Here is a 62471-nt window from a genome sequence, read left to right as displayed (position 1 = left end):
GTTTAGTGGGTGATTGATGTGAGGGGCGGGGTTTAGTGGGTGACAGATGTGAGGGGCAGGGTTTAGTAGATGATTGATGTGAGGGGCGGGGTTTAGTGGGTGATTGATGTGAGGAGTGGGGTTAGCAGGTGATTGATGAGGGGTGCAGGGTTTCACTGGGTGATTGATGTGAGGGGCAGGCTTTAGCTGGTGATTGAGGAGAGCCATGATGTGGAGATGCCGGTGTTGGACTGGGGTGAGCACAGTAAGAAGTCTTACAACACCAGGTTAAAGTCCAACAGGTTTGTTTCAAACACAAGCTTTCGGAGCACTGCTCCTTCCTCAGGTGAATGGAGGTATATTCCAGAAACATTTATATAGACAAAGTCAGAGATGCCAGACAATGCTTGGAAATCGAGCATTTGCGGGTAATCCATTTCAATAGTTCACTGCTTTTAATTTTTCCTGTTTAAGGATGTCTACCCTGCCAGAACCCCCCTCGGAATGTTATATGTTTCAATAGGATCACCGTCTCGGCCTTCTGAGCTCAGATAAACAACCTAAAAACGCAGAACGATGTTCTTCAGCCTGTCTCCTCTGTGCTGGTTCTTCCGAATGAGCGGAAGATGGGTGACGCATGCGTATCGTCAGTTGTCGATAAAGGGGGTTTCAGTCGGGCGACGCTACACGTCGTCGGTTGAGGAGGAGAGGAGCAGGTTTTAGCGGGTGATTGATGTGAGGGACGGGGTTTAGCGGGTGATTGATCCTGGGGGTGGGGTTAGCGGGTGATTGATCTGGGGGGTGGGGTTAGTGGGTGATTAACGTGAGGAGCTTGATTTAGCGGGTGATTGATGTGAGGGGCGGGGTTTAGCGGGTGATTGATGGGGGGTGGGGTTAGTGGGTGATTGATGTGAGAGGCGGGGTTTAGCGGGTGATTGATGTGGGGGGCTGGGGTTAGCGGGTGATTGATCCGGGGGGCGGGGTTAGCGGGTGATTGATGTGAGGGTCGGCGGTTAGCGGGTGATTGATGTGAGGGGCGGGGTTTAGCGGGTGATTGATGTGAGGGGCGGGGTTTAGCGGGTGATTGATGTGGGGGGCTGGGGTTAGCGGGTGATTGATCCGGGGGGCGGGGTTAGCGGGTGATTGATGTGAGGGGCTGGGGTTAACGGGTGATTGATAGGGGGGGGTGGGGTTAGCGGGTGATTGATCCGGGGGGCGGGGTTAGCGGGTGATTGATCCGGGGGGCGGGGTTTAGCGGGTGATTGATGTGAGGGGTGGGGGTTAGCGGGTGATTGGTCCGGGGGGCGGGGTTAGCGGGTGATTGATGTGAGGGGCGGGGTTTAGGGGTGATTGATCCGGGGGGCGGGGTTAGCGGGTGATTGATGTGAGGGGTGGGGTTAGCGGGTGATTGATCCGGGGGGCGGGGTTAGCGGGTGATTGATGTGAGGGTCGGTGGTTCGCGGGTGATTGATCCGGGGGGCGGGTTTAGCGGGTGATTGATCCGGGGGGCAGGGTTTAGCGGGTGATTGATCCGGGGGGGCGGGGTTTAGCGGGTGATTGATCCGGGGGGCGGGGTTAGCGGGTGATTGATCCGGGGGGCGGGGTTTAGCGGGTGATTGATCCGGGGGGCAGGGTTTAGCGGGTGATTGATCCGGGGGGCGGGGTTAGCGGGTGATTGATCCGGGGTGCGGGTTTAGCGGGTGATTGATCCGGGGGGCGGGGTTAGCGGGTGATTGATCCGGGGGGCGGGGTTAGCGGGTGATTGATCCGGGGGGCGGGGTTAGCGGGTGATTGATCCGGGGTGCGGGTTTAACGGGTGATTGATCCGGGGGGCGGGGTTAGCGGGTGATTGATCGGGGGGCGGGGTTAGCGGGTGATTGATGGGAGGGGCGGGGTTTAGGGGGTGATTGATCCGGGGGGCGGGGTTAGCGGGTGATTGATCCGGGGGGCGGGGTTTAGGGGGTGATTGATCCGGGGGGCGGGGTTAGCGGATGATTGATCCGGGGGGCGGGGTTAGCGGATGATTGATGTGAGGATCCGGTTCGGGTTGCTGTTCGGAGCTGCCCTGAAGTTGCGGCTTTTTAGGCGAAGGCGGTTATTTCGGTTCACGGCAATGGCGGAGCAGATTGTTGAAATTGATGGTGGGATAATGGAGGGGGTGAGTGCGGCTGGTGATTGCAGTTGGGTCTGTTTCCGCCGAGCTCCCGGCTTTTGGGGCCTTGTGAGGAGCAGGACAGAGTAATTGATGTTTGAATGGTGGTTCTAGCCGAGAGGCATTACTGCAGAGTGAAATTCTGAAACGTTTCTTCATTGTGGGTATGGCATTAACAATTGATCGTAATGAACCCTCACACATATCGTATTATAAAATAAAATCCGTCTGGTGGAAATTGCGGGAAAAGTAATGTACCCAGTGTTGGCCATGATGTGCATCCATTTCAATCTGGTCAGGGATGTGCTGCAGGCTTTGACTCTTGCAGGGCAAGTTGTCCAGGCAATTGTCCTTGGGTTAAGGAAAAGCCCTGTCAATCTGTCCCAACAGACCCCAGGCAAACTCTGGCCTCTGTGCAATTTTATATATATTTAATTTTCTCGACTGCACAATTTGAATTTCGGAGGCCTGAAGGGTTTTGGTGTTGCACGATTGGCGGATAAGTCCTAAATCAGGATAGATAGTTGATATGCCATCAATAAACACACGACCAGTGATGAATGTAACTGAGGCTTTAATACACTAAACTGTAAGCTGCCTGGCCTATGATCCTGAACTGGATCTGAGGTGGAGACCAGCCACCTTTATACCGGGCCCAAGGGGGGTGGAGCCATTGGGTAGTGGTTTACCCATTCACTATAATAGTGGCCATCTGTCACAATACACGTAATATATAGTACAGTGGTTTTACCACAATAGTAGTTGCAACTTGAGATATATGAATATTTATAACGCTTTTGTGGCCCATAGCATGCACTTAATTAAGCCAAAATGCTTAGGCCTTCCTATCATACTGGAGCTTTAATAAAACCATGAAGTGACGACTATGGATAATGTGTTATTTATCTTACAAATGTTCACCCACTAGATGAGATGTGGTTTGGGAAGAAAATAAATTGTGATTTTAAAACATACACTGATTTGTTATGTAGTTATTTTGACCAAGATATTATTGATGCCATCAGTGAGAGGTATTGCTGGGAGAGCAATTTAAGGGGATACTGCCAAGATGCCTCCTGATGCAGTCATTAACCCAGTACGCGTTAAAAGACCTGTGCAGGCCTAGCAACTGTACATTATCAACCTGTGGAAATTCAGGTAGTAAGTACATTTCCACCCAATGACCTACTGGGTGGAAGTTAATGGTCTCCAATACATCACATATTGAGGTATCAACCACAATTCAGTTGGTAACATCTTTGCCTCTTAGAGGTTGTGGATTCAAGCATCCTCGCTTTACCCTACATTTCTTCATGAATCCACCTTAGGCCCCATCATCATCTTTGTATACATGTTACCCCTTAGACATGTCATCCACAGACATGTACACGATGGCACCTAGTTCTACCTATTCACCTCTAAGCCTCTGCTGCCTATGTGTTTTCAGGTTGCTTGTCTGACATCCAATCTTGGATGAACTGCAGTTACCACCAGTTCACCACTGAGTTGAGCAAAGCAACTGTCTTTGGCAAATACCGTGCCACCACCATGAATAGTTTTCATACCTCTACAGTCACTGCCTCGAGCTGCATGAGACTATCAGCAACCTCAACATCCCATTCAAAACCAAGACAACCACCCAATTCCAAAATCTACATTACAGAACCCACCTACTTCCACCTCCATGAACATCATCTGCTTCTGCACCAATCCCTACCTTGGTTCATCTGCAGCTGAAACCCTCAGCATCATTTTGTCATTTTCACTCTTTTATTCTGATGCTGTTCTTTCCAATCTCCCATTCCTCTCACTCCATATAAAACAACATTTGATATCCCACACCAAGTACAGCTCGCCACAATGTCCACACTGACCCCTGTTGATTCCTGATCCCAAAATACCTCCAAATTTAAAATTCTTATCCTCATATTTAAATCTTTTCCTGGCTTTCACTTTCCTTACCGCTGTAATCTCCTCCATCCTCTCTTTATTTGACTCCCCACAACATTGGTGGATATGTCTTTGGGTGCCTGAGCTTCACGGTCTAAACTCCATGCTTTTAAGACTCACCTCAACCCATCTAATATCACAAGCTTTGGCTGGCTGATTACACCTCTCTGAAGTGCTTTAAGCAGCATTATAAATGCTGTATGATAAATGTTGCTGTGTTTGTGTACAAATGTTAAGATTCTGAAAGTGCATTTTTCTTTTCCCAGGGAGGGCAGATTTTGCGTGTGTGCACAGCATTAAGTTGCCTACTCGGAGCCAAGATAAAAATCTACAATATAAGAGCGGGGAGAAGCACACCTGGACTTCGGTAATTGTACTATAAGTCTGTTATCAACTTAACTGATGCTTTCCTTCCCACCAACCCCCAATTTGTATGACCTAATCGTACATTTTGCTTTATACCAGTCCCTGATTCATGTAACTTAATACTGCATTCTGTAGTACCCTTTTCTCTTGCAGCTAATGGGGAACTCCAGTAACTATGAATATCTGGGCTTAGGCTGCATTGTGAGTAGATAGCGGGCCAGTAGGGGAACAGTAGAATGTGCAGTTAATTGAAATTGCTGTCTGAGAATCTTTTTATACTTTTTCTTTTCAAATTTTTATATGGTTCCCTTTCATATTATGACTACTTGCAGTAAAGTATTCCACATTCTAATAAATTGTGTTGTGCTGAGGAGAGTGCAGGAGTCATTATTTTTCCATTTAATTCTTTGCATCATCTTAAATTCAGCACAGATATGGGATGTACAGATATTTCCTTAAATGAAAAACTGAAAGACTGAAGCCCCACTCTGAAGCCCCAAACCTAGGGGCTGGTTTAGCTCACTGGGCTAAATCACTGGCTTTTAAAGCAGACCACGCAAGCCAGCAGCACGGTTTGATTCCTGTACCAGCCTCCCCGGACAGGCGCCGGAATGTGGCGACTAGGGGCTTTTAATAGTAACTTCATTGAAGCCTACTCGTGACAATAAGCGATTTTCATTTCATTTCATTTCACTCCAAATTCTATTGCCGAGCTACCGACTCAAACCTTCTCACTGGTAACAGTTTGAGATTAAACAAGTCTGTTTACAATCTTGGTGTCATCTTTAGCCATGAGATGAGCTCTGACCTCATTATCATGCCATAATTTTTGTTTTGTAAAACGTTTTATTGAGGTGTTTCTCCATATACATCAAACACAACCATAAAAAAGCAAGCATACAAGAATACTAATAATCAAAACAAATAAATATCTAACATCCCACCGGCTCCACCCCCCATTCCTGGCGGGCAACTCAAATTCCTACACCAACCCCTCCAAGCTCGAGAAGCTGCCCCTAATGAATGGATCCCAACCTCTCAATCCCCCCCCCCCGCCTCCCTCCGTTGCCACCCCCAAAACCCCCAGAGCAAACTGATGATTCCCGCAGATCGGGGCCCAAATTGAGGCCCCCTCCAGCCTCAGGTGCTGCCACCACTGTCCCCACACCCTCCAGGCTGCCACCACTACCAGGCTTGTGGAGTACCTGGCCGGTGAAAACGGTGGAGGTGCTGTCAATTATGCCCCCAAACTCGAGTCCTTACAAGAGGCTGCCTCCATCTGCTCCCATACCAACCCCTCCCCCACTTCCTGACCATGTTTATATTCGCCGCCCAATAATAATTCAGCAAGTTTGGAAGAGCCCATTGCTGCCTCAAGGTGCTGAGGTCCCAGGTTCGATCCCGGCTCTGGGTCACTGTCCATGTGGAGTTTGCACATTCTCCCCGTGTTTGCGTGGGTTTCGCCCTCACAACCCAAAGATGTGCAGAGTAGGTGGATTGGCCACGCTAAATTGCCCCTTAATTGGAAAAAATGAATTGGGTACTCTAAATTTTTTAAAGAGTATATATATTTTTTAAGTTTGGAAGAGCCCCCCCTCCGGTCCCGCCAGTGATAGCGGGGGCACATGCCACCTCCTAAATTCCCGCTTCATTGTCCCACCAATCGAGCCAGATTCAGGTTGTGCAGCTGCTCCCACCCCCGCGCCACCTGAATGCCCAAATACCGAAAGCCTGCCCCCACTACTCTAAACGGCGACTCCCCCAACCTCCTCTCCTGACTCCTCGCTTGGATGGGGAAAACCTCACTCTTCCCCATATTCAATCTATGCCCTGAGAACCGATCAAATTCTTCCAATATGCCCATAATCCCCCAATAACCTCCAAAGGTTTGATATATAGAGCAGTAAATTGTCCGTGTACAACGAGACCCTATGCTCCAACCCCTCCCACCCCCTGCCAATCCCTTGACGCTCTCAGTGCCATTGCCAATGGCTCTATCGCCAAGGAAAAGAACAATGGGGAGAGTGGACATCCTTGCCTCATTCGCCAGTGCAACCTGAAATAATCCAAGCTCACCCGGTTCTTTCGCACACTTGTTGTCGCCGCATAGTACAACAGCCAGACTCGATCCGCAAACCCCTGCCCAAACCCAAACTGCCCCAATGCCTCCCACAAATAGTCCCACTCCACCTGGTCGAAGGCCTTCTCTGCATCCATGGCGACCACCACCTCCACACTTTGTCCCTCAGGGGACGTCATTATAATGCTTTACAACCGCCCGATGTTAGCCGACAGGTGCCTCCCCTTAACAAACCCCGTCTTGTGCTCCCCTATCACCCTCAGCAAACAATCCTGAATCCGTGAGGTCAAGATCTTGGCCAGCAACATAGCTTCCACATTTAATAATGAAATTGGCCTGTCGGACCCACACTGCCCCGGATCCTTATCTCTCTTTAAAATTAAGGAGATCGAGGCCTGCGATAGCATTGGGGGGTGCAGCCCCTGCTCCCTTGCCTCATTGAACGCCCTTACCAGCAGGGGCACCAAGTTCCCCGAAAACATTTTATAAAATTCCACCGGGAACTCATCCGGGCCCGGAGCCTTCCCCGCCTGCATCGCCCCTTACCCTCCACCACTCCACCAGCCCCTGTCAGCAGTCTTCCCCCCCCCCCCCCCACTCCCTACACAGAACAACAATCCCAGCCCCCATCAACACACTAACCACCTGTTCAGCCCCCACTGCGCTTCCATGAACTAGCCCACCCAGCTAGCCTCGCAGGCCCCGCCCATAGCTCGCAGCACGCTAGCACAGTGATTAGTACAGTTGCTTCACAGCTCCAGGGTCCCAGGTTCGATTCCTGGCTTGGGTTACTGTCTGCACATTCTCCCTATGTCTGTGGGTTTCCTCCGGGTGCTCCAGTTTCCTCCCACTGTTCCAAGATGTGCAGGTGAGGTGGATTGGCCATGATAAAATTGCCCTTAGAGTCCAAAAAGGTTGGGTGGAGTTACAGGGTTACAGGGATAGGTTGGAGGCGTGGGCTTAAGTGGGATGCTCTTTCCAAGGGCTGGTGCAGACTCGATGGGCCGAATGGCCCCTTCTGCACTGTAAATTCTATGACACTATGATCCTACCCCCCACTGCTTCTACTCTAACCCGTTCAAACACTACCTTGGTGCAAACAACAATATCAACAAATAAAGACAGAGAAACCCTCTACAACTGCCCCCACAGAAGAAAAATACCTCCCAGAGGAAAATACAGAGCCCAATGCACTCATCCATGACCTTCCCATATCCCCTTAAAACAGCCCCAAGTGCAGCCAACAAACGAAGAATGCAGGTTCCCCCCAAACCCCCCATCCCCCAGATATGTTACCGCCATGACGAGAAAAAGATCCACAACCCCCCAGGGGAAAAACAAAACAAAAGAGGGAAGGAATCCCTCCTGGGGGAGGGGAAACCCGAACCACAACCTCCCCGGCCAAGGGGACAGGGAGAACCAACCTCCCCAAACACCACCTCCAAAGTCCAATGTAATCCTTCTCCTGCCAGTCCATTGTCACTCACAAGCTCCATTGCTCCCTCAGGTGTCTCAAAATGATACTCCTGACCATTGTAGGTCACCCAGAGGCGGGCCGGGTCCAGCATCATGAACTTCACCCCCTTTTTAAAGGCCTTCACCCTGTTAAAGCCCGCTCTCCTCTTGGCCAGCTCCACACCCAGGTCCTCGTATACTTGAAGTACTGCCCTCCCAGGTACATCGCCTCGCCTGCCTGGCCCACCTCAAGATCCCAGTGCAATCGCACCACCATCGCACTCGGCGGCCCGTTACCCTACGGGTTCCTCATCAGCGCCCTGTGCGCCCGGTCCACCTCCAGGGGCCATTCAAAGACCCCCTCTTCCAGCAACTTCCCCAACATCTTGGCTACCTACGAGCCAGCGTCCGCTCCCTCAATAACCTCTCGCAACCCCACAATCCTCAGGTTCTGTCTCTGAGAGTAGTTCTCCAGATCTTCCACCTTCTCCTGAAGCCGCTTCTGGGTAACTTGCATCACCCCCATCTCAGCCGCCAACGAAGTAAGCTGTTCCCCCACCGTCTGCTCCACCTTCTGGATGTCCTGGCTTTGAGTCTCCAGCCTCAGCTCTACACGGTTGATCCCTGCTTTAAGCGGGTCCACCAACTTCGGCAGGCCCTTCAGAGACTCCTTTCTCTCCTGGGTGAACTTCTCGTTCAAGAAGTCCACCAGCTGTTCCCTCGACCATTGAGATGGTAGGGCTGATCTCTTGCCCTCCGCCATCTTCCCCTGTTCACAGGCCAAGTTTCTCGCTCCGACAACTCCTTTCGCCTAAAACGACTTCTGGTCCATGAATCCATCCACCGGTGGAATAAGCTCTTCCTGCACCGTTTTCCATCAACCTGTTAATCGGGGAAAAGGCCCAAAAACACCGCCATAAGTGGGAGCAGTCAAATGTGCAATCACTCACACCTGGTCGTCACTGGAAGTCGTTATTGTGCTGTCACTAAGACTGCCTATTTCCACCTCTGTAACGCCTGCCTTCACCTCTGTTTCAGCAAATCTGCTGTTGCAACCTTCATTCATGTCATTGCAACTTCTAGACTTGACTATCCCAGTGCAGTCCTGGCTGTTCCCCCATATGTCACTCTCCACAAACTTGAGGTCACCAAAACACAGCAGTCCATCTCTTAACTTGCACTTAAGTCCCATTCATCTATCACTCCTATGCTCCTTGACCTACATTGGCTTCAGTCAAGCAACATCTTAATTTGAAAATTTGTATTCTTGTGTTGAAATCCCTCCATAGCCTTGCCTCTCTCTACCTCTGTGAGGTTCTTCAGCCCATAACCGTCTGAAATATCTATGTTCCTCTTGTTCCAGCCTTTTCCGCATCCCTATTTCAATTACTCCACCATTGGTGACATGCCTTCAGTTGCAGAGGCCATTTGTTTGGAATACCCTACTTACATCTCACCTCTCTACCTGCTTTCTTCTTTAACACACTCCTTAAAGCCTACTTGTTGGCTAGAATTTGGTCATCTGTACTAGCATTGCCTTGAATGGCTCAGTGTCATTTTGTTTGATAATGCTCCTGTGAAGCACCTACAAATGCTTTATTATGTGAAAGGCACAGTACAAATATGTTGATCCTGATTTAAGTCCTCCTTGTTACCACACGTCTGCTGGTGCACAGAATGACTTAAATGTCACAGCGTGTTATTTCAAAACCAATAATGGTTTACAAAACTGCTGTTTATTTCTGTCTTAACCTTCTTTATTCCAGTCCAAAACCTTTTATTCAAGCCTTCTTCCTATAAGCTCTTGTTCCTAGTATTCAGTGAATCTTTGCTGTACCTTTCCATACCTATAATATTCTTTGTATAAGGGATGCCTAGAAATGTACACCAGTTTTGAACTGTGTAATAAATGCCAATACAAATTAACTGCATTTATAATTGCCTCTAAAGTATTTTTATATAGGGCGGCACGATGGCACAGTGGTTAGCATGACTGTTTCATGGTGCCGAGGAGCCGGGTACAAACCCACTCCTGGCCACTGTCTGTGTGGAGTTTGCACATTCTCCACGGGTCTGCGTGGGTCTCACCCCCACAACCCAAAGATGTACAGGGTAGGTGGATTGGCCACACAAAATTGCCCCTTAATTGAAATTTTTTATGAAGTATTTTAAGTATTTTGTATATATTCCAAATCCCATTTAAAAAAAAAAAAGTATTTTTATTGAAATTTTAACACTGAATATCAAATTTAACACATAGATAAATAAAACAAAAAAAACCCAAAACAAGAACAATAACCCCATCAACAACATCTATATCACAGGTCGCATCGAGTACCATTGTCATGTTTCCTTCTTTACAATGGTGTACATAGTTACAAAGAGAACATTTTATTTACATTTATCGTGAAGTTTGCTGGTTACGAACAGGTCCTCGAAAAGGTTGGTGAACCTTCTCCACGTGCTGTGAAATTTCTCCTCTGACCCCCTTATCGAGAATTTTTTTTTTCTAACTTCAGGAATTCAACCAGATCTGAAAGCCATTCTGAGGCTCTGGGTGGTGCTGCTGATTTCCATCGCAGCAGAAATCTCCACCTGCCCCTCAGAGAGGCAATGGCCAGGACATCTGCACAGTTCCCTGTGAAGAGCAGCTGTAAATACTGAAGGTCGTTCCCTTTCAGGAGTTGGAACTTCTCCAAAAGTTCTCCCAGGGTCGCTAATCTGCCGTCCACGTACAGGTCCTTCACCCTCAAGGTACCTCTGTCCTCCTTCCATGTCCTAAGTGTCACATCTACCCTAGCCGGAGTGAACTTATGGCTATTGCAGACGGGGACCTCTATAGACATACCACCGAGTTTGAAGTATTGCCTGAACTGGGGCGAAGTTCTCCCCTACCCGGCGGGGCGGGGGGTCCCGGCCTAGTGGAGTGGCGCCAACCACTCTGGCGTCGGGCCTTGCCAAAGGTGCGGAGAATTCCGCACCTTTAGGGGCTAAGCCCGCGCCGGAGTGGCTCCCGCTCCGCCGACTGGCGCCAACGGCCTTTGGCGCCACGCCGATCGCCGTCGGGGCTGGCCGAAAGGCCTTCGCCGGTCGGCGTGAGTCAGCGCATGCGGCGGAGCGGCCGCTGATGTCACCACCGGCGCATGCGCGGTGGAGGGGGTCTCTTCCATGGTGGAGGCCGTGGCGGCGGTGGAAGAAAAAGAGTGCCCCCACGGCACTGGCCCACCCGCCGATCGGTGGGCCCCGATCGCGGGCCAGGCCACCGTGGGGGTCCGATCGCCCCGCGCCCCCCCCCAGGACCCCGGGGGCCCCAGTCGCGCCGCCAATCCCACCGGCACAGAGGTGGGAGAGGCCTGACAGCGGCGGGACTTCGGCCCATCGCGGGCTGGAGAATCGCCGATTGGCGGGGCACGATTCCCGCTCCCGCCGATTCCCGGGTGGCGGAGAATTCCGGCCACGGCGGGGGCGGGATTTACGCTGGCCCCGGGCGATTCCCCGACCCTGCGGGGGTCGGACAATTCCGCCCCAGGTTTCAGGTCTTTAATGTGGTTACTACCACCGGCTCCAAGAGTATGTGTGTTGGGGGGGGGGGGGGGGGGGGGGGGGGGCTGGGATTGAGGCGGTGGCCAATGCTTGGAGAGACGTGCAGGAGAACCCTTCCAATTGGACCCAGTCCGCCTCCTGCTTCTTCAGCCACCCTACTCGCCTGCTCTGGGTTTGCCACCCAGTGGTAGAATAGGAGATTTGGCAAGGCCAGGCCTCCCATATGTCACCCCTTCTGCAAGACGGCATTTTGTACCCTAGCGCTTCTTCCCCTTTGGGGATAACCGGGAAGATTTTGCTATTCTCCAGGTTGAGGTTGTAACTTGAGAAGATGCCAAACTCTCTAAGGAGTTCCGTTAACTTTCCCATGCTGGCCAGTGGGTCTGATATGTAAAGGAGCAGGTCATCTGTATAGAGTGAAACTCTGTGCTCCCAACTCCCTCTCTGAATGCCGGTCCGCTGCTCAGCCATAATAAAGGACAATTGCCAGTGCGAACAGGAGCGAGGATAATAGGCATTCCCTGCCTCATTCCTCTGCGCAGCCGAAAGTACTCAGAGCTGGTGGTGTTCGTCTGCTGCTCGTCGTGGGAGCACTGCACAGAAGTTACACCCATGTGGTGAACCCTGCTCCAAACCCAAACCACTCGAGCATCTCCATGAGGTACCTCCATTCTACCCGATTGAAGGCCTTCTCAGCGTCCAGGGTGATGATCACTTCTGTTGTCTTTGAGACATTATTACATTCTACAGGCCTCTAATGTTCGCTGTTAGTTGTCTGCCCTTGACAAGTCTGGTCTGATCTTCCATGATCACTTCTGGCAGGCAACTTTCCAGCTTCCTCGCCAGTGCTTTCACCAGGAGTTTAGCTTCAGTGTTTAAAAGAGAGATGGGTCTGTATGACTTGCACTCTGTTGGGTCGTCAGTGAAATTGAGGCCTGTGCCAGCATGAGCGGAAGGCTCCCCCTCGACAGTGAATCGCAGGTGTGGGGTCAGCAATGATTTTTTTTGTAAAAGTCTACCGGAACCCATCTGGTCCTGGAGCGTTCCCTGACTGCATGAAATTGATACATTCCATGATCTCATTGAGCTGGCCTCGTCTCCATGTTCGTAAAAGGACCCCCATGCTTGGCAGAGCTGGTGGATTGCTTTCCCTGTGGAGAGCTGATCAAATTCCATCTGCAGCTTTTTTCTCTCAGCCAGCAGTTCCATGGTTGGGGATCGTGGAATACCGTTGATCCACCTCCAGTATTGAATTGATCAGCCCTTGCTTGGTTATCCTTTCCTTCTTATTCCTAAGGGCCCTATAAGCTGATTTCCCCCCCCCACCCCGATCACCGCCTTCATTGCTTCCAAATGCCCAGGGTCCCGCTGACCATAACGCCACCCTAGGTCCGTCACTGTATTCGTCGCTGAGAATGCAGCTGTCCTGTTAACTAGTTTGCCCTGTCTACTTCTCTCCCCTCCAACCCTTGCACCCCCACATGTGGTCACCCCTGTCCCTCTTGAGTCCCTAAAGCCCGCGCTATGATCATTGCCTTCTACTACTTTTTCCCCAGTTCATTTTTACGCACAAACTTGTTGGCCTCCTCCGGGACATCGAAGTAGTACTCCTTGCCCTGATAGGTGACCCACATCTTGGTGGAGTAGAGCATGCCAAACCTCACCTTTTATAGAGCGCCGATTTGGTGTTGTTAAATTCTGCCCTGCGTTTGGTCAGGTCTGCTCCAATGTCCTGGTACAAGAGGATGGAATGTCCTTCCCACTTGCATGCTTTCACACTTTCTGCCCACCTCAGGATCAGTTCCTTATCCTGGTATCTGTGGAGCCTCACAATCGGGGCTAAGTTTCCCCAGCCTTGGGCTGTTGCCGGAGCGACCTGTGGGTGCAGTCTACCTCTAAGTGGTTGGCAAAGCCCTCCATGCCGACTAGCTTCCCAAGCATTGCTGCTACATACTCCATGGAGTTCCTTCCCTCCGTGCCCTCTGGTCGGCCCACGATCCGCAGGTTTTGTCAACGTGATTTTTTTTTCTGGTCGTCGACTTTTTCCCCTTTGCCCTTTCTGATTTGTCTTCTTGCCTTCTTGCTTAGTTTGACATGCCCCCTAACATGGTATCATCACAAATGTCAGTGACCAGCCTCATCACCGTGGCTTTGAGTGCCGGAATCAGATCACCCTGATCCGTGACAGCTTTCTCGAGGTCTCGCGTTGTTACCTATTGGGCCTCAAGCCTCCGCTCCATTTTGCCCGTAGCCTCCTTCATGCTGGCCATCACGGCCTGCACTGCGCCCCCATGGCTGCCATGAGGCCCTCCTTCATTGTCTCCCTGTGTTTCTGGAACTCGGAAGTGATGAAACTCATCATTCTTTCCATCAGTGTCTGGGTCTCCGCTGGAAATTCCGCGGGGACCGGCGTCACTGGTTCCGTGCTGCCACATGGGCTTCCCTGCTCCGATGCAAAGGTTTCTCTCTCTTCATTTTTTGCTGCTTTTCCGGCAGTGTTGCTGGTTCCTCGGCATGTTGGTTGGCATGCGATTGATGGGGGGTTGGTTTGGGGGATTCGCTGACCTTTTGGTGCCTGTTTGTTGTGGTTAAAGTGCCTTAATCAAAGTTCTTAGACAAGAGCCACCTTTTGTGTGACTGCTCAGTTCATGGCTGCCACCAGATGTCATCCAGAATCCCATTTGCTGCTTTTTTTCTCAGCCTCTTTTACCTCGACGTTTACCTTTACAGATCAAATATATTTGTATCCCATTGGTTCTTGGTTCTTCTGTTTTGTTGAGAATGTTTCTACTTTATTCTTTTCACTGTTCTTTTTACAATAATGTATTATCTGCGTTGAGTTTAACCTGTACCTAATTGCCCCATCTGATCTGTCTTCTTGCATTCTCACTTAGTTTGACATGCCCCTAACATGGTAACATCGCAAATGTCAGTGTAATTTCTCCTGTCCTTGTGGCCAAAATCTCAGCATACCTCTTGGAGGTACGTTCCTAACCATAATCTGTCAATCTGAAATAGCATTCATGTCCTAGAGCCAGCTTGCTATTAATACTATGTACATTATGCTAGTAAGAATCCATAGCGTGATTTTGAATTATGGCAGTGACTTTAGTAAATATTGTACAATACAGTATGCATAATGTAGATTCTCCTGTGCTGTTGGGAAAGAGGTCAAATGCCATGAGAATGTATGGAATCCCTTGTTTTTTATTGCAATTTCAGTGACATCCAGCGGTGACCATGAAATATTCACAGTATGTCTACTTGCGATGTGAAAATGCCCAGTAATACAATTATAGACTATGCCTTTCCAAACTTGGCTTGAGACTGGCGGGAGCATTTGAAGTCTGTCACTTTTCAATCCAGATAGAAACTCATTAAACAATAAATGTTGATTCTATTCTTTCTGCACTGCCCTTCACTAAGATTAGTTTCATCATTGGCCAATTCCTTTCTTGTTTCTCCTCACAATTTGTGCCACAGATTTGCAACATTGGATGATTAGACCTGAACCTGAGTGGTGTGTACTTAAATTCTCTTATTTTAAAAAGTGTCAAAGTAGGGACTAATGGTATCCATACCAAGGGTAAACCGACATATCTAGAAAATTGTCCTTGAATTTCAGGATTTTAAAAAATAGCCTTAAAAAAACATTTTAGTAATCAAGAGCCAAGGTAAATAATTTAGAAAGGTCACATCCAGTTGAGAAATTTTGTTCACCAGTGTCCTGATAGTTTCTGTAAATGTGCCTGTTTCATGTTGTTAACAGCTGATTGTTTATGAAACAAAATCTGTACAGAGACTGGATGATTCTCTGCTGTGGCTTAAATTAGTCTATTCTGATGAGGTAAATGTTTCATCTGCTTGCTGATTCAACTATCCTACGTGACTGGAGCTTGGATTATTTGAAAGCAGTTAACTATGGTTTGGTCCCACAACAAATACCTGTTCTTATTTTGGCTGTAATGTGCAGCATCACTTGTGGCGATGGATGGCTGTAGTTGGAAGTGTATTAAATTGAATTTAAGAAAGTGATATTTTTCTGTGACTGTGTCTGTGGCAAATAGTTGACACAGAATGGAGAAAAGCTTATTCTTTATCTAACATGGGAACCATGATCCAAGAGAGCTCGGTGTAGGTTCGGGTGCTAAAACCTACCTCATCTTGATGAGCCACAAATGTTCATGTGCAGAAACCTCAAACTTGCTATGCATAAATACTAAAAGAAATTGTTCCAATCTTCAGGCCACAGCATCTGTCAGGGCTCGAGATGATTTGTGATCTATGTGATGGTTACCTTGAAGAAGCAAAAGTTGGTTCTACAGAAATCTCCTTCTCTCCAGGTAAAATCAAAGGAGGAAACCATATTGCAGATACAAAAACAGCTGGGTAAGTATAAGTATTGATGCTTGGTTAACTTTCATCTTTCATTAAAGACACAAAATGCAGGCACCTAACTGTAGCAGGACTTGGGTAACCAATTCATTTTCCTTATGCTTATTAATATAAGCATTATTTAGTGCCTTTTATATGTGATTTAGAACTTCACACAAGACCCTCCGCATAATGCCAAACATTGATATGATCAAAAAATAAACTTTTAAAAGATACTCTAATTACATGAATTTGCTGAAATATATAATTTGAATAATATGAATAACGTAGCATAGTAACAGTGTTGCAGTTAAGGGACTGGCTTCCTGAGCTTCTGCTGCAGTTAAATGTAAATAGAGTAACAACCTACTTGAGCAACTGAAAGTAATTGAAAAGGCTGTGTCATAGCACCACAGAATCTGAGGATTTTAATAAGAGGAGCTATACAGATTTAATGGCTGATGGCAGTTTTCAAATATCTTCCCATGGCAATTCTTGATATGTGAATTGAGATGCAGCCTGCCCACTCTCAGTCTTACTTTGGAGGGCATCATAGCTGTGCTTGACTTTTAACCTCACCCATATTGGCTACACCTTCAGTTTCCAACAGGAGATATTGGGTGATCTTTATTATGGAATGTTATACTTTACAGATAATTGGCCTCGTGGTGCTGGGGGGGGGGGGGGGGGGGGGGGGGGGAGAATACTTTGTGCTTTGTAAACTGTGACATCCTTATGTCAGAGGGCACTTTTTTTCTCTTAATTCGGCCTCTGTTTCTGAGATTTGGCCCACTAATATCCATAGATAGCTTTAAACTCATCTCCTACCAATTATGCCATGACCTTGGGTTATAAGAATTCTCCAAGCTGCTTCAGAGATGCAGGGGAAAAATAGGCATCAAACCAAAAGGGATGTTGGGTTGCGTGATCAAAAGCTTAGTCAAAATGGTGGATTCCAAGGAAGATGTTTATAGGTGGAGAAGCGGAAAGATTTAGAGGGGATTCTGAAGCATTGAGCCAATTGGGTCCAGTTGACATGATGGAGTGGCTATGCACAAAAGGTCATAGTTAAAGGAACATAGATTAAAGGGCAGGTTAGAGGGCTGGAGGAGCCTATAGAGATGTGGGTGAGGCCATGACAATTTTAAAATAAACTTTGAGATATAGTGCCCACCCCTTACACTTTCCAAGCTTATCCATGCCTTTGTTAGAATACTAATTTCTGGAGGTAACATGCTCTTGGCTTGCCTCCCACTTTCTACCCTTCATAAACTTGAAATGATCTGAAACTTTGCTGCCTGTGTCGTAACTGACACACTAAGCATGCTAGCTATTTAAAGTAATTCAAAGAGTGGTTAAATATGTTAAGGATTTGACTACAGAGCTGAGTGCCTCAGTACTACAGTTTGTTTCCGAGTTTAATTGTTGACACTTTTAAGAAAGGCAGAGCACCATTGATCAGCAATCTATTCTTTTGGTGGTCAGTGTGGTGAACAGTGATAGGAACCACATTAAATGTTGATGTGGTCAGCTTGTTCCAGTGTAACAGCCAACATTTTGGGAGCTGTGGCTTTTAAACTTTGGTTGTGCAAAGCACCAGCAAATAAATGTCTCCTAAGATGTGGACAGTTTCTTAGTGGATGTTTTGATACTTTGCACTTTTACTACGATATACTTATAATAGGAAAATTGTTGGAGTGGCACGGTGATGCAGTGGTTGGCACTGCTGACTCACAGCGCCGAGGATCCGGGTTTGACCCCAGCCCTGGGTCACTCTCAGTGTGGAGTTTGCACATTCTGCCTGCGTCTCCGTGGGTCTCAACCCCACAACCCAAAGATGTGCAAGGTAGGTGGATTGGCCTGCTAAATTGCCTCTTAATTGGATTTGTTTGTAAATGGGAAAGTTGTGTTAACACCAACACATCTGAGATGAACAGTGGGGATTGTATTGAGGGATTAAGAGTCTATGTAATTCAGTAAAGACATTAAAAATGGATGAGTATGACCTGGAGTGATAGGATACAGGCAGCAGAGTTTCATGGAGGATGGAAGAAAGCCTGAACTGCATTGATATAGCATCAAAGGCATAATAAGGTTTTCAGCAGCAGATGGGCTGAAGTAGAGAGGTAGAATAATACCTCCTCCATAGCACTCCGTTGCTGCATGCAAGGCCAAGGAGGGGCAATTAGTCCATCTGGAAATAAATGGGATTAGAATAGACTGTCAACTGCAATGCATATTGATGAGAGGAGAGCACGTAAGCACCCAGTCATGGAGATACCAGGTGAGCTTTTTACAAAAGAACTACTATTTACTTGCGAGAAGCAGTTCATGATTTTTGATATATGTAATGCAAAATGTTATAAAAAGTCTTGATACTTATGTAAAGCATGGAATGTACTGACTTTTTGACTTTTTAAGTTCCAAGTCTTAGTCATAGAGTTATAGCCATAAGAGTTTTAAGTGCAGCACGGTGGCCTAGTGGGTAGCACAGCTGCATCACGGCGCTGAACTCCCTGGTTCGATTCTGGCTCACTGTCCATGTGGAGTTTGCACATTCTCCACGTGTCTGCGTGGGTTCAACCCCCACAACCCAAAAATGTGCAGAGTAGGTGGATTGGCCATGCTAAATTGCCCCCTCATTGGAAAAAATAATTGGGTAATCTAAATTAATTTTTAAAAAAAGAAGAGTTTTAGAGCACAGAAAGAGGCTCTTCGGCCCATCATGTTGTGCTGGCCATCAAACACCTTTCTGTTCTAATCCCATTTTCCAACACTTGGCCCATTGCCTTGTATGCTCTGGCATTCAAGCGCTCATCTAAATGTTTCTTATATGTCGTGTGAGTTCCTGCCACTACCACCCTTTCAGGCATTGAGTTCCAGATTCCCACCACCCCTCTGGGTGAAAAGATTTTTCCTATAAACTTCCTGTATCTAAAACTTCCTTTATATAAATCTATGTCCCCTGGTTATTCACTCCTCGACTAAGGAGAAACGTTTTTTCCTATCTTTATCCCTCAGAATTTTGTACATCTCAATCAGGTGCCCCCTCAGCCTTCACTGCTTTAAGGAAAACAAACCCAGCCTTTCTATCCTCTCTTCATAACTGAAATGCTCCAGCCCAGGAAAAAAACTTCTGCAGCCTTTTTTGTGCAGTCACATCTTTCCTATAGTGTGGCGACCAGAACAGTACACCGTATTCTAGGTGTGGCCGAACAAGCGTTTTATACAGCTCCATCATAACCTCCCTGCTCTTGTATTCTATGCCTTGGCTAATAAAGGCAAGTATACCATATGCCTTAACTACCTTATCTACCTGTCCTGCTGTCTTCAGGGATCTTTGGATATGCACCCCAAGGTCCCTCTGGTCCGCTGTACTTCCGACTGTCGTTGCATTATCTTGCCTTGTCAGTCCTCCCAAAATGCATCACCTCACACTTTTCAGGGTTAAATTCCATTTACCACTGTTTGCCCATTTGACCAGCCTATCTATCATCATCCTGTAATCTCAGACTTTCCTCCTCGCTATTTACCACATCACCAATTTTCGTGTCATCTGCGAATATACTGATTATACCATCCACAATAACATCGAGATCATTAATGTACACTGCAAATGGCAAGAGACCCTGCACCCTGCGGTTCACCGCTGGACGCAGGCTTCGAGCCACAAAATCAACCTTCCACCCTTTGCCTCCTGCCACTAAGCCAATTTGGATCTAATTTGCCCAATTGCCCTGAATCCCATGAGTTCTTATCTTCTTGATCAGTCTCCAATGCGGGAACTTGTCAAACGGCTTACTGAAGTTAATGTGGACTACATCACATGCCCTCCTCTACACACCTGTCACCTCCACGAAGAATTCAATCAAATTTATTAGACATGCTCTCCCCCTTTGATAAAGCCATACTGACTATCCTTTTTTTAAAATTTAGAGTACCAATTCATTTATTCCAATTAAGGGGCAATTTAGTGTGGCCAATCCACCTACCCTGCATATCTTTGGGTTGTGGGGGCAAAATCCATGCAAACACGGGGAGAATGTGCAAACTCCACACGGACAGTGACCCAGAGCCAGGATTGAACCTGTGACCTCAGTGCCATGAGGCAGCAGTGCTAACTACTGCGCCACGGTGCTGCCCTCCATACTTACTATCCTTGATTAATCCTTGTCTCTCTAAGTGCAGGTTAATTCTGTCCCTCAGAGTTTTGTCCGATAATTTCCCTACCACTGATGTTAGCCTCACTGGCCTATAATTATCAGTTTTTTCCCTACATTCCTTCTTGAGTAATGGTGCCACATTAGCTGCGCTCCAGTCCTCTGGTGCCTCTCCCGTGGCCAGAGATTTTGAAAATTAGAGTCTGAGCTCCTGCAATCTCCACCCTTGCCTCACACAGCAGCCTAGGATACATCTTATCTGGGTCTAGTGATTTAAACCCTACTAAAACCGGCAACAGCTCCCTCTCACTGCTAACCCGTTCAATTATATCACAGTCCCCCTCCCTGCTTCTATACCTACATCGTTCTTCTCCATACTGAACATAGGTGCAAAATATTAATTTAATACCTCACCATGTCTTTTGGTCCACATAGAGGTTGCCATTTTGGTCCCTAATGAGCCTTACTCTTTCCCTGGTTACCCTCTTGCCCTTAATATACTTATAAAACTCTGTGGAATTTTCCTTTATTTTGTGTGCCAGTGTTTTTTCATGCTGTCTTAATTTATTTTTTAAGCCCCCCTGCACTTTTTTTAAATAAATGTTTTTTTATTGGGTTTTTGAACAAGGTATAATTGCCGTTATGTACACAGAATAAGAAACATATATATACACATATTTAGAAGAGAAGGGCACACCCCAACAAAAAATACAATAAAATATGAAATAGAATAACTGGTAGGGTATTGTGCACCAGCTCGACAGCGGCAGCTCTGTACACCTGGCAAACCCCCCTGCACTTTTAATACTCTTTAAGGTATCCACTGTTTTGAGCTCCTTGGATCTGACTTAAGAAATCATATCCTAATATTATATTACCATATATAATTAATGAAAATGTTCCATTTGAAAATGTCAAAATATAATTACACCATTGAAACAGCTGGGGGGGGGGGGGGGTTCATGCTAAATTGCAATGGAAACTAACCTGTTTAAAATGCAATTGGAAATATTTTGCTATTTAGAATATTGCGTTGAAGCTCTCATTGATTTGATGAAAGTTCCTTAATTTCTCAAAGTGGGTGTATGGGAGTGTTTTATATGCAGGAATATAAAACTTCATATTCCTGAAAAGGTTATTGTCAGGTGTACCTTTTCATCACACAAAAACTAACTTGTCCACCTATAGGGCTCCCAAGAAACTTGTGTCAATTGTCTAAATGTGCTGCTTGCTTATTTTTTCAGAATGATATTTGACAGTGATTGCACTTTGATATACTACCAACCTATAGATAGTCGGTTGTGTATTTTGTTTTCTAGGAGCGTCTGTCTATTGATGCAAGTCTCTATACCATGTGTACTCTTCGCTGCTTCTCCATCGGAACTAATTTTACGAGGAGGGACTAATGCTGAGATGGCCCCACAAATTGACTACACCTTAGAAGTAAGGGCTAATATGGTTTATGAGAAAAATACTGCAGCTGCAGATATGTAGAAGAATGCATTTACACATATCATCTCCCGCGACAATATTTTGACTTGATTATGAATAAATGTAGTTATGCTCCATTTTAATCCTTTTGCATGTGTGTATATCCATTGCGGAGATAGACATATCCTAGTGCTCTGCAATTTTCATGGAGTTGGGACAGTTTTTAAAGGACTCATGGTTCACGGCACCTCAGACCTGCCAAGAACCATAATCTGGATGAGGAAACCTTTTGAAAGGTAAATTTCAAAGGTTTTACCCATGTGTTCCCCCCCCCCCCCATGCCAGGATATGCCCTCCACCCACCCCCCCATGGTCCCTCATACCCTGCATTCCAAGCTATGGTACTTCCATGCCCATTTACCCACTATACACTCTGTATAGAACCAGTGAACCCTATGGTGTGTTTAAAAAAAGCTTTAGAAACAGTCATTCGTTCATTAAGATGGCTTTTAGTACAGCTGAATAAAAGTATCAATCAACCTTTATCAATAACAGAAACTGCAAGCAGTTGAAACCTCTTTATCTTGTATATATAAACATTGTACACTGGACATAATAGATCATAGAGCCAGAGTTATCAATCAAGCAATGTTTTCCTGGGGCTGGTTTAGCACAGTGGGATAAACAGCTGGCTTGTAATGCAGAATAAGACAGCAGCGCAGGTTCAATTCCCGTACCGGCCTCCTCAAACAGGTGCTGGAATGTGGCGACTAGGGGCTTTTCACAGTAACTTTATTGAAGCCTATTTGTGACAATAAGCGATTATTATTATTAACTTTCAATAATACATTGGATATCTGTGCTATTGGCAATGAATGCAGAATGATGGCTCCTCATCCTTGAAACAGGAATCGGGGGTTAAAATGAGTGGCTAATAAAGACTGAAAATGGCAGCACAGTAGTTAGCACTGTTGCTTCACAGCTCCAGGGTCCCAGGTTCGATTCCCGGCTTGGGTCGCTGTCTGAGCGGAGTCTGCACGGGTTTCCCCCGGTACTCCAGTTTCCTCCCCCAGTCCAAAGATATGCAGGATAGGTGGATTGGCCAGGCTAAATTGCCCTTCGTGTCCAAAAAAAGGTTAGGTTGGGTTATGGGGATTGGGTGGAGGTATGGGCTTAAGTCAGGTGCTCTTTCAAAGGACCGGTGCTGATTTGATGGGCTGAATGGCCTCCTCTGCACTGTAAATTCTATGAAAACGTTTGAATCTTGGCTGTCAGTTTCTGATGCTGAAAACACTTAAGGGCTGAATTCTTCTGCCCCGCCCAATGTAAGATCGCCATGGGCGGGAAGCGGACCATGCAAAGGTCCATTGACCTCAGGCGGGAATTTCCGGACGCCTGGCGGACGAGGCCGGAGAATCGTGCTCTAAGATCATGTGGCAATCTCCTTTGTTTAGTCAGGTTAATGGTAGCTGTAGTAAAATATATTTTGGGTCTTAATGTTGAACTAACCAAACTTGTGGGCAGCATGGTAGCACAGTGGTTAGCACTGTTGTTTCATAGCTCCAGGATCCCAGGTTTGATTCCCGGCTTGGGTCACTGTCTGTGTGGAGTCTGCACGTTCTCCCTGTGTATGCGTGGGTTTCCTCCGGGTGCTCCGGTTTCCTCCCACAAGTCTGGAAAGACATGGGGCGCGATTCTCCGCTGCCCACGACGGGTCGGAGAATAGCGGGAGGGCGTCCCCGACATTTTTCATGCCCTCCCGCTATTCTCTCCCCCCCCCCCCCCCCACGGTGGCCCCACGACATGAATCACTGCTCGCCGTTTTTTGCGGCAAACAACGATTCTCCCCAGGCCTATGGGCCGAGTTCCCAGGCCTTTACGGCCGTTTTTACGGCAGCAAACACACCTGCTTGCTGCCGTCGGAAAAACGGCCGCAACATGCCCGTTCTGGCCATCCAGGGCCCCGATTGGCACGGCAGTACCATGGCCGTGCCAAGGGGGGCATGGGCCCGCGATCGGTGCCCACCGATCGCGGGTTACGGACGCACTCTTTCTCCAACCGCCGCCCCGCAGGATCAGTCCGCGGGGCGGCCGAGGGAGATGACGGCCCCGCGCATGCGCGGGTTGGAGATGTCCAATCCGCGCATGTGCGGCTGACGTCATCGTGCGCGTCAGCCGGCGTGACGCTTGGCGTGCGGACTTAGCGACGGTCGCTAAGCCCGCGATGCCGTGCTTCACGGGGCCCCGCTCCTAGCCCCGCCCGGGGGGGGAGAATCGGGTCCCGGGAGGGGGCGCGGAGGCTGCCGTGAAACACGGCCAGTTTTACGGCAGCCTTTACGACTCGCTGCATTTGCGGAGAATCGCGTCCATGATGTTAGGTAATTTGGACACTCTGAATTCTCCCTCAGTGTACCCAAACAGGCGCTGGAATGTGGCGACTAGGGGCTTTTCATAGTAACTGCAGTATTAATGTAAGCCTACATGTGACAATAAAGTTTTATTATTATTTCTGCTTTTCAGGTATTTAAACCAGTTATTGAAAAGTTTGGATTTCAGTTCAGTTGTGATTTAAAAATGAGGTGAGTATAAAGTAATTGACTTTGCTAATGATCTGTGTGGGTGACTTGTTCTTGAGTGAGCAATTTGAAAGAAAATCTTCATTGAAAGGAAAGTGCTGCGTTCCTACCAACCAATGTTGATTTTTATGTTACCCAATTCCTGTCATGACTGAACGTAGAAATGATTCTTACATTTTGAAATTGTAATTATCTGTGAAATTCCTTGCTTGAAAAAAGCATTGTGCAAGTGATAGTTCCTTGTGAAAAATAGCTCAGTGATTTTCTTCTCCTTAACATAAAGGGTTGGTCTGGAATTTGGCAATTAGTTGATTCTTGCTTAGTATGGTGTGGGAGGTGGAGAAACCAGACTGGCGAAATGAAGGGTGGATCTCTGAAGCACATTATTGAAATGGAGCAGACGATTCTCAGTACCTGTCAATTTTTATATGAGAGTACAAAAATGCTCAATTATCCACATTCAATTTCTTTACCTAGATTGGGAAGAAATAACATTCTAAAACAGCACTTGTAAAGTGCCTCATTCCAGCTTCAGCACTTTGAGCAAGCATGACCTAATATTTTTCCAGTTATTAAGAAAATATATTTATACTATGAATCCCCAAATGATAAAAACTGAATCTTTTTGGGAGATATGGACCAGGTTTTCGCCTTTCCAACCTTCTAAATGAGCATGGAAGAAGTACCCCAGAAAAGTTGGCTCAAGTGTGTAGCTGTGTTCTCTGATTCTGTGATATGGTGGTGTTTTAGCTTCTGTTAGTTAGTACTTGTAAACCACGGTAGAAAGCCAGACAAATATATTAAATTATTATTTCTTTAAATTTAGAGTGCCCAATTATTTATTTTCCAATTAAGGGGCAATTTAACATGGCTAATCCACCTAACCTGCACATCTTTGAGTTGTGGGGGTGAAACCCACACAGACACAGGGAGCATGTGCAAACTCCACACGGACAGTGACCTGGGTCCTCAGCGCAATACGCAGCAGTGCCACCGTGCTGCCCTCCAAATATGTTAAATTAGACAACTTTCCTATTCAGGATTCTCTGCTTCCTTTCTGGCTAGACAGTTTATTGTGAGTGTATTCCCATCCAACTCTCTCTCCACACACACACCACACACACGCTAGTGATCAACCTTCCTTAATTACCAGGTGTTTCTCCCACTGAGCTATAATCCACCCGCCAGCCTAAAAATTGAGGCTGGGTGGGAAATGACTCTTAAGTGGCCATTAAGTTTCCACGTAAGGACCTCAATTTGGGAAAGGGTGGCCTTCCCATCCAAGGCTCTGTGTGGGTCCGGTTGGAGGAAATTCTGTGCATGCAATTAATGTGGCTCCTCCAGCTTCCACCTCTCAAACTGCTGGGGGGAGGGGGGGGGGGGCTAAAACTTCTGGCCATGGAGTAGCAAGTGAGACAATCTAATAATAATAATCCTTTATTGTCACAAGTAGGCTTACATTAACACTGCAATGAAGTTACTGTGAAAAGCCCCTAGTCGCCACATTCAAGCGCCTGTTCAGGTAATGAGCCAGTACGGGAATTGAACCCGCGCTGCTGGCCTTGTTCTGCATTACAAACTAGCTGTCTAGCCCACTGAGCTAAAGCAGCTCTATAATCTATAGGTCTCCCTGTAACAACAAGGATAATTTTAAGGGAGGAAGGACCTGAATTTATTCAACACCCTTCGTGAGCTCATGACACCCAAAAATGATTTACAGTCAATTAAGTATATTTTGAAGTGGTCTATTGTATTGCAGGAAAGATGGCAAACAATTTGTACACAGCAAAGTTCCACAAAAAGAAATATAATAATGGTCACATAATTTGATTTTGTTTTAAGGTGATGTTGGCGGTGAGATAAATATTAACCAAAATGCCAGGGCGAAGTTCTTTTTTATGCATTCTTGGAATATGTTACAGTAATCTGTGTAGCGATTGCACATTCTCCCTGTGTCTGCATGGTTCATAGAAAATGAGTTTGGGGAATTATTAATGGAAAATAAGAAGATGGCAGATGAATTGAACTGGTGTTTTGCACCAGTCGTCACTATAACAGATAGAAGTAACATCCCAGAAATAGCTGTAAATGAGAAAATGGAAGGAAGGGAGGAACTCAAGAAAATTAGTCACTAGGGAAGTGGTACTGAGCAAATTGTTGGAGGTGCAGGTTGGGTGAATTGGCCACGCTAAATTACTCCTTAATTGGAAAAAAAAATGAATTGTGTACTCTACATTTATATTATAATAAAATAATAATCGCTTATTGTTACAAGTAGGCTTCAATGAAGTTACTGTGAAAAGCCCCTAGTCGTCACATTCCGGAGCCTGTTCGGGGAGGCCGGTATGAGAATTGAACCTGCGCCTCTGGCATTGTTCTGCATTACAAGCCAACTGTTTAGCCCGCTGTGCTAAACCAGCCCCTGTATTAAAAGAATGAGTGACAAATAATGATTAAAATTAAAATTCTCTATGCGAACTTTTGAATCTTTGCTCCCAATTTTTAAGACTGAAGGGACTAGGTAATTGCTAATTACCCTTGAGAAAGTATGATGAGCCATCTTCTTGAACCGCTGCAGTCCATGTGTTGGTAAACCCACAATGTTGTCAGGTAGGGAGTTCTAGGATTTTGACCCAGTGACAATGAAGGAACAGGGATAGAGTTCCAAGTCAGATGTGTAGGGAATCTGGAGTTGATGCAGTTCCCATGCATCTGTTGCTCTTGTTCTTCTCAGTGGTAGACGTTGTAGGTCTGGAAGGTGCTGACCAAGGAGTTTTGGTGAATTTCTGCTGTGCATCTTGTAGAACGTACAAACATACGAATTAGGAGCAAGAGTAGGTCACCTAAACCTGCTCTGTTATTCAATACAATCGTGGCAGATTTGATTTCTCCACACTCCCACCTTCCCCTATAACATTTAACTCCCTTATTTATCAAAAATCGATCTATCCTCAGAGAAAATAATTCTCCTAATTTCTGTCTTAAATTGGCCCCCATTTTTGTAAAAACTGATCCCTGGTTCTAAATTCTCTCACAAGAGGAAACAGCCTTTCCACAGCCAATCACGGGAAGTTTAGAATACAAGAACAATGTATCAACTTCTTCTCAGGTTAAATTCATCTTGACCCAGGCTTTGTCAGCCTGTAGCTCGAACAATTTGCTCAGTAACACTTCCCTGGTGACTGTAATTTTCTCCAGTTCCTCCCTTCCATTTTCTCATTTACAGCTATTTCTGGAATGTTACTGTTATCCGCTATAATAATAATAATCTTTATTGTCACAAGTAGGCTTACATTAACACTGCAATGAAGTTACTGTGAAAATCCCCTGGTCGCTACATTCTGGCGCCTGTTGGGTACACTGAGGGAGAATTCAGAACGTCCAAATTACCTAACAGCACGTCTTTCGGGACTTGTGGGAGGAAACCGGAGCACCTGGAGGAAACCCACACAGACACGGGGAGAATGTGCAGACTCCACACAGACAGTGACCCAAGCTGGGAATCGAACCTGGGACCCTGGCACTGTGAAGCAACAGTGCTAACCACTGTGCTACCGTGCCACCCATAGTGAAGACTGGTGCAAAATACCTGTTCAATTGATCTACCATCTTATTTTCCATTAATAATACCCCAGACTCACCTTATATTAACCAATGCTCATTTTTCTTTTTAACATTTTTACTATCTCTTTTTATATTTCTAGCTAGCTTTCTCTCTTAATTTTCCTTCTTTATTAATATTTATTATTTTTGCAGTTTTATATATTCTGTCCAATAATAAGATTAATTTTCTGACCTGACAGCTTTGCGCATTTAGATGTTTTTCTTTCGAGTATGTTTGATACTATCCCTAACTTATTTCGTTAACCTCAGAAGGTTGGTCCTCTCCTTGGAATATTTCTTTCTCCTTGGAATGTATCTATTCTGTCTACTCTGAAATATTCCTTTAAATATCTGACACTGCCCCTCTATTGACAAATTCCTTAACCTAATTACATGGCACTTGTGTGTTGCAAATATTACTCGTCACTTATTAGCTCAAGCTTGAATGTCGTCCAGTTTTCCTGCATGCTCTGCAATCATCAAAAACCTCCCGAAAGATGTGCTGTTAGATGAATTGGACTTTTTGAAATCTCCCTCAGTGTTCCTGAACAGGTGCTGGAATGTGGTGAGTGGGGCTTTTCACAGTAACTTAATTGCAGTGTATCCTAAGACTCCTTCTGACAATAAAGATTATTATTATTACTTCTGACCTTATGTCGGGGGGAAGGTAATTAGTAAAGCAGTTGAAGATGATTGAATGCGTTTGGGCTCGGACATTATCCTGAAGAATTTCTGCAACAATGTCCTGGGGCGGAGATGATTGGTCTCCAACAACGACAACCATTATCCATTGTGACAACTATCTCCAGAACTAATGGAGAGTTTCCTGATTTACCCACTTCAAAATTCTGTACTTCTCCATGTACCTAGTTAATTTGTAAGATGTAAATTCATGAGTGGGTTTGCAATTCTTGGAGGTGAAAACTACTGTATTTAAGCCAATCAAGTCTGGTGTTTTGCAGAGGTTACTATCCAAAGGGTGGAGGGGAGGTGAGAGTAAAAATATCTCCAGTAAAACAACTTACTCCAATAAACATGACAGAACGAGGAACAATAACAAAGATTCATGGGAGAGCCTTTGTTGCTGGAGTTCTGCCATATAAGGTAAGAAATCTCATGTTCGATTTTCCAGATTTTTCTTTTTCTTATTTGCAAACCTTGTTTTTGGTTGTTCATTATATGTTCTTGAGATTCCATTTTACAAAATATGTTTTGGTTTTAATTAAGGCAGTATATCAAATGGTTACAGGAAGAACCAACAGTAATCTTTCTTTAAAAAAATGTTTTTCCAATTAAGGGGCAATTTAGCATGGCCAATCCACCTACCCTGCACATCTTTGAGTTGTGGGAGTGAGACTCATGCAGACATGGGGAGAATGCAAACTCCACACCGCCAGTGACCCGGGGCTGGGATCAAACCCGGGTCCTCGGCGCCGTGAGGCAGCAGTGCTAACCACTGTGCCACCCTGCCGCCCTGAACCAACAGTAATCCTATGCAGGTTATAAATCTGGTGTGTGCGAGTCCTGGGCCAAAGTAAGTTGTAGATGTCGGCTACAGAACATGACAGTTGTGACTGCTGCAAGGGGGATGCTAATACACTGACCATTTAGCAATGGTTCTGATCAATAAATCATTTTCCTGACGAACAAATAAAAATTTAATTTGTAGCTTTAAACTTTGATTGCGTATTACTTAAAAGCATTTTATTACTTGTTATAGGGATGCACATGGATGATGCTGAGACGGTGGTGGTAGCCTCTTGTTTTGAAGCAATCATTTGTACAATGGAGTGGCTTGCTAGGCCACTTTGGGAAGTATTGAGGGTCAACCATATTGTGTGTAGATTAAAGCCACTTGTGCTAGTTAGGGTGGGATGTTCCCTTTTTTTTGAGGAGTCCTTTTGTTTTGAGGTTGTTTTCTTATTCTAACCACAAATGATCAGATTTGTTAACTTCACTTTTACAATCCACCTTGGTGAGATTTGAACTCCTAACCTCTGGGCTGTTAGAATAATTATCAAGTGCTAAATTCATGATGTATAACAGCAATCAAACTGATTATTTTGAGATGATATGACATAACCTGATGGATCTCAAGTTGCTTTCCTCAATGTGTATAGTGCAAGTTCCTATTGAGTACTGCAAATTTGCACCACATGGTGATTAAAATGTTGCTTTTGAACATTAAAAAAATTCAGTTTGCTACAACAATCAATTTACCCTAAAATCAGTGAATCATGCTGAGATTAGGATGAACCAAAGATATTTCTCTTTTGTTTTTGTTAGCTTGCAAATGAGATGGCATCTGCAGCTGTTCGGTGCATCAGAAAAGAAATGCGTGATATTTACGTAAATATCCAGTCTGTGCAGGAGCCTAAAGACAAGGCATATGGAAATGGAAATGGAATTATGTAAGAAGCAAAATTCTATCATTGTACATGAATGAAATATTCTTTAATCCAGTTTAACTGAGATTTTCGAGCTGGCAGGTTTTTGTTTCAGTATTTTATTTATTTTTTAAAAATGTAGAGTACCCAATTCTTTTCATTTCCAATTAAGGGGCAATTTAGCATTGCCATTCCACCTAGCTTGCACATCGCAGACTAGGTGAGACCCTGCAGACATGGGGAGAATGTGCAAACTCCACACGGACAGTTACTCGGGGCTGGGATCGAGCCTGGATCTTTGGCGCCGTGAGGCAGCAGTGCTAACCACTGCGCCACCGTGTCACCCTAGCTTTTTGATATGTTTGAAATTTTGCATTTTTAACTGCCTCATTATACAGGAGTACCTGATGATTATTTGACTTTGTAGATATGGACCAGCTTCCTGGGCTTCTAGGTGACAGTAATAGGATAAAAGTGCCTACTTGATATCTGGTACCCTGACGATAATAATATTGAATGTTTTTTAAGTCTCAATATTAGTATTCAAGTACTATTTAAATATATCTTAGTGCAGGGGTAGAACTAGGAAACCAGGAACAGGAATTTGGGCTCCCTAAACTTTCCAGGTTACTTTAAGCTTTGTATCTAAAAATCACAGAGTACTGTGATGTCAGATGGTGCACATGTGGTACTTGCACTGTGTTTACAACTGTTACACTTTGTCGCACCAGAATCCTGGTATAACGGAGGGTGGTGTTTTGCTTTCAATCCATGCTCCATTTGAAAGAACACTTTAATATGTATACTATTCAATCATTAGTAGAAAGATGTGAAAATAATCTGCAGTGTTTGAAGTGAAGTGGTTGCATTTCTTTGAGAACAAGTGGGGGACACACCAGCCTTTCCTTTTGTTTAGTCCAAATTCAGAGTACTCCATTAAGTACTTTGCCAAATAAGTATTTAGTTTGAGAGTTCAACCTTCCAAATATGCATCTCAGTTACTTCAATAATAAATTCTTATACCAGCTAAACTTTTAAAAAAAATAATTTTTATTCAAATTTTTCAACAACAAATTTTCTCCCAACAATAAAATAAACAAGACATAGAAAAAGCAATAAATTAATAACAAAAAAGAAAGTAGCAAACATATAGTCACAAAAACAAACCCCCTTAACAAACCCATACCCCCTCCCCCGGGTTGCTGCTGATATTGACCACCCTCTAACACTCCGCCAGGAAATCATGAAAAGGCTGCCACCGCCGGAAGAACCCTTGTACCGACCCCCTCAGGGCAAACTTGACCCTCTCGAGTTTGATGAACCCGGCCACTGTAACAGAATCCTACGCCGGGCTACTAGAGACGCAAAGGCCAGGATACCGGCCTCTCTCGCCTCCTGCACTCCCGATGCTACCCCAAAGATAGCGAGCCCCCAGCCCGATTCCACCCTGGAACCGACCACCTTAGACAAGGTCCCCGCCACCCCCTTCCAGAACCCCTCCAACGCCGGACATGCCCAGAACATGTGGGTGTGATTCGCTGGGCCTCCCAAACACCTCCCACACTTGTCCTCGCCCCCAAAGAACCGGCTCAGCCTGGCCCCAGTCATGTGCGCCCTATGCAGCACCTTCAGCTGAATTAAACTGAGCCGTGCGCAAGAAGAGGACGAATTCACCCTCCCCAGGGCGTCCGCCCACGTCCCCTCGTCGATCCCCTCCCCTAGCTCCTCCTCCCACTTCGCTTTCAGCTCCTCCACCGAGGCCTCCTCCCCCTCCTGCATCACCTGATAAATTGCAGAGATCCTGCCCTCGCCGACACGTCCCCGAGAGCACCCTATCCTGCACCCCCCTAGGTGGCAGCAGCGGGAACTCCGCCACCTGCCGCTTAACAAACGCCCTAATCTGCATATACCTGAACGTATTCCCAGGAGGGAGACCCCACTTCCCCTCCAACTCCTCTAAGGTCGCAAACTTCCCGTCGAGGAAAAGGTCCCCCATCCGTCTGATGCCTGCCCTATGCCAACTCAAAAACCCACCATCCATTCTCCCTGGTGCAAACCGTATCGGGGTCCAAACTGAGGCCTTCACTTCCCCCCTATGCCGCCTCCACTGCCCCCAAAGTTTGAGGGAAGCCACCACTACTGGACTCGTAGAATACCTTGCCGGGGGGAGTGGGAGCAGGACCATCACCAATGCCTCCAAACTCGTGCCCACACAGGACGCCACCTCCAACCACTACCATGCGGCACCCACCCCCTCCATCACCCACCTACGAATCATTGCCACATCGCAGCCCAGTAGTACCCACACAGGTTGGGAAACGCCAAACCACCTACCTCCCTGCCTCGTTCCAGGAATACCCTCCTCACTCTCGGGGTCTTCTGCGCCCACACGAACCCCAGAATACTCTTATTAACCCTCCTAAAAAAAGCCTTCGGAATCAAGATGGGGAGACACTGGAAGAGAAACAAAAACCTCGGGAGCATTGTCATCTTAACCGACTGGACCCTGCCCGCCAAAGAGAGTGGCAGCGCATCCCACCTCCCAAACTCCTCATCCATCTGTTCCACCAGCCTCGAAATGCTTAGCCTATGCAGGGCCCCCCAGCTCCTAGCTATCTGGACGCCAAGATATCTAAAGCTCCTCACCACCCTCTTCAACGGGAGCTCCCCTATCTCCCTCTCCTGGTCCCCCAAGTGCAGCACAAACAGCTCACTCTTCCCCACGTTGAGCTTATAGCCCGAACGTCCCCAAACTCCCAAAGTATCCTCAACACCTCTGGCATCCTCCCCGCCGGATCTGCAATGTACAACAGTAGATCGTCTGCGTACAGCGACAACTGGTGCTCTCTTCCCCCCCCCCACAATCCCCCTCCAGTTCTTCGAATCCCTCAGCGCCATGGCCAGGGGTTCAATCGCTAACGCGAAGAGCAGGCGAGACAAGGGGCACCCCTGCCTCGTCCCCCGGGAACGCCGAAGGTCCTCCGACCTCCTCCCATTCGTCACCACGCTCGCTACCGGGGCACTATACAGCAGCCTAATGAACAGCTAATGAATCCCTCACCAAACCCAAATCTCCTCAACACTTCCCACAGGTAGCTCCACTCCACTCTATCGAAAGCTTTCTCCGCATCCATCAATGCTACTATTTCTGCCTCCCCATCCGCCGCCGACATCATCATAACATTAAGAAGTCGCTGCACATTGACATTCAGCTGCCTCCCCTTCACAAACCCCGTTTGATCCTCATGGATTTTTTTTTTTTTAAATTTAGATTACCCAATTATTTTTTCCAATTAAGGGGCAATTTAGCGTGTCCAATCCACCTACTCTGCACATTTTTGGGTTGTGGGGGCGAAATCCACGCAGACACGGGGAGAATGTGCAAACTCCACACGGACAGTGACCCAGAGCCGGTGTCGAACCTGGGACCTCAGCGCCGTGAGGCGGTTGTGCTAACCGCTAGGCCACCGTGCTGCCCTGATCCTCATGGATAACTAGCGGGACCACATCTTCCACCCTCCTGGACAGTATCTTAGCCAACAACTTTGCGTTCACGTTGAGGAGCGAGATCGGCCTGCAAGACCCACACTGGAGGGGGTCCTTATCCCGCTTCAGAATCAGTGAGATTATTGCTCTAGACATCGTCAGGGGCAAAGCCCCCCTCTCCCTCGCCTAATTCAGAGTCCTCATTAACAACGGGCCCAGCAGGTCAGAACTTCTTATAAAACTCCACCGGGAACCCATCAGGTCCTGGTGCTTTCCCTGTCTGCATGCTCCCCAGCGCCTCCATCAGCTCCTCCAACTTGATTGGGGCCCCCAGACCCTCCACCCGCTCCTCCTCCACTCTTGGGAACTCCAGCTTATCCAGAAAGCGGTCCATCCCGCCCACCTCCCTAGGGGGCACCGACTGGTACAGCTCCTCGTAGAAGGATCTGAGCACCCCATTAATGTCCCTAGCACTCCGCGCCAGGTTCCCTCCTGCATCTGTGACTCCCCCTATCTCTCTCGCTGCCTCCCGCTTACGGAGCTGGTGGGCCAGCATCCGACTTGCCTTCTCCCCGTACTCATACACTGCCTCCTGCGCCCTCCTCCACTGCGCCTCCGCCTTCCGGGTGGTCAGTATATCAATCTCCGCTTGGAGACTGCGACGCTTCCTCAAAAGCCCCTCTTCTGGGACATCCCCATACCTCCTGTCCACCCTTACCATTTCTTCCACCAACCTCTCCCTCTCAGCCCTTTCCCCCCTCTCCCTGTGCGCACGAATAGATATCAGCTCCCCTCTAACCACCGCCTTCAGCGCTTCCCAGACCACCCCAACTTGCACCTCTCCATTGTCATTAGCTTCTAAATACCCCTCTATGCACCTACGGACCCGCCCACTTACTTCCTCCTCTGACAGAAGCCCCACATCTAACCTCCACAGCGGGCGCTGATCCTTCCCCTCCCCCAGCTCCAGGTCCACCGAATGCGGAGCGTGGTCAGATATGACTATCGCCGAATACTCCGCCCCCACCACTCTCGGGATTAGGCCCTGCTGAGGACAAAAAAATCATTCCAGGAATAAGCCTTGTGGACATGGGAGACAAAGGCAAACTCCCTACCTCCCGGCCTCAAAATCCTCCAAGGGTCTACCCCTCCCATCTGATCCATGAACCCCCTCAGCACTAAGGCCGCCGCCGGCCTCTTGCCCGTCTTAGACCTCGAACGATCCAGAGCTGGGTCCAACACAGTATTAAAATCCCCTCCCAAGATCAAGCCCCCCGTCTCCAGGTCCGGAATCCGGCTCAACATTCGCCGCATGAAACCCGCATCGTCCCAGTTGGGGGCGTACACATTAACAAGAACCACCCGCTCCCCTTGAAGCCTACCACTCACCATTACATATCTACCTGCAGTGTCCGCTACCACACTCGACGCCACGAACGACAAGCTCTTGTCAACTAAAATCGCCATCCCTCGATTCTTTGCATCTAGCCCCGAGTGAAACACCTGCCCCACCCAGCCTCTTCTCAGACTCACCTGATCCACCACCATAAGGTGCGTCTCCTGGAGCATAGCCACGTCCGCTACCAGCCCCTTCAAATGTGGCAAATTCCGGTACCGCTTCACAGGTCCATTCAGCCCCCTCACGTTCCATGTGACCAGCCGAATCTGGGGGGATCTTCCCCCTCCCTCTGCGCCGGTCAGCCATAGCTCTCCCTCGGCTCACCACGTGCCTGCAGAACCCCCCCAGGCCCGTTCCCCACGGTGGTAGACCCCCCTCCCAACAACCCCCCCCCCCATCACCAGCAGTTCCCCTTCGGCCCCTTCAGCAGCAACCCGGTACCCCCGCCTATTCTCTCCCCTCCCCCCCCCCGCAGCTGTGTAATCCCTTCCATCGTACTTCCGTAAGTCAGCCGACTCCTGCTGACCCCGGCTGGTCCCACCACCCCAATGACCCCCCCCCCCCCCCCGGTGTAACACAACCACCACTCCTCCCACCCAGTGCCGGTCCCGCCCACTGCACCTCCAGCGTGGGAAGAAAGCCCGTGCTTCCATCTCAGACCCTGCCCCCCTGACCCAACACGCAGGAAAAAGAAGGGCGCGTGACCCAGCAGGCCCGCGAACAGCTCCCCAGCCCTCCACCAGTGAAAAACAAGATAGCACCCGAATAAATAAATAACAGCCCCACAAAGCAAAAAGGCAAAAAGGCATCAACAAATGAAAGGATACCCAGGAGGGCATGGCCTCCGGACTATGTACATCAGTCCCCAGCCCCCCAGTCCTCAGTTCGAGTCCAACTTCTCTGCCTGGATGAAGGCCCTGGCATCCACCGGGGAATCAAAGTAAAGCTGGCGATCTTTGTAAGTGACCCAGAGGCGAGCCGGCTGTAACAGGCCAAACTTCACCCCCTTCTTGTGAAGCACTGCCTTCGTCCGTTTAAAACCAGCCCTTCTCTTTGCCACCTCCGCGCTCCAATCCTGATAAATCCTGATCTCTGCATTCTCCCACTTGCTGCTCCTCTCCTTCGCCCATCTCAGCACACACTCACGGTCAACGAAGCGGTGAAAACGGACCAGCACCGCCTTAGGCGGCTTGTTCGGCTTGGGCTTCCTCAACAGCACTCGATGGGCACCCTCCATCTCCAAGGGCCCCTGGAACGACCCCGCGCCCATTAACGAGTTCAGCATCATGGCCACGTAGGCCCCCAAGTCCGAACCTTCCAGCCCCTCCGGGAGGCCCAGGATCCGCAAGTTCTTCCGATGGGAGCGGTTCTTCAACTCCTCCATCCTCGCTAGCCATTTCTCGTGCGACTCCACCTTCACTGCCAGGCCTAGGAGTTCGTCCTCGCTCTCCGAGGCCTTTTGCCGTAGCTCTCGGATCTTTGCACCCTGAGCCGTCTTGAGTCGCCATGAGCTTGTCCAGCGAGGCCTTAAGCGGTTCCAGGATCTCAGCCTTCAGCTCTCTGAAGCTGCTCCTGCGCCCACTGCTGCCATGCTGCCAGTTCCCCGCCCACCGCCATCTTGTTTCTCCTGCCTCGCACCTTTCTCTGCTCCAAAGCCGATTTTTTAACCGCTCCGCTCCTGGTCCAGTCCATCCACCGGCAGATAAGCGCATTGGATGTGTTCCCACACCGGGAAAAGTCCAGCCAGCACCGCTATGGGCCCTTAAAAGAGCCCAGAAGACCGAAAATAGCGGGAGCTACCGAACGTGCGGCTTAACTCCGCATCACCGCAACTGGAAGTCCACCAGCTAACTCTTTGATATCCTGCGTTTTTTGAAGCAGGTGGGCATTGTCAAGTTCAATTTAACCTGTGCTCCTGAAGTGGTTTCTATGTATAGTCACAAGTGCTTATATTCTACAGACTGACATTATAGTGGATTACATAAAAAATTGTATTCTAAAATGATTGACTGTGAGAATATTACCTATCATATTTCTAACAGCAGCAACATGTTTACTGACATGGAGCTCCATTGATGTGAATCTACTGCTGTAACTGATTCTAGTCATGCTGCCAGCATAAAAGAGAAGTGATGTTTCTACATGCAGGTAGAATGGAGCTCCAGGATCAGGTCCTGAGTCCTTTGTTCCCATTCCTTTGTATCCATGGCAAAATCAGTATTTACTTGAGCTGGTTGATTGTTCTCCTGTCTACTGAGCTGAGAGGCGTGGTACAGAGCATTGTTTGGTGGAGATCAAGTATATTAAAATGGAGCTAAGAAGCCTCAGTTTTCTGTCAAAGTCCTTTCATGATGACTTAAAAGAAAGCTTACTCTTCAAGGTTGCGAGGTCAATCTGACCACTGTTTATAGTGACTATAATTAATGTAACTTAATTAATGCAACAGCTTTTAAATCATTCTAATTTCTAGTACTAATTTATTTCTCCATTGCAGTGTTTTTGCTGAAACTTCTACAGGATGTATCATCGCAGGATCTGCCCTTGGTAAAAGAGGTAAGATTGTTTTCAGTGTTAAATGTTGAATTAGCAGGAATAAACAGCAAGTTGCTGCACCCAGTACCCTTAATCTACAAATTCATTTATATAGCACCTTCGGGATAGTAAGAAGTCCCAAGGTGCTTCATATGAGTTACCTCAGACAAGACTTGATACCAAGCTTCTCCGAGGCAATTTCATCCACGGGGTTGATACAGCAGTACTGTATAGAGGATAGTGAGGAAATAATAACAATATTGTAACAGAATTACGGATGTTGCCATTAAGAGTTAGTTGATACATGTTGGGATTCTGAAAGATCTGACAAAGCAGTGCTTTTGAAGAATTTTAAAACATTTGTTCATGGGATGTGGGTGTCACTAGCTGGGCCAGCATTTATTGCCCGGGGGTCATTTAACAGTCAACCACATTGCTGTGGATCTGGAGTTACATATAAGTCAGACCAGGTGAGGATGACAGATTTCCTTCTCTAAAGGACAGGTGTTTTTTTTACGACAATTGATAATGTTTTCATGGCGATCATTAGACTAGTCATTCCAGATTTTTATTTTGTTGAATTCAAATTTCACCATCTGCCATGGCATGATTCAAACCCGGGTCCCCAGAACATTACCCTGGGTCCCTGGATTACTAGTCCAGCGACAATACCACTACGCCAGTGCAATAAGAATTTGAAGATTTGAACAAAAAACAAAATCCAATGATTAAGTGAAAATGCTGACACGAGACTGTTTGTAAAATGCAGGAGTTGCTGCAGATAAAGTTGGAATCGAAGCTGCAGAGATGCTGATGAAGAATATTCGACATGGTGGTTGTGTGGACCAGTATTTGCAGGACCAGGTATAGACCATTTACAGATGTCCCTTGTCCCATCCTCATAACTCCACCTGTCCTGCACATTTTTAAAAACTATTTTATTTTTGACCAGGATTAATTTTCCTTGCGTTGATCTTGCTGAATTCCCCTGCTTACCGCTGCACATTGATAGTCCAATGCAAAGCACCTCCTCAAATAACGTTTCATTAGTGCTGCTGCAATAATTCAATGCAGAACTTTTAAAAAATAAATTTAGAGTACCAATTATTATTCTTTTTTTCCAATTAAAGGGGAAATTTAGCATGGCCAATCCACCTAACCTGCACATCTTTGGGTTGTGGGGGTGAAACCCACGCAGACACGGGGAGAATGTGCAAACTCCACACGGACAGTGACCCAGGGCCAGGAATCGAATCCGGTCCTCAGCACCGTAGTCCCAGTGCTATCCACTGCCCCCCAATTCAGAACTTAAGTGAGTGTCAAGTGGAAGTTCATACACTTAAATACAATCCTTCTCTCCTCTTTTTCACTACAACAAAGTAAAAGAGCATCTGTTTTTGTTAATGAATCATTGTCATTATTTTTATTGATATTGATGTGCAAACTAACTTTTATAAATGAGCACAATACAAACGTTGAAGTGCAGAGAAATAACATTTTGGCTGGGCATTTAAAACGTATTGTCACGAAATTAATTTGGGCTTAAATTTTAGAAAATAGCTAGCAAAGTGCATACATGATTGTGTTCATAACTAGTCTTCTCTTGTTCCTGGTTTTGAAAGTATTTTTTGGCTTTCTATAAAACCACTAGCTTTAGCTGGGTAGATCTCAGTGGATAACACTCCCCTCCATTATTTGAAGCATGATAGCCAGCATTTGGTAGTACAGCTGACAACACAATGCCTCTTTGTATTGCAGCTGTCTGCCAATGTTTCAAATGGGAGAGAGAGCAGAAATTTGACCATTTTAGCTCCTGTCACCAGGTGAAAAATATGATGCATGTGACCATCACCTACCACATGAAAATCTATTTTTAACAAATGTTTGAAGGCAAAAACATTGACATCTTGCATTGAGACCAAACAATTGTAAATAAAAGCTCTGGATAACAAAAGTGATTGTTTAGTTGGGTACCAAAGGCTGGAATTTTATGGTAATTGCTTTAGGCAGATATAAATCTCAAACTCCTCCCTTACATTTACTATCTGAAACTATAAAACAACATAATTTCCCCTGTATGTTGTACTGGTTTCATTGTACTGTTTTTTTTAATAAACATTTTATTGAGGTATTTATGATTTTATAACAATAACAGAAGAAAGTGTACATACAAATATAAACATAGTGCAAAGGCCGTCTTCCTCCCTTACAGGTCCCACCTTTCTTACACAATAATCTAAGCTAAACACCACCCCCTCTCTGCTGACGGTTAATTTTCTCTAAAGAAGTCGACAAACTGCTGCCACCTCTGGACGAACCCTGACATTGACCCTCTCAGGGTGAACTTGATTTTCTCCAGACTGAGAAAGCTAGCCATGTCAGTGAGCCAGGTCTTGTTTCATTGTACTGTTATCTATACTCCATACGTAAATAGGAAGGGAAAAGAGGAGCATATGGTTTTCGTGCGCATCTTTCCTCATTTGTAAATGTTGCCACTGTTAATTGCAATGTTCTTTATAATTGGTATATATTTTTTTAATTAACTGCATAGTTCTGTTCAGCAGTATTTAGTCTCTTGTTCCAGAAGGCACATTCTTTTTGTCTCGGCCCAAGTGAAAGAGATAGGGAATTGCTTCAATGATTGTTGATGTTTCAGCGTCACCTAGCCATGAAACCTTTCAACTGCATTTCTCTTTGGCTCAGATCATCATATTCATGGCCCTGGCTAAAGGTGTCTCCAGAGTAAGAAGTGGACCCTTGACCCTTCACACCCAGACTGCTATACACTTTGCAGAAATGCTAACTAAGGTCAGTATTCTCGTGATTCAGTAAAACATTAGCCAGTGTTTTCTTTTTAAAAGTATTTTTTATTGATTTTAATTTGTATTTATAACAAAAAAGAAAATATAAGAACACAAGGCATATTAACAGTAAAGTCCAAATGATCAATTACAACAACTATATCATTAACTATATACATGCAACCCCCTTGTATTAAAACATACTAGGAGTGTGATCGAGGCAACAAAGGTGTAGCCTATTAGTTGCCATGGCAGCATAATGGGTTTCTTCCACTGCCTCAGCACCTTTTAATCCCGCTGTACTTGTTTCCCCAGTACTTTGGGTGTTGCCTCCTCTACTCTCTCTCTCTCTCTCTCCCTCCCTCCAAACCTCTCTCTCTCTCTCTCTCTCTCTCTTTCCATCCCCCCACCGTAGTTAGTTGATGGCCACAAACATGTCCTCGAAGAGGCTGGTGAATTGCCTCCATGTATTGTGGAAGCCTTCTTCTGATGGCAGATTTTATTTTCTCCAATTTGACAAATTCCCCCAGGCTGGACAGTCAGTCTGCAACCTGGGAGTCTCCGGCAGGCAATCAGTGAGGCAAAGGCTAGGGTGTCTACCCCCTCCCGTTAAAAAAGTTCTGGCTGTGCAATAGCAGCAGCAACCCCGGGGGGGGGGGGGGGGGGGGAGGGAAAAGGTGGGGGGGAAGGGGGAGGGAAAAGGTGGGGGGGAAGGGGGAGGGAAAAGGTGGGGGGGGAAGGGGGAGGGAAAAGGTGGGGGGGGAGGGGGGAGGGAAAAGGTGGGGGGGGAAGGGGGAGGGAAAAGGTGGGGGGGAAGGGGGAGGGAAAAGGTGGGGGGGAAGGGGGAGGGAAAAGGTGGGGGGGAAGGGGGAGGGAAAAGGTGGGGGGGAAGGGGGAGGGAAAAGGTGGGGGGGAAGGGGGAGGGAAAAGGTGGGGGGGAAGGGGGAGGGAAAAGGTGGGGGGGAAGGGGGAGGGAAAAGGTGGGGGGGAAGGGGAGGGAAAAGGTGGGGGAGGGAAAAGGTGGGGGGGGGCGGACGATGACTATGTTTGTTTATTCAATTTAAATTTATTTTTAAGTTCTTCTGTTCATTGGGGTTGGGGGGGGTGGGGGATGGGATACATGCGTCAATACGGTCTGGGGGTGATACCGTTATTATGAGTTATTTTGTTGCATTTCATTGTTTGTCGTTATGTTTTATATTTTCTGTAAAAAATTCCAATAAAAATTATATTTAAAAGAAAAGAAAAAGTTCTGGCTGTTAATATTAGCCAATGTTACTACTTTAATTGAGTAACTTTTTTTTGGGATGGAACATTTGTCGTTTTGGGGCACATGTCACTGTCGACCATTTCCAGGTTGAACTATAATGGTAATAGTTCTTACACTAACCCAAAATCACCTCTCGGCCAAATGCACCACACTTAATTAAAGGTTGCTGTATTCTAACTCATGTATAATAACATATCCAATTCCAGCCCTTCAGAAGAACACCTTCTACAGCAGTGTGGCATTTCCATTTAAAAAAAAGTTTTGTTAGCGATTTTCCCAAAGCAATATAAAAGTCTTCCTTCCAATGAGTGCCTATCTTGCATGTGTGGAAATCAAACACCAGATGTATCTCTGTTGCAGAACAAAACAATTTATTGAGAGAGAGAAAGCCAGCCAATAGCTATTGTTTTTTAATTTATGATAAACTTTTACTTCAGACTCTGTTTGCTTATGTACATGTATAATGCTCATTGTAAATTTGCATAACACATCATGATGGTTCTTCTATTCTGATGTGAACCTGTAGGCATCACATTTTATTACCATCATAAAATGCTAGATGTTTGAACTGCACCGTAAACTGGAAAGCACGTCTAATGTGCAAAGCTGCTTAACCAAATAAAAAGTATACTTTGACCTAAGCAACTTTACTTTCACCTCAAGCAATACATGGTATAATACTTGATTTCTTTCCAAATGACAATTGCCTATGACAAAGACCGATCCACTGTCATCTGTACATGTATGGAGAAACCCTGGATGTAAATGATGCACTTTAGATATATTCATGCAAATCTTTAGTGCAGGTTAATGCAGTAGCTGTTGACTGACTTTCGTAGTCCAAAAGCAATGGAGTAATAACTTTTAAAAAAAATTTGGAGGGGCAATTTATCGTGGCCAATCCACCTAACCTGCACATCTTTTGGTTGTGGGGGTGAAACCCAAGCAGACATTGGTGGAATTGTAATGTAATGGAGTTGTAACTTGACATTTCATAGAATCGTAGAATTTACAGTGCAGAAAGAGGCCACTCAGCCCATCGAGTCCACCTCACCCAAGTCCACTCCTCCACCCTATCCCCATAACCCAGTAACCGGACCTAACCTTTTGCACACTAAGGGGCAATTTAGCATAGCCAATCTATCTTTGGACTGTGGGAGGAAACCTGAGCACCTGGAGGAAATCCACGCAGACACGGGGAGAAAGTGCAAACTCCACACAAACGGTCACCCGAGGCTGAAATTGAACCCGGGTCCTTGGAGCTGTGAAGCAGCAGTGCTAACCACTGTGCCACCGTGCATTAGCAAATTTTACTGCAATAGGTCTCTGGAATATCCTACTTCAGATCTTTTTATTAAAGTAACCAAAAATGATACCTTCAACTTTGTTTCAAAACATTCTGAAGCTACTTTCTGCACTGAATTCCATAGGACCTGATAACGACAGTATAATATAGAATCAAAGTTACTTGTCATCCTACATTGCAACGTGGTTTATTGAATAAAGGATGGATTTAACTGAGACTTGGTTACATGAGGGCCTCGGAGACGTCGGCAAGTGCTGTTCAGTACTGGTCTCCACAAACGGGGATAGGACAGAGCGGCGCTTGTGGAGGTCTCCCAGGGGGTCGGATGCCCAGAGGGTGGCACTGCTGGTGCCGCCTGGGTACCCTTGTACTGCTGGCCTGGCACCCTGGCAGTGCCACCTGGATGCCAATCTGGCACTGCCAGGATGCCTGGATGTCACTGCCAGCTGGCAAGGGCACTGCCGGGGTGCCAGATTGTCATTGCCGGGGTGCCACGCTGGCATTTTTTTGCACACTGCCGATTGGACTGGGGGTACCTTGTGCGGGTGTTGGGGGGGGCGGAGTCGAGGGGGGCCTGGGGACCCTCCCATTGTGAGCAGGGGTGTAGGGGGTCCCATTGGGGGCTTCGGAGATTGGTATGCTATTTTTAAATGGTGTATCGATCCTCGTTGCACTGAGGAGTTCCAGCAAGCAGAGCTCCTCAAAACAAAAAGTAAAAAAGGAGAAAAAAAAAGATTTGGTTAAATGTTGCTCAATTTTGTATGTTTTTGTTTTCTTTCAGGCGAAGTTTACAGTGAATAAACTAGAGGATCAAGAATCTGGATCAGAAAGCAATATCATAGAATGTGAAGGGGTTGGAATGATGAATCCCAATTTCTGAGACCTGAAATCTTAAATCTACTTATTACACACTGAGCTATAGAAATATAATGTGCATATTTCTTGGTACTTTAGTTTGGGGATTCTTAATCTTAAATAATAGGTATGTAAAAATAAAATAAAATTCAAAAAATCATGCATTAATACCTGAGTGCTTGTATATGTACAGTGACGTGGAAATGTAGAGGCATTAAATGGGCAATAGCCAAGCAGTAACTTTAGCAAATGTAGAAACCATAACAGGCGACAAAGGAATCTTGGGAAGGGTGTTGGACAAAATATTGACTCTAGAGTTTTAATTTATAGCTCCTAGAAATAAAGTAGCGTATTTTGGATCTGGTGGCACTGATGATTCAGCAACAAGAATGTCGTACAAAGAGGGGTTGCATGGTGGCACAGTGGTTAGCACTGCTGCATCATGACGCTGAGGACCCGGGTTCAATCATGGCCCCGGGTCACTGTGTGGAGTTTGCACTTTCTCCCTCTGTCTGCGTGGATTTCCTCCGGGTGCTCCGGTTTCCTCCCACAGTCCAAAGATATGCAGGTTCAATGGATTGGCCACGCTAAATTGCCCCTTAGTGTCCAAAAGGTTAGGTGGGGTTACGGGGACAGGGTGGAAGCGTGGGCTTACGTAGGGTGCTCTTTCTGAGGGCTGGTGCAGACTCGATGGGCCGAATGGCCTCCTTCTGCACTAACCTCTATGATCTTTGGACTATGGGAGGAAACCGGAGCACCCGGAGGAAACACACGCAGACATGAGGAGAACGTGCAAATTCCACACACATAGTCACCCAAGGCTGGAATTGAACCCGGGTCCTTGGTGCTGTGAAGCGGTAGTGTTACTGTGCCACCCAAATGTTGACTTTTGGAGTCAACATTTCAAGATTTCCACCGGGGGGGGATTGCTTCCTAACTTAATTCCTAATTGTTCAAGCCCTAATTTTATTACGTACTCGAGTAATTGATCCCTGAGCAGAGAAAATTACAACTCTGTATGTAGCCTGTCTAATCCCAATACTTTAAACATATTTATTAAATGGACGCCACAGTATTTCCCCTGTTCACATGTACCACTGCTGTAACTGACCCTGATAATTGCATGCGTATGTGCTTTTTATATACAGATGGATTGGTTTTGGGCAATGGTGAAAATACCTTTGCTAATTTGTTTTTATTCATTCATGGGATGTGGCATTGCTGGCAAGATGAGCACTTATTGCTCATTCCTGATGGCCCTGAAGGTGTTGGTGAGTGACCTTCTTGAACGCTGCAATCTGTTTTATGTTGGCTCACCCACAGTGCTGTTCGGCAGCAAGTTCTAGCATTTTGACCCCATGGTGATTAATAATAATAAAAATCTTTATTAGTGCCACAAATAGGCTTACACTAACACTGCAATGAAGTTACTGTGATTAAGGAACAGTGATAGATTTCCAAGCCAAGGTGGTGCATGATTTGGTGGGAAACTTGCAGGAGGTCATGTTCCTGTCTACCAGCTACGCTTGTCCTCCTCGGTGGTGGCGGCCATGGGTTTGGAAGGTGTTGCTGCAACATTGTCGGTAATGGAGGGGGTGAATGTTTAAGGTGCTGGATGGGGTCAAGTAGGCAGCTTTGTCTTGCATTATCTGAGGAGTTGTGAATGGAACTGGACACTGCAACCATGTCAGCATGAGAATCCTGGAAAATCCTCAATTTGTTTTATTGCTAATTAACAAGAACTAACTTCACTATTATAATAAATTAGAGTTTACTGGTTGTGGTACAATATTTTAAAGTCTGCTTGTTATAACAATTGAAGGGTGACTTGGTTGGGAACTAGGCTTGGGTTTTCATTAACCAAGCATTTTATTAACATCCCAAATGTTTAGAAAAGGACCAAATAGTCAAAAAGGTACATTAAATTAGAAATTCAAGCAAGGTGTGGAACAAAATACAATGTGAGACACAGATAAAGGACCAGAGAAAACAATAGTACCTTGAATCTGAGCTAAGATAGCTGGGTACCAAGGCCATCCATGTTTTACTTGTTTTGGCCAACCCCTAGCATTAAAATGTCAACACCCTGATGAAGGTCCTTAAGTAGAAAAACAGATGACGCAGGGATCATGAGACTGACTTGGCCTGGGCAGGCAGATGGGTACATGACATAGAACCATAGAATTCCAGTGCAGTGCAGAAGGAGGCCATTTGGACCATCGAATCTGCACCAACTCTAGGACCACTCACTTGTCCCATCCCCATAATTCCACCTGCATATCTTTGGACACTAAGGGACAATGTAGCATGGCCAATCCACCTAACCTGCACATCCTTGGACTGGGAAGGAAACCAGAGCACCCGGAAGAAACCCACACAGACGCGGGGGGAGTGTAAACTCCACACAGTCACCCAAGGCTGGAATTGAACCCGGGTCCCTGGCGCTGTGAGGTAGCAGCATTACAATCAGAGACCAGACCCTAACAGTGGACTCCAAGACTTTTAGTTTATTTGCAAGACCATAAGGAAAGAATGATTTGCTCCAACCGTGATTGCATGACGAAATAGGGCGTGGTTATTTTTAAAAGAAAACTAACCCAGGAAGAACGGCTTACAATTTACACCTTAAACACTACTAAATTTCCAATTATACAAGAAAAGAAACATACAGATCTCAATCTGTCTTACTGTGGGAGAATTGTGGACTCGGCATCAGGCAAATAAGAAGGCAACTCCTATTTCCAAAGTTTCTCCATCAGCTGCCTCTCTGATGCTTTCAAAGTGTTTCTCTGCCTTGGCTCCACCCAGCAATGACCTCACCTCCCCAAGCTGAAAAACAACTTATATCTTCAGGCTGCAAAGCACAGTAACTCCCCAGGCAAACCACTATGCATTAGCCCAGGCTGAAAAACACATTTGCTAATTTCACCTGCTGGCTGCTAAAACCACCCAGGCCTTGCAAAACACACACATTCTAACCCCGGGTCTTTATCCTTTATATTGCCCACTATATAATCCAATTTTCCCAACATCTTCCAATCGTCACAGCAGTGCCTAATCACTATGCCACCATGCCACTCCATTTTTTGTAATTGGACAGCTCAAATAAAAGAAAGGAAATGATTGGGTAAAATTGGTCTTCCTATGTTTTCTGGGCATTTAGGGCACAATAGTCTTTGGCCAAGAGCTTGGTATCATTCCTTCTGTAAGGATATCAGCAGAGAAACCGCACATGTACATGTCACGTTTCCTGATAGCCCCGGGTCACAGCCATTGGGGGCACTTGGGTGGAGATCACACTTCTACCCAAGGCATGATGGTAATGCTGTGCTTTGATACTACTACACAACATTTACATTTGTCAAGCCTTGCTTATACTGAATAAAATATTAGCACTGTAATTCAATTATTTTGATCAATTGGTTGTGGGATCACTCAGTTCTGTCAATAGCATGCTGTTTCAACTGTTTAGCATGTACGTAGTCATGTGCTGTCCAAAGTGGCACCTCATTTTTAGATGCACCTGGTCCTGCTCCTGGCTAGCCTCATTGACGTGTGTTGATCCTCTGGCTCAACTGCAGTGGTCCACTGCAGAATATGCTGGTCCACAAACTCACGGTTGTGATGGAATACATTCTGATGTTACTCATGGAAGTTGATGTTCTCCCAATATGAAGGGGTACTTGTGAAAAATACTGCATGCACAAAACTTTAGTACCCAACTAAACTGGTTTATTCAAGTTTTGGTTTATATACATGCATAAACAAATGCTATTATAGTCCTTCCCCATCTTAATGAAATGTTATACACCTTCAAATTTTATACATCTTTTATGTATTTCTTGGCCAGAATTTTACCTTGCGCGGACAGAATTGTGGGTAGGATTGTGCGAAAAGACATTGGGCACGTGTCCCAATATCATTGCGCCTTTGCACAATATTTCAGTCAGCGGCAGCATAAAATTGCATTAATACCTCTATCTCTGGTGTGGGCGAGTTTCACATCCACTCCCACCAACTTTGGGCGATCCCCTAATATAAAGTTCAGGCCCTTGTTTTTTATTTATTACAAATCCAACTTAACCATTGGTTTCCTATTCCGAACAGGATACTGCCCTTACCCAAACTTTCAAAACTTGAGTCTGTGGAAAAAGGTTTTCCCAAAAAGACTAATTTGGCCCTTGGTTTTCAATTGAGTTTTCCACTTTATCAGTCATGCCTGTCTGTGTCTGTTTCAGTTTGGAACTGGTTGCAAGCATCAACTATTAGTGCTCTATTCATATCCCGACTATAAAATTAATCAGATTCATGTGTTTCTTCCAACTCCCTTCTTTAGGGATCTCTTTATGGACCAAATATCCTGACCAAATATGTGTGAGGACCATGTGTTTTAACAATTCTTCCTGGTAATCACTGATGATTTTTCACCTTAATCTTCTGGTTCAATGTCAGATCTCTTTCCTCACTCTACCCCTATCATGACTCTCTGCTTTAATTGTTGCTCTTGTGCTTACATCTAAATGTAGATTCAACAATGAAAAACACATTCTTGGTTGTCTTCTAAGAAACATTCAGCTGCCGTTCTGCCGATAGTAGTGTGATGTGTGTTCCAAATGTTTTGTTCAATCTGTATTTCATCAACTTAAACACACTTCTCAATTTCTACTGTGTGCTCTGATGCTCCATTGCAAACAGGATGATATGATGGACTCAAGTTAATGTTTTATCTTGTTCGTTCACATGAAAATTCTTCCGAACAAAACAGGTCTGTTGTTTAACACCATTTCCTCTGGGAACCTATGAGTAGCAAACAAACTACAGAAAACATCTGAAGTTTTGTTAGTTGTTCAATTCATCAGAAACCCCTCAAGCCACTTTGAATGGCTATCTATTTATCACAATGAATAGCTATTGCCCTTCAGATTCTGCAAAAGCTATATGCTGCCTGTACCAAAATCCAGCTGACCATTTCCATGGTTGTTAAGGTATCAGTGGTGACTTTTCTACCAATTGACATTCTCGGCACTATTCTATGGTGCATCTGTAAAAGTTGGTAAGGGTTAATGTGGACATGCCAAATTTCCTTAGTTTCCTGAGGAAGTATAGGCGCTGTTGTGCTTTCTTGGTGATAGCGTTGACGTGAGTGGACCAGGACAGATTTTTGGAGATGTGCACCCCTAGGAATTTGAAACTGCTAACCATCTCCACCTCGCCCCATTTGAGGCTGCAGGGGTGTGCACAGTACTTTGCTTCCTGAAGTCAATGACCAGCTCTTTAGTTTTGCCGGCATTGAGGGAGAGATTGTTGCTGTTACACCACTCCACTAGGTTCTCTATCTCCCTCCTGTATTCTGACGCGTCGTTATTCGAGATCCAGCCCACTATGGTCGTATCGTCAGCAAACTTGTAGATGGAGTTGGAACCAAGTTTTGCCACGCAGTCGTGTGTGTGCAGGGAGTAGATTTGGGGGCTAAGTACGCAGCCTTGCGGGGCCCTGGTATTGAGGACTATTGTGGAGGAGGTGTTGGTGTTCATTCTTACTGATTGTGGTCAGTTGGTCAGAAAATCGTGGATCCAGTTGCAGAGTGGAGAGTCAAGTGCTAGGTTTGGAGCTTTGATATGAGCTTGGCTGGGATTATGGTGTTGAAGGCGGAGCTGTAGTCAATAAATAGGAGTCTGATGTAGGAGTCCTTGTTTTCAAGATGCTCTAGGGATGAGTGTAGGGCCAGGAAAATGGCATCTGATGTGGACTGGTTGCAGCGGTATGCGAAGTGGATCAAGGCATTCTGGGAGTATGAGGTGATGAGCTTCATGATCAGCCTCTCGAAGCACTTCATTACGACTGAAGTCAGGGCCACCGGACGGTAGACATTGAGGCACATTGCCTGGTTCTTCTTTGGTACCGATATGATGGTGGTCTTCTTGAAGCAGGTGGGGACCTCGTATTGGAGTAGGGACAGGTTAAAGATGTCTGTGAATACCTCTGCCAGCTGGTCCGCGCAGGCTCTGAGTGCACGACCAGGGATCCCGTCCGGGCCCGTCGCCTTCCGAGGTTTCACTTTCAGGAAGGTTGATCTGTCTTCGGAAGCTGCGATGGTGGGAATGGGTGAATTATGGGCTGCTGGGGCACTCAATAGCGGATTGTTCGTTACCTGTTCGAACAGAGCATAGAATGCATTGAGTTCATCGAGGAGGGGTGCGCTGCTGCCAGAGACATTGCTCGGCTTCGCTTTCGCATTTGTGATTATAGTCATATATTCTTGCCAATACAGGGTCCTGCAAATTCTTTGACCAATGTCATCTGTGACTGGGAACTCATCTACATGTAAAAAGAAAAATACATTTTCCCTGTTCAGCTCTGCTCTGAGGCGGATGATAACCTGCACATTGCATCAGCATTACAATGATCTTCCGATCATCTGAATTTAATATCATACCGATAACAAGACAAAAATAAATGCCCTTCCCAGCATTCATCCTGCAGTGGATTCTGGACACTTTGGATTCAAAATAGCCGTCAATGGCTTATGATTAGTTTGATCATGAAGCCATGACCATACAAGCATTTGTAAAATCTTTTAAAATATAAATTTAGAGTACCCAATTTTATTTTTTTTCAATTAAGGGGTAATTTAGTGTGGCCAATTTACCTACCCTGCCCATCTTTGGATTGTGGGGCTGAGACCCACGCAGACACGGGGTGAATGTGCAAACTCCACACGGAAAGTGACCCAGGGCTGGGATCAAACCCGGGTCCTCGCTGCCGTGAGACAGCAGTACTAACCGCTGTGCCTCCGTATAAAATCCCTCTCTCTAGTTGCTCCATCTGGACCTGTAAAGACTTAATTACCTGCAAAAACCTGCATTCAAAGTATCGTCTTGCATCATTGGCGTTGTCTATATATTATATATATGTTTCTGGAACCCACCTCTTCATTCACCTGAGGAAGGAGCTCTACTCCGAAAGCTAATGATTCGAAACAAACCTGTTGGACTTAACCTGGTGTTGTAAGACTTCTTACTGTGCTCACCCCAGTCCAACGCCGGCATCTCCACATCATGGCTACCATCAACACTGCAAACTGCGGGGGCAGCACGGTGGCTCAGTGGGTTAGTCCTGTAGCCTCACGGCGCCAAGGTCCCAGGTTCGATCCTGGCTCTGGGTTACTGTCCGTGTGGAGTTTGCACATTCTCCCCGTGTTTGCGTGGGTTTCGCCCCCACAACCCAAAGATGTGCAGGCTAGGTGGATTAACCTTGGCGCCGTGAGACTGCAGTGCTACCACTGTGCCACCGTGCTGCCCTCTGACAACATTATTAACAGACCTTCCATGTTTGGCAAAGTATGGAGTGGATTACATTCTAGTACTGAATTTACCATTTCCTTATAATTACCACATATTCTTATACTACCATATGACTCTGGTCCTACCACAATTGGAGTAGCCCAATTACTCTGATCTACCTTAAAGATGATGTTCTCAGTTTCAAGTCGTTTCAGTATCTTAGTATACTTTCGCCTTAGTGTATTGGGTCGTGTATTGATCGACTTTGTCATCATCCGATCCTGAGACCAAAAGGATGCCCTCCATCACCAAAGCAATGATCAGTGCAGCTGACTGCTGGACTGACCACCGGCTCATCCGCTTCTCTTATGCCTATCAAATTCAACCAAAAGCAGTGGAAGGTGAAGAAATAACTCAGAAAAAAGATAAACATTGAGTGACTTCAAGAGCAAAGCCTGCTAGTGAACTTCCAACAATGTGTTCTCCAAAATCTCCAAAGTGTCCATTCTAATGGAGTGAAGGAAAACTGGAAAGTGCTGAAGACAGCCTTCATCTCCAGCTGTGAAGAAACCATTGGTTATAAGACCAGGAAACAACAAGACTGGTTTAATGAGAATAACCACATCCAAGACCTCATCGACAAGGAGAAGAGGAAAGCTCTCAGTGTCTAGCAAAATGGCATAACCAGTAAGGCAAAGAGGAGAGCGTATTAATCAGCCAAGGCGGAGGTATAAAGAAGAACTAGGGAAAATCAAAAAACAATGGTGGACGAAGAAAACTAAGGGGCTGCAACTCCATTCCAACAAGCTGGGGCTTCTTCAGTGCCACCAAGGCAATATACATACCCAACACCCCAGGCCTCAAACAGGTGTGGAACAAGGACAGAACCCCCTTAAGTGGCAGTGAAAACAGCACCCTTCAATGGGCAGTACACTTCAAAGGACTTTTAAACTATGATACAATCATAGATGAGCATGTGTTTGTGGAAACCCTGAAATTCCCCATCAAAGATAACCTTGGCACACCAAGCATGGATGATGTCAAAGTCACTATTAAACACGTGAAGAATGGAAAAGCTGCAGAAGTGGATGGGATTCCAGTGGAGATTTTCATACTTGGAGGAAAGGAGATCACTCGTCATCTCCATCAGCTGTTGCTGAAAACCTGTGCCAGAGAATAAATTTCTGCCGACTTCATAGATGCTGTCATCGCCACCATCTTCAAGAAAGGAGACAAAACGGACTGTGGCATTTGCCGAGGAATCTCCCTGTGGTGAATTCATACTGTATTGTAATTCACACTATTGCATTGCATTGTATTATGTCCTTGTGGGCTCTGTATGTGAGCCGTTGCGCAGCTCTGCCCATAGGGGGAGATGAGGAGCTCCACCCTTGGCTCCGCCCATGGCCCCTCCCACTACTGAAGTATAAAGTACTGCAGCTGTGAGCCTGCTCTCAGTTCTTCTGGTCGCAGGCAGGCTCAGTTGTAAGACTATTAAAACCACAGTTTACTTCCAATCGTGTCTCTAGTGAATTGATGGTCACATCAATTTAATAGTCTTAGAAAACTTGAAGAAAACTACTATGGAATCAGCCCTCAAACCTGATCGACTAGAACTCGACCCGCAGGCTGCAGAGGCGAAGGAAATTTTCCTACACTGGCTTCGATGTTTCAAGGCCTACCTGGCTGAATCAAGCATATCCGAGACTACAGAGAAGCAGAAACTCAGCCTACTGCACACACGGGTGAGCCATCGTATCTCTACGCAACTCAATTGTACCACCTCATATACTGAGGCCCTGGCTATGCTCGACTGATTGTACGTGCGGCCGATTAACGAGGTTTACGCGCGGCTCATTTTCACGACCCGCCGCCAGCGCCCCGCAGAGTCGCTAGTGGACTTTCTGCGCAATTTAAAATCTCTTGCTCGGGACTGCAATTTTCAGGCTGTAACGGCCTCCCAGCATATGGAACTCGCTGTACGTGATGTATACGTTGCGGGGCTCAGGTCTAACTATGTGCACCAGCGATTACTTGAGAAAGGGGCCCAGAACTTGGAGGACACGGTAGAGTTAGCTACGACTATGGAGGTCGCGTTCCGCAACCTGAACTCATTCCCCGCCCAGCGACTGCCCCAGGCCTGCACCGTGTGGCCATCCACCCACTATGGAGCGCCAGCGTGCCATTTTTGTGGCCAGCCCCAACACCCACGGCAGCACTGCCCGGCCCGCAACGCGACCTGCAGTAGCAAAGGACACTATGCCCGAGTATGTCTGGCAAAATCGAAACTTTCTAACTCCCCCGCAGTCCAGAGCACTCGCCTCCCAAACTCGCAGGCCCGCAGACCCCGTAATGCTGCAGCATGTCTGCCGACTCCGCCTCCACCCAACATGTCCCGTACCAGCCTCCCCGGACAGGCGCCGGAATGTGGCGACTAGGGACTTTTCACAGTAACTTCATTGAAGCCTACACGTGACAATAAGCGATTTTCATTTCATTTTTCATTTAATTTCATTTAATTTTCATTTCATTTCATTTTCATGGGGCCGCCATCTTGGCAATCCTCCTCCACGCGGCCGGCCACGTGCGAGTCATGGGGCCGCCATCTTGGATGCTATCTTCCTTGCCGCCTGCCATGTGCGATCCACGGGAGCGGCCATCTTGGACGCCATCTTCTTCATCACCCGCCACGTGCGATCAACCGAACCACAACTCGACGACTATGACCTCAGTGAACAGTCATCACGGGGCCACTCCAGCACTGCTGATCGAGCCGCCGACTACCCGCAACTCAACGCAGTCACGTTGGACCAGTCGCGTCCAAAGCACCTCCAGAGCTCGATGATGTCCGTTAAAATCAACGGGTACAGGACACCGTGCCTCTTCGACTCCAGGAGCACCGAGAGCTTCGTACATCCTGACCTGGTAAGACGCTGTTCGCTCCCTATCATCCCTGCATGGCAAACTATCTCCCTCGCCTCGGGCTCGCACTCGGTCCACATACAAGGGAGCACCGTCGTTACCCTAACGATTCAGGGGGCCAGCTACTCTAATTTCCAGCTGTACGTACTCCCTGACCTCTGTGCCCCACTCTTACTCGGGCTCGATTTCCAATGTAATCTCAAGAGCCTCACACTCAGCTTCGGTGGACCCCTACCTCCACTCACTATCTGCAGTCTAGCGACACTAAAAATCGACCCCCCTCTACTCTTCGCTAATCTGACTGCTAACTGCAAACCCGTAGCCACTCGCAGCAGGCGGTATAGCCTGCAGGACAGGGTATTTATTAGAGACAAAGTCCAGGGGCTCCTACGTGAGGGAGTCATAGAGGCCAGTAACAGCTCCTGGAGAGCTCAGGTGGTGGTCGTCAAGACCGGGGAAAAGTTCCGGATGGTGGTTGATTATAGACAAACCATGAACCGGTTCACGCACCTCGATGTGTACCCCCCCCCCCCCCCCCCCCCAGAATTGCAGACATGGTCAATCAGATCGCCCAGTACCGCATATTCTCCATGGTGGATCTGAAGTCTGCTTACCACCAGCTCCCAATCCGCCCGGAGGACCGCCACTACACGCCGTTCGAGACAGATGGCCACCTCTTCCCTTTCCTCTGGGTCCTCTTTGGCGTCACGAATGGGGTCTCGGTGTTCCAATGAACAATGGACCGAATGGTGGACCAGTACGGGCTGCGGGCCACGTTTCTGTACTTGGACAATGTCACCATCTGCGGCCATGATCAGCAGGACCACGACGCCTACCTCCACCGATTTCTCCAAACCGCCCAAAAATTCAACCTCACCTACAATACGGAGAAATGCATTTTCCGCACTCCTCGGCTATGTCGTGGAAAACGGAGTCCTGGGTCCCGACTCGGACCGTATGTGTCCCCTCTTACAACTCCCTCTCCTTCATTGTCCCAGGGCCCTCAAGAGGTGCCTGGGATTCTTCTCTTATTACGCGCAGTGGGTCCCCCAGTATGCGGACAAAGCCCGCCCACTATTTAAGACCACCCTCTTCCCACTGTCAGCTGAGGCCCGCCAGGCCTTCAACTGCATCAAGGGGGACATCGCCAAAGCCGCCATACGGGCAGTGGCTGAATCCGTCCCCTTCCAGGTGGAGAGTGACGCCTCAGCGGTCGCTCTCGCCGCCACCCTGAATCAGGCAGGGAGACCAGTCGCCTTCAGCCGAACCCTCTCCGCTTCGGAACTTTTTTTTTTTTATAAATGTTTTTATTCAGTTTTCATATTTTATATTGAACAAATTACAAATTGTTAGGAGAGAGAAAAAAAAACTAACGCAAAAATTTACATACATATTTACAGGTAAGCATCTTCGTAGTAGTAACTGCGCCCCCCCCCCCCCTCAACATGTTTATTTAGTTTGGTTTTGGGCCTTAGCTAGCCATCGAACCCCCGTAACGAACCTGTAGCCCCCCCCCCCCTCCCGCTCTCCCCGCTACCTTCCCCCGACTATTCTTCCTCTTGTACATTGGCCACAAATAGGTCCCGGAACAGTTGCATGAATGGCTCCCACGTTCTGTGGAAGCCGTCGTCCGACCCTCGGATGGCAAATTTGATTTTCTCCATTTGGAGAGATTCCGAGAGGTCGGACAGCCAGTCCGCAGCTCTGGGCGGTGCTGCTGACCGCCAGCCAAACAGGATTCTACGGCGGGCGATCAGGGAGGCAAAGGCAAGGGCGTCCGTCCTCCTCCCCAGGAATAGATCTGGCTGTTCTGAAACCCCGAAGACCGCCACTATCGGGCATGGCTCCACCCTCACTCCCACCACTTTGGACATAACCTCGAAGAAGGCTGTCCAGTACTCCACGAGTCTGGGGCAAGACCAGAACATGTGGGCGTGGTTGGCCGGGCCTCTTTGGCACCGTTCACATCTGTCTTCCACCTCCGGGAAGAACCTACTCATACGGGTTCTTGTTAAGTGGGCTCTATGTACCACTTTTAGTTGCGTCAGGCTGAGCCTTGCGCACGTGGAGGTGGAGTTGACCCTATGCAGTGCTTCGCTCCAGAGTCCCCACCCGATCTCCATCCCCAGGTCGTCCTCCCATTTCCTCCTTGTTGCGTCCAGTACGGTGTCGTCCCTATCTACCAGTCGGTCATACATGTCACTACAGTTCCCTTTCTCTAGGATACTTGCGTCCAGTAGGTCTTCCAGTAGTGTCTGTCGTGGCGGTTGTGGGTACGTCCTTGTCTCCTTTCGTAGGAAGTTTTTGAGCTGCAGGTACCGTAGCTCGTTCCCCCCAGCTAGCTGATATTTCTCTGTCAGTTCGTCCAGTGTTGCGATCCTGTCGTCCGTGTATAGGTCCCTGACTGTCAGTGTCCCCCCGTCCTGCCTCCACCTTTTGAAGGTGGCGTCGGTCAGTGCTGGTTTGAACCTATGGTTGTTGCAGATGGGAGCCCTGTTCGACATTTTGGTCAGGCCAAGTTGCTGCCGCAGTTGGTTCCAGGATTGGAGGGTGGCTGTCACCACTGGGCTGCTGGAGTGTTTTTTGGGTGGGGATGGGAGTGCTGCCGTGGCGAGGGCCCGGAGGGAGGTTCCCATGCAGGAGGCCTCCTCCGCACGCACCCACTCAGCTTCTGGCTCCTGGATCCATCCCCTTACTCGCTCGGCTGTTGCTGCCCAGTGGTAGAATTGTAGATTCGGGAGGGCTAACCCTCCCCTGGTTTTTGTTTTTTGTAAGACCTTCTTTGGGATCCTAGCATTTTTACCCCCCCATACGAACGCCATGATGAGTTTGTCCAGCGCTTTGAAAAAGGCCTTGGGGATGTAGATCGGAATGGATCTAAACAGGAAGAGGAACCTGGGCAGTACGTTCATTTTGATCGTCTGAACTCTCCCCGCGAGGGAGAGCGGGAGTGTGTTCCATCTTTGCAGGTCCTTTTTAACTTCCTCCGTCAGGCTGGTGAGGTTCCATTTGTGGATCCCTTTCCAGTCATGGGCTATTTGGATCCCCAGGTAGCGGAATTTATGTCGGGCTTGTTTGAACGGCAGCCCCTTTAGTGCTGCCCCCCCCCCCCCCCCCCCCCCCCCCCTTGCGGGTGTACTGGGAAGATCTCACTTTTGCTCATGTTGAGTTTGTAGCCCGAGAAGGCTCCAAACTCTTTCAGGAGTGCGATGATTCCGTCCATGCTGCTTTGTGGGTCCGAGATATAGAGGAGCAGATCATCCGCATAGAGTGAGACTCTGTGCTCTCTACCTCCCCTTCGGATCCCCCTCCAATTTTTTGCTGCCCTGAGCGCGATTGCTAGCGGTTCAATTGCTAGTGCGAACAGCAGCGGGGACAGTGGGCATCCTTGTCTGGTGCCCCTGTGCAGCTGGAAGTATTGGGAGTTGGTATTGTTCCGCTTCGGAACTTTGACACTCCTCGGTCGAAAAGGAAGCTCAAGCCATTGTGGAAGCCGTATGGCACTGGAGGCACTACCTCGCAGGTAGGAGATTTACCCTCATCACCGACCAAAGAACTGGTTGCCTTCATGTTCGACAACTCGCAGAGGGGCAAAATTAAAAATGATAAAATTTTGCGGTGGAGGATCGAACTCTCCACCTATAATTACGATATCATATATCGACCGGGGAAGCTCAACGAGCCCCCAGATGCCCTGTCCTGCGGCACATGCGCCAGCGCGCAAGACGACCGCCTGAAGGCTATCCACAATGACCTCTGCCACCCGGGTTCACCCGGCTCGCCCACTACATCAAAGCCCAAAATCTGCCACCCCCTCGACCAATCGTAACGTGTACTTTCTTAACATCATCGACAAATTCTCCGAATTCCCCTTTGCCATCCCGTGCCCCGATATGACCTCCCACACAGTCATCAGAGCCCTGCACAGTGTCTTCACCCTATTCGGTTTCCCCAGCTATGTACACAGCGACAGGGGTTCGTCCTTCATGAGCGATGAGCTGCGTCAGTACCTGCTCGACAAAGGCATCGCCTCGAGCAGGACTACCAGCTACAACCCCGGGGGAATGGGCAGGTGGAGAGGAAGAACGCGACGGTCTGGAAGACCGTCCTACTGACCCTACGGTCCAGGAATCCCCCGACCTCTCACTGGCAGGAGGTCCTCCCCGACGCGCTCCATGCTATTCGGTCCCTCCTATGCACCGCCACCAACCAGACCCCTCAGGAACGATTATTTGTTTTCTCTAGGGGCACTACCATGGGGGCTTCGCTCCCATCCTGGTTGAGGACACTGGGCCCGGTTCTCCTCCGGAAGCACGTCCAGACACACAAAACAGACCCGCTAGTAGAGAGAGTAATACTGCTTCACTCGAACCCCCACTACACCTTTATTGAATACCCCGACGGCCGTCAGAACACCGTTTCCCTCTGGGACCTGGCGCCTGCAGGATCCACCACCATCACCGAGGTACCCCTCACACTACACCCCACCCAACCCCCCACGCCCAGCGCCCCTGCGCGTATAGGTTTCCTGCGCCCCCCTTTGCCCGTCGCACTGGTCAGGAATGAAGCTCGGACCGAAACATCCCCGGAGTCCATCCTCATACCCACACCGATCGTCGCCACCCGAAGAGGCTGCAACCCCGGTGCTCCGCCAATCCCAAAGGACAACACGGCCACTGGACCGGCTCAACTTGTAGACCCGTCACCCCCGCCGGACTTGATTTTTTTTACAGGGGGTGAATGTGGTGAATTCATACTGTATTGTAATTCACACTGTATTGCATTGCATTGTCTTATGTCCTTGTGGGCTCTGTATGTGAGCTGTTGCGCGGCTCTGCCCATAGGGGGAGATGAGGAGCTTGTAAAGGGCTCCACCCTTGACTCCGCCCATGGCTCCGCCCATGGCCCCTCCCACTACCGGAAGTATAAGTACTGCAGCCGTGAGCCTGCTCTCAGTTCTTCTGGTCGCAGGCAGGCTCAGTTGTAAGACTTAAACCACAGTTTACTTCCAATCGTGCCTCTAGTGAATTGAATATCACATCAATCCCTACTCTCAATCACGAGGTAGATCATTGCCTGAATCCTTGCTAACCGCTTTCTCCCAAGCTCTGAAGAAATCCTTTGGGAAAGCCTGTGTGGCTTCCGACCAAACTGTGGAACAGCAGACATAATTTTCACTGCTGAGCAACCTCAAGAGAAATGCAAGGAGCAACATTAACCACTCTACATGGCCTTCATCGATCTTTTTTCTCATATATTTTATTCCAAACATATTCCAAAGTACAAAAACATGAATCAGAAACATTATCAACATCACCACAGTTCACAGTTTGTGCAATTTTTCCCCTTTGCCCCCCCTCCCCAGTGACAACCAATTCCTCAAACATTGTCATGAACAGTCCCCAGTGTGTCTCAAAGCCCTCCGCTGAACCCCTCAACTCGAATTTAATCTTTTCCAGCGGAAGGAAGTAAGACAAATCCCCCAGCCCGGCCGCCACTCCTGGTGTCGTTGCTGATCACCAATCCAACAATATCCTTCGCCGGGCAATTAGAGAGGTGAAGGCCACAATATCGGTCCTCCATCAGTTCCAGCATTACTGATACCCAAAGATTGTTACCATTGGGTCCGTCCTGACCTTTACCCCCACAATCTTCAAGCGTCCCGAATATGGCCTCCCAGTGTCTCTCCAACTTCTCGCAGCTCCAGAACATGTGCGCGTGATTTGCTGGTCCTCGCCCACACATCTCATACTCTTCTGCCACTCCCTGGAAGAACCTACTTATCCTCGCCCGAGTCATATACACCCTGTGGACCACCTTAAATTGAATGAAACTCATCCTCACACAGGAGGAGGTAGAATTTACCCTATACATCGCCTCACTCCACATACTATCTCCCTCCCAGCTCCTCTTCCCATTTATTCTTAATCGTCACCACCCTTGCTCCCCCAGCCACCCATATATATCACCAATCCTGCCCTCATCCGTTAGCAGTAACTGCTCCAGCAGGGTATATTCCAGGAGCTTGGGAAGCCCTCTCCATTCCTTCCACGCAAAGTCCCTCAGTTGCATGTAACTGAATTTGTTTCCCTTTGGCAACTCAAACCTCTCCCGCAACTCTTCCAGACCTGCAAACCTCTCCTCCAGGTACAAATCCCTCGCCCTCCCCAACCCCACCTCCCTCACTCCATTTCATATACATGCCATCCATCTCCCCCGGCTTAAACCTGTGGTTTCCACATAACGGTGTTAGAACCGGCATCACCTCCATCCTAAAGTGTCTCCAGGTTCCACACCCTGATTGTAGGGTTCACCGTGTACCTCCCCAGCACCAGCAGAAGTGACACCATCACCATGGCCCTCAGGCTGGACCCTCTACAGGACTCCTCCTCCATCCTAACCCACTCTAAATCCTCACCTTCCCACCACCACCTCATCTTCTCCACATTCAGCGCCCAGTGTAATGCAGTAGGTTTGGTAGTGTCAACCCCCCTTTCTACCTCTGTAGCAGAGCCCTCTTCACCCTCGGTACCTTCCCCACCCATATTAACTCGCTGCATCCAGTTTCTGGAAAAAAGTCTTTGGAGTGAAGATTGAGAGGGTCAGGAATAAAACAGGAACCTAGGAGAAGGTTCATTTTTACAACCTGGAGCCCCTGCCAATGCCAGGTTTAACGTATCCCATCTCCTAAAATCCCCTCCCCCTAACCTCCTCCAGTAATGTTGTCAGGTTCCACTTGTGCATCGCTGACCACTACCCCGTTACCTGGACCCCTAGATACCTGAACCTGTCCCTGGCAACCCTAAATGGCAACAAACCCAGATTGGCTCCCTAGCCCTCTGCATTCACCGGGAACACCTCACTCTTTCCGACATTGAACTTATAACCCGGGAAGGCCCTGAATGTCTCCAATGTGTCCATAATTCTCCCCATACTCTCCGGTGGGTCCGACACAAAAAGCAACATGTTGTCTGCATACAGAGACACCCAGTATTCCCTACTCCCCCTCAAAATCCTCTGCTACTCTGCTGATCCCAAAAAGGCAATCACCAAGGGCTCTATCGCAAGTGCAAACAGCAGCGGCGACAGCAGATACCCCTGCCTCGTTCCCTGTGCAACCCGAAACTCCATGAACTCATCTAATCTGCCCATACACTTGCCACAGGGCCACATACAACAGATACAAGCCTTCATCAATCTGACCAAGGCTTTTGACTCAGTCAATTAGAAAGTGCTATGGAAGACCCTGTCAAAGACCGGCTGTCCAGACATTCATCAACATGCTCCTACAAGTCAGCGACAATCCTCCCCGATGGAAATAAGATAAAAGCCTTACAGGTCAAGTTTGGAGTCAAGCAGGAAAGTGTCATCCCCCCACCTTTTTCTCCATCTTCATCGCTACCATCCTTCACCGGTCAAGAACAAATTTCCCAGTGGAGTGGACATCATTTAAAGGATGGACAGAAAACCTTTCAACCTCAACTGGGTGAAATCCAAGAAGAAAACAACACTGACATCGCATATGGAACTTCAGTATGTGGATGGCATCGCCACCTCAACTCTCTCAGAAGAGAATCTCCAAGCTATGCTTGACATCTTTGTGGAAACACAACAAACACAACTAAGAATCGGTCTCAAAGACTCAAGTCCTTTACCAACTCGCCCCAGGGCAAGATCCAGTCTCTCCCTCCATAAAGGTCAAGATTAAGATCACCCTACCTAACGTGCAACATTACCCCTACCTGGGAGCCCCCTCTCATTTAAAGCAGACATTGATGCGGAGATGCAACATTGTTTCCAATCTGCTAGCATGTCCTTCAGATGCCTAAAGATGAGAGTCATTGATGACTATGATATCTGTGCTGACGTCAAGATCCTTGTCAAAGGTAGTCATCCTCCCAACTCTTCCACACGCCTCAGAAACTTGGACTATGTGTCGACGTCACCTCATGGCCCTGGAGAGGTACCATCAACACTCTGAGATGGATTCTCCACATCAGCTGGGAGGCCTGATTATCCAAAACCAACTCCGCTGTGGCACTTCCATTGGGTATTTCTTCTCCTTTGTAAATTCATAGCTCTGATTCCTTCAGCTGATGTTGACTCAACTTTAAAAACAGTGACTCAGAAATCAGGCTAACTGATGCACCCGTGTCAACCTCATGTTTATGAGAGCTCCATCCAACATTACTTGAGCCACGATGCCTTGTGAATTTCCTTGTTGTGTTTTGGATCGTGTGGATCTCAACCAACACCCTCATCGGCCTGCAATTCAACAACCATATGCAGTGACACCGTCTTTCCAGCTCGTAGTTTTGCAATTTACTTTCAAAAATGAATACTGTAAATTGATACTTACCTTCTTCCTACATGCCTTAACAATTGGGCCCTTCTTAATCTTCCTTCTGCCTTCAGAAATGGACACTGTTGTGCCCAATGTTGGCCTAAGCACCGGTAATATGACTTTGACTACTAACTGTCTTTTTTGGGGCCTTCAGCCAGGACTCTTGCAACCACTAGGCAAATTAGGCCAGTTTCTGGCCAGACTGAAGATAACAATT

At 47.3% G+C, this 62471-nt stretch overlaps 1 protein-coding gene across 1 annotated transcript; it reads left to right on the top strand.

The window, feature by feature from the left end:
- The first annotated feature begins 1990 nt into the window (after positions 1–1990).
- Positions 1991–43873, top strand: rtca (RNA 3'-terminal phosphate cyclase). The gene is made up of 11 exons (XM_038794761.1): positions 1991–2137; positions 4348–4448; positions 15771–15914; positions 21379–21502; positions 24011–24069; positions 28632–28773; positions 29956–30080; positions 37436–37494; positions 38243–38337; positions 40177–40281; positions 43632–43873. The coding sequence occupies exons 1-11, from the start codon at positions 2000–2002 to the stop codon at positions 43728–43730; spliced, it is 1191 nt and encodes a 396-aa protein (XP_038650689.1). The 5' UTR covers positions 1991–1999; the 3' UTR covers positions 43731–43873.
- The last annotated feature ends 18598 nt before the right edge of the window (positions 43874–62471 follow it).

This window comes from Scyliorhinus canicula, chromosome 4, assembly GCF_902713615.1.
Source record: "Scyliorhinus canicula chromosome 4, sScyCan1.1, whole genome shotgun sequence".
NCBI classification, from domain to species: domain Eukaryota; kingdom Metazoa; phylum Chordata; class Chondrichthyes; order Carcharhiniformes; family Scyliorhinidae; genus Scyliorhinus; species Scyliorhinus canicula.
The sequence above is the reverse complement of the archived record's forward strand: the minus strand, read 5'-3'. Positions and strand labels throughout refer to the sequence as shown.

Excerpts from the sequence above, each read along its gene's own strand:
- rtca (XM_038794761.1), top strand. The coding sequence starts at position 2,000 with ATGATTGATGTGAGGATCCGGTTCGGGTTGCTGTTCGGAGCTGCCCTG. Across the intron at positions 24,070-28,631 it reads AGTTGTGATTTAAAAATGAG|AGGTTACTATCCAAAGGGTG; the intron begins GTGAGTATAAAG and ends GGTGTTTTGCAG. Across the intron at positions 28,774-29,955 it reads CTGGAGTTCTGCCATATAAG|CTTGCAAATGAGATGGCATC; the intron begins GTAAGAAATCTC and ends TGTTTTTGTTAG.